Below are 70,844 nucleotides of genomic sequence, written 5' to 3'. Positions count from 1 at the left end.
CAGCACCAACAAGTTTTTCGTCATTTTCATGAGGTCGAAATTGATCTTTATTAATATCAAGTGATTGCACAACCATCGGGGTACTTAATGAATGTGCTTTATCCATATAAAATCTCTTTAAAATATTTTCAGTATATGTGGATTGATGGACAAAAATTTCATTCGTAAAATGTTCAATTTGTAGACCAAGACAAAATTTTGTCTTTCTGAGGTCTTTCATTTCAAAATCCTTTTTCAAATATTCTACTGTCTTTGGAAGCTCTTCAGGAGTTCTAATGATATTCAAGTCATCAACATATACAGCTATTATGACAAATTTAGATCCAGACCTTTTAATAAAGACACAAGGACAGATTGGGTCATTTTATACCCTTTTTTAATAGGTATTCGCTAAGGTGATTATACCACATGCGTCCTGATTGTTTTAATCCGTTTAAGAATTTTTGAAGCTTGATTGAATAATTTTCTCAAGAATTTTCATACGCATCAGAAATTTTGAATCCTTCAAAATTTTTTATATAAATATCACTGTCTAATGAGCCATATAAATAGGTTGTGACAATGTCCATCAGATGCATATCAAGTTTTTCACGAACTGCCAAATTACTAAGATACCTGAAGGTGATTATATCAACCACCGGAGAATATGTCTCCATATAATCAATGCCAGGTCTTTGCAAAAATTCTTGTGCCACAAGTCGTGCTTTATATCTCGCGACTTCATTTTTCTCATTTCGTTTTCGCACAAAAATCCTTTTGTACCCCACTGGCTTTATACCTTCAGATGTTTAGACTTTAGGTCCAAAAACTATGCGCTTTTCAAGCAAAGCCAATTCAATCTTAATTGCATCTTTCCATTTTGGCCAATCAATTCTCTGTCTACATTCTTTGATAGATTTTGGTTCAAGATCCTCATCTTGTTGCATTATTTTAAGCAAAAATATTGTCGACAATTATATCATTTTGATACCATATTTTTCTTGATGAGACATAACTGAATGAGATCTCTCTATTTTCATTATTTTCAGGTACCTGAACCTCTTCTGAGGTTTTATCAATTGTTATGTCTTGCTGCTCTCCTTGAGTAGCTTCCTCCATATTATGATTATTTTGATCATTTGGTCCTATTCTTTTTCGAGAATTTTTATCTTTGAAACCGATTGGTCTACCACGTTTTAAGTGTGATTTAGACTCATTTGCAGTAGTCAATTGTCCTACTGGGACATCAACTCGAATGGAAGCATTAGTAGCTGGGATGTGAGATTATGTAACTCTTGATAGGTCAGTGAATACATCTAGCAGTTGATTTGCAATATTTTGCAAATGAATTATCTTTTGAACTTCTAGTTCACATTTATTCGTACGAGGATCTAAGTGAGATAATGATAATGCATTTCAGTCTATTTTCTTTTTCAACTGCTTATTTTCTCCCTCTAATGTTGGATATACAGTTTCATCAAAATGACAATCAGCAAATCTTGCCGTAAATAAATCTCCAATCATAGGTTCCAAATATTTTATAATAGAAGGAGATTCATACCCAACATATATTCTCAGTCTTCTTTGAGGACCCATTTTTATATGTTGTGATGGAACAATTGAAATATATACCGCACATCCAAAAACTCTTAGATGGGAAATATTTGGTTCTTGATAAAAAATCAATTGCAATGGGGAGACTTTATGATAACTTATGAGCCTTATCTGCACAAGAGCTACTGCATGCAAAATAGCATGACCCTATATTGAAATGAAAAATTTTGTTCTCATAAGCATTGATCGAACGATTAATTGAAGGCATTTAATCAATGATTCTGCTAGATCATTTTGAGTATGAACGTGTGCAATCGAATATTCAATTGTTATTTCAGTTGATACACAATAATCATTAAAAGCCTGGGATATAAATTCACCCGCCTTATCAAGATGAATTGTCTTTATTGCATAATCTAAAAATTGTGCCCTTAGCTTTATTATTTGAGCAAGTAATCTCGCAAATGCCAAATTACGAATTGATAATAAACATACATGTGACCATCTTGTAGTTGCATCTATTAAAATCATATAGTACTTAAATGGTCCATATGGAAGGTGAATAGGCCCACATATATCGCCCTGTATACATTTCAGAAATGCAGGGGATTCAATTCCCACTATAATTGTTGATGGTCTAGTAATTAATGTGTCTTGAGAACATGAGCACAAGAGAATTCTGTAAATTAAAGAATCTTCTGGTTCTTCAATGAGTGTCCATATGAATTCTCAATTATTTTGCGTATCATATTAGAACTGGGATGGCCCAACAGGTCACGCTAAATAATAAAATCATTTGAATTATTTAACTTCTGATTTACTATGACATGTGTTTCAACAGTGCTAATACTTATGTAGTATAAGCCGGAAGAAAGAGCGGGTAATTTTTCAAGTATATATTTAGTACCCGACATTATGATAGTAATATAAAGATATTCAATCTTTTCATCATTTGTAGTCTCAATATGATAGTCATTTTGGCGAATGTTTTTGAAACTTAATAAATTTCCTTGAGACTTACTACAATATAATGCTTCCTCAGTTATCAAATTTTTTTCTCTAGTAAGTAATAAATTAGCTTTTTCGGAGCCTTCAATTAATCTTGTCCTACCGGATATAGTATTAACATTGGCTTCTTTCATCACCAAATAAGAAATATATTTCTTATCTTTTAAAATAATATGTATGGTAGCACTATTTATAAGACATATATTATTGTAATTGATTTTGGATCCAACTGATGATTGAGAAATTTCCATATTCTTCAAAAAAAAAGCATACTATAAGAAATTAGAAAATAAAACTAACATAAGAAATTACATTAGAAATGTAAAAGTTAGAAATACATAGTACATAAACAAAACAGAAAAACATAACTGCAAACAAAAGAAAATAATAACTTTCTTTATAATTTTTTTTCAATAAGGTGATCAGTTGTTCAATCAATATCCTCATAAAAATCTTCAGCTCTCAAATGAGTAATAACTGAGAGGCCCTTAAAGTCATCATCTTTATAAGCAAGATTTGCCTCAATATTGTTATATGTATTTGATGGAGCTGCTTCATCATCATTACCTTGAAAGGTTAAGTGTGCTTCCACATCATTTTCTTTCCTTTTAAGAAAAACTTGATAAAGTTTGATAAAATGATCAGGCGTACGACAAACACGTGCCCAATGTCCTTTCATACCACATCGGTGACAAATATTAATTTTATCCTTTGAAAGATTATTTTGAGAACCTTTATTATTCTCTTGTTTATTTTCACCATTATGACGATAATTATTTCTTCCTCTGCCACATCCTCCCCCACGTCTACGACCATGGCCTCGACTGCAATAATAATTTTACCTTATTTCAGGCTGATTATGCGCTGCTACAACATTCGCTTCAGGGAATGGAGCAGATCCAGTGGGACGAGCTTCATTATTTTTCATTAACAAAGTATTATTCTGCTCTGCCACAAGTAGGCATGTAATCAATTCAAAATATTTCTTAAATCCCTTTTCACGATATTTCTGTTGTAGCAATACATTAGAAGCATGAAAAGTGGAAAAAGTTTTCTCTAGTAAGTCCTCATCAGTGATGGGTTCTCCACATAATCTTAATATTAAACTTACTTTATGAATAACAGAATTATACTCGACTACAATTTTAAAATCTTAAAATCGAAAGTGTATCCAGTCATATTTAGCTTTCGGTAATATTGTCAATTTTAGGTGGTGATATCTATCCTTCAAGTTGGTCCATAATTCGAGTGGATCTTTCATAGTTAAATATTCAGTTTTTAATCCTTCATGGAGGTTATGACGAAGAAAAATCATAGCTTTCGCCTTATCTTGACTAGATGCGTTATGTTCTTGTTTAATAGTATCCCCAAGCCCTCTAGCGTTAAGGTGAATTTCAGTATCAAGGACCCATGATAAATAATTCTTTCCAGTAATGTCCAATGCTACAAACTCAAGTTTTGATAAATTTGACATAGTGAAACTATCCTAAAAAGATTAATAAGTTAGATATAATAATACTTTAAAAATAAAATAACTATCTCAAATAAACTTAAATAAAATTATAAATTATTGTAACCCAAAAGTGTTAATTATGCAGTTCAAGAAATTTTAACCATAAAAAAAGTGTAATATTGATCACAAGTACTTGTATATGAATTGTTAAAACGACGTTATATAATAATAATGATTACTTTTAATTTCAAACTTAACATAAATAGTACAATCAGAGATAGAGGGTTTGATCCTAGGTACGGAGAAAACTCTGTTAGGGAGAGCTTCCCCCCGAATGGGACCCTATGCAGCGCGAATCCGAATTAGTCGGACTCCAATGCGGGTACCGAACACCGGATGGAAAACCAAAAAAAAAATGAACAAAAAGGACAAGAAAATTTAACTAATAGGTAAGAGCATTTTTTTCTTTCGAACTTGTGAAAAGGTATGAATAGTTGGTTAAGTAGTTTGATTGTCCTTATAGTATTCAGTAATCAACACAACTCTACGTGAACAACTATTATATCAATTCAAATCGAGTTGCTAATTATTTTTTAATTTTTTTCATGAATATGCTTAATTTAAAAAAAGATGTAATTGATTCTTTAGCAATATTAATTGTCTGAATGTGATAGTGAAAAAATATATATTTGAATAACAGTCTCGTGCTGATAACATATTGTAATATAAAGATCGAATAATAAAACTTATTAAGAAAGATAAATAGAAAGATATTCAAATATATAGAAAGAGTAATTTTAGTAGTAGTTGATTCATTGATTGTGTGTGTTTATATGTGAAGTAAAGGGGAATTATATAGGCATTAAATGCCTTGGAGGAACAAGCAAGCTACAGTAAGTGATCCCACATGAGAAACCACTTTGTTCTTTCACAACAAAAAATACATTAAACCAAGAATCAAATATAAAATGTGTTTAGAAACAACTGGAAACATGGACAAGAAAAATTATAAGAAGGAATAAGCGTCTCTAAAATCTGTTGTAACTAGGAAATCATTATAGCAAACTTGCAATCCTCTAAAACAGTGTATCACACCCGTATTTTCGGGCTAGAATTCAAACTGTCGTTCCTACGTGTATAGATCCGAACCCAATGATTTCATATTAATATATGTGTGATTATCAATTCTATAGTGTGGGGATACCTTTTAATATAAATTGAGGCCACACAACTCCAAACTTAAAGACGAGTTGAAAACTTTTCTATCGATTAAGTTTTAGTGAATGTTTCAACATGGGTCAACTTTCAACGATCCTTACTCCTAGTATATAATGTGTTATGTGTCCTACTATATACCAAATGAAAGATATTTGTGTCTTCTTTCCAACACAACTAGTCTCACCTTAATCCGATAACGGAGAAGAAAGTTATGTTTATTTTACTTCAGTGTGTCTGACTGTCAGAAAGTGACGACTAAGTTGACGAGTTGTCAACTAGGTGACGACTAAGTTGACGAGCCTTCAACCCTAGTCATCAACCTTAACCGAAAAAGAGCAACATCCATCTATAATTGATGACTAGAGTGACGAGACATCACCAAGTTGATGACTTGTCAACCAGTCGTCAGTTGAAGAAATTCCTGCATTTTTGTTGGTTTCTTTAGGGATTTTGGTCTTTTCCTCACCTCAAACCCCAAATCCACGACTTAAAAACACTCTTTAAATGTAAATTGCCCATTATATGTCAGTTTCTCATCGTTCATTCTCCTCTCCACTCTTAAGAGAGAAAAATTAGGGTTTCTTTCAAAAACTCATGCTCCCAAGGTTTAGATTCAAGATATCTCGAATTTTGTTCATCAAAAAGGTATGTGGAACTATCCTAAATCTTATGGGCGTAAATTTTACATTTTTACATAAGTTTTAAAGATATATATATGTATGTATATGAAATGGATTTTTGAAAATCGTTTAAAGAGCATGCATCATAAACCCGTTTTGATGAAAGTTACGTAATTATCATGGGTTTTTTCCATAAGCTTGATTTATAACCTTGTGCATACATGATTTGAGTTTGAAAAGTGATGTATGAATATGACTTGCAAAATTTTCCTTCCCCATGATAAAATTTATGGTCTTAGCATGTTATGAATTGTAAATTTGGTCTGAGAGCATAAATTATAAGTCCTTTTTTGATCATGAGATTTACGTATAACAAATGTGGGGGTTGTTTTACGAATGAAGATGATTCTTGAGTTTAAATGCCTCTTTACTTGTTATGGATGGTTGTTTCACGTGTTTTTCAAAGAGGTGATTTTTATTTCAAATGCTATAGTTTCCTAATGAAGAAATTGCATGTGATTAATGATTAAATTGCCTACCGCATATGTAAGTCTTGAAAAGAGAGTGTGTTTGCATAAGTTTGCACATGCTTTTGAAATAAGAACTCTCTTGTAATGTTTAAATTCTTTGGGTGGTCATTAATATGCTTTTAAGTAAGGGGGGCTATGGATATAATGTGGTATGAAATAAATGACTTGCAAGTCTGGGTATGACGAAACCTTGTTGTGATATGCCCTTAACAGAATACGAAAAGAATTATTTATAATCAAGAAGTATATTTTTAAGAGGTTAAAATTATGGTTAAACATAGTTAGATGGTTCCCCGAAGAAGACATGAATTCAGATAACTCGTTGCTCGAAATCGCGTTTTGCCGACACGAATTTTATTTTGTCCTAAAACAGGGGATCGTGCGCTAGCGACGGCCTTTCGGCATAGTAGAGAGATGAGACTCCAGCCCTTGAGACAAACTTGGGTTGGGGGCTTGGCCGTCGAGTCAAGGGCGGATTCCATATAGCCCGTGGGATTGTAGACTTGTAGGGTGTACCATCTAACTCAGAAGTAAAACAAAGGGTTGAGTCATGACTTACAAGAATGTTTTGAAGCTCTTGAATTATCCCCATGTGTTTTTGATATCTATTATGTTAAATTATTTTCTTAATGCTCTAGACTATTTAATATAGAATACATGTTTTTGATTAGTTCTACATACCAATATATTTCATGTATTGACTGTCCTTGGTAGCAGCTGCATTGTCTCATAATGTAGATTCTGAGGCGCAATACCATGGTCCATCACATCAGTAGAACACTTGGATATGATAGAGTTGGTGAGCCATTCATCTTTTGGAGGGCATTTATTCATATGTTGACTTCTTTAAGTTTAAGGTCCAGTCGGGGGCCTTGTCCCGGCCTAAACAGTTAGTATTTAGTAGAGGTTTCGTAGATGAGATTTGGATTTTTGTATTGCCACAACTTTGTTGACACAGTTTGATTATAAGTTTCCTTTGAATTTCATTATATCTTCCGCACCTTGATTTATGTATGAATGATGCTTATGGTAGTATGCTAAGGGGTCTCTCAGGCCTTTGTGGTTGGGGATGCCCGTCGTAGCCTGGGCCTTGGCTAGGATCGGGACAAACAGTTTACCAGAAAATACTTACATACTTTTGATCAGAAATAGGTTGCATAAAACTATTAAACTAGCACTATATTTGAAGTTTTGAAAAGCCACAAATATGAAAGATGCATATTCTCAATCTAGTGGATGGAGAGATGGTGATCGTGATAAAAGCAAACTTGAATCATATACTTATAGGGGCAAAATAGAATCACATAGTACATCACATTGGGGCAAAATTAAATCATATACATTGTATTGAGACAAAATAGAATCATACATAAAGGTTTTTGCGTTTGCTCGTAGTAATTCAAGAGATTGAAAAATAGGATGCTCATTCGTCAAATATAAAGACAATTTAGAAATAAGATAAGGTGCATATATGCTAAAGGCTCCCTTGATTACTCACACATGCAACATCTGACCAGTGATTAGAGTATAAACGTAGTTTATTAAACATGTTTGATGCATAATCATCCTTACAAAGAATAACGAAAAATGGTTAAATATATTTCTCTACTTTCATTGATCGATTAGCTTTCTCTTTCATTATATATTACTTCATCCGTCCCATTTTACTCGTCCCAAATTTTTTAATTTAATTTCTTATTTTACTTGTCATTTTTTATTACAAGACAATTTTTTTTTTCTTTTTTACCCTTAGGGTGTGCTTGGTATGAAAGAAAAATGTTTTTCATGGAAAATGTTTTCTTGGAAAACAAGTTGATTTCTTACTTGTTTTCCTATGTTTGGTTGGTGGACGGAAAATATTTTTCAGAAAATATTTTATAGTGTTTGGTTGGTGAATGAAAAATTATTTTTTCAAAAATACATACTAGTGTATAGCTAAAGCGTAAAAATACATTTTAGAAAAATAATTTTTGATCTCAAAAAATACTTTTATTAGGGTGCGTTCGATATGAAGGAGGAAAAATATTTTTTAGAAAAATAAGTTATTTCTTACTTATATTTGTGTTATTGTTATGCAAATTGAATAAATATATGTTTTCTAAAAGTATTTGTATATATTTAACAAAAAAATGAGAATGAATAGGATAAAAAGGGTGGGATAAGAAAAAAGTTTTGAATTTAAAAAAAATAAATTAAAAATATTATTTTTTATGGAGAGGGGGTTGATAGCTAGAGGTTGGGGTTGTCAAAATAGGTAATAAGGAGTGAGGTAAGAAAACAATTTTGATTTTTTAAAAAATAAATTAATTTTTTTTTGGAGGGTGGGGAGCTAGTAGGGGGTGGAGGTAGGAGAGAAAGAGTGGGGTAAGAAAAAAATTTGAAATAGTTTTTTGAATGGGGAGTATATAGGGGTGGGGGTCGAGGTCGAGGTAGGGGAGTGAGGATGGGTAAGGAAAAAATTGAAATTTTAAAAAAAATTAATTTTAAAAAATTGATTATTTTTTTTAGGGGGGAGGAGGAGAAGGTTGGTAGGGGATCGAGTAAGGGAGGTAAGAAAAAAGTTTGAATTTTTTTTTTTTTTAATTTTTTTTTTTTTTTTTGGAAGGGAGTAGGGGTTTGGATTTTGGGTAGGGGGATGAGGTAAGAAAAAAATTTAAAATATTTTTTTAATAGGGGTGGCAAGGGGTGGGGTTGGGGCGGGGTGGGGTGGAGGTGGAGGATTGAGGGTCGGAGTAGGAAATTATTATTTTGAGAGTTGTATGAATATTTCAACTTAAGAGTAAAGTTGAAACAGAGGTTTGAAAAATGTTTTCCTTACTTTTTGGAGGAAAGTCATATTCCTTAGAATTGAGAAAAATAAGTTGTTTTGGAAAACATTTTTCAAAACCTTTAAGCCAACCAAACATGAGAAAAGTGGAAAACATTTTCTGAAAAATATTTTTCTTCATACCAAATACACCTTTAATATTAATTTTTTTCCTCTAAATTAAAATGTAAACATCATTTAATAGGGATATTATAATAAAATAATTATATTATTATTTATTTTTTTATTAATTAATATGTAATATCAAATTTGAGCGAGTAAAATAAAACGGAGGAAGTATTTGTCATTCGGCCACATCTGAATCTTCTCCCAACAAATAAAGAATAGTACGACTTTATATTTCTATTGGAGCCAATAATGTTCTCCAAGGTCAAGGACCACCAATATCCAACTAAAGGGCCAATATGAATACAATTGAATTTAATAGCTTTCAATTAAATTTTATATTTATATAAAAATTACTCCTATTAAATTTATATAAAATCTATGATTATAAACTCAATTATTAAAATAAGTTCTGAAATTCATAAGTTTAAAACTCATAAATTTTAAATTATGCCTCACATGAGATTATATATTCTCAACTCAACTTTTTTATGGCAGTGAATGTGGAAAAAACAGAATTACTTTTACGTAAAAAAGCAAAGATGTCCACTTCCCAGTCACGAATGAAGAAAGAATCCAATCATTTCAAATTCTGAAATGATGTTAGGACACATGGCCACTTGCACATCATGGTCATTAACCTCAAAGACCTATATTTTATGCAAATTAAAATTCAACCTCAAAAAGCGAGTTCTAGCTGAGTTTTTAAAGATGGAGGCGTAAAGCAAGACGTTTTATTTGACACAAAGCGAGACGTAAGTTTCCAGATGTAAGCGTCATGGATCCTTTAATTTTTCATATTTTTTAAATTAATATAATTAAAAATAAATATTTTTAAAAAGGATAAATCAACAAAAAAATTAAAACTACATCAAAATTATATAAAAAAAAAAGAAGTGAAAGATATATCTAAAACTACATAAGCATTACAGAAATTAATCAAAATCATACAATACAATCAATATCGAATTGAACTTTCATATAATAATACTAATAATAATACTAATAATAATAATAATAATAATAATAATAATAAATCATAATATATCCCCCAAAACACCAATTTATCTAAAAAAAAAAAACACATAACTATAAACCTCTGACCATAAAATTAAAGGATATGAACAATGGACCGTGCAAATAATAAATTGAGAAATTAAAAAATTCTTCAGTCAAAAGTTTGAAAAAACTACTAAATCAGAAAACATCCGCTTTCTCATTACTCCATTATTTACCACTTATTGTATTTTAGAAGAAGCACAAAATAATAAAATTAAAAATTTTAAATACAAAATTACGATTCACTAATGAAAATTAGAAAAAAAAAAAAAAAAAGGAACTTGAATACTGAGAAAGAAGAAGAAAGTATTTACCTTCTTGTATCGGTGTCCTCGAATTCGATACCTAGCATGAAGGCATAAAGCTACAGAGTACAGATAAAAATATTGAAAGAATTTTGTTTGGAAGATAAAAGATTTTTGTTTGAAATATTTTAATAAAAAAATTGGGGTAAATATTAAATATTCTAAAAGTTTTACCATTTTAATTTTTTCTTTTATTTTTTGATTAAGAATTTTAATTTATAAAAATTTCAAGGTTTATGCTCAGAAATAAAGGCACGCCTCACGCTTAGACGTTCGCCTCAAATTATGGGGAATTCGTCTTTCAAGAATTTTGCCTCTCCATAATGCCTCTCGATGTATTTTTAGTTTTGCCTAGCTTCGAGACGAGCCCCAAGATGCGCCTCAGACCGCCTTTTAAAACCACTGAATTTCCTAGTAGAGGATAAAAAGTGATTTCTAAATATAATAGTAGTAACATAATCCAGGTGTAACAACGTTGACTATTTTTATCACAACACCCAGTACATCAATACAACAAATGTCACAAATGTGCACGATTGACGTATCTTGCCAAATGAAATAATTTTGTTTTTTATTAAAAAAGTGCTATCACTATTAAAATAGCTCGATTTTGCTTTTATAGCCTAATTGTAGTATCAAAAGAATAATCCAAATCAGTCACAAAGATTTAGGGTGTGTTTGGTAAGAAGGAAAATGTTTTCCATGAAAAATATTTTCCTAGAAAATGTTTTTCTGGAAAACAAGTTGATTTCTTATTTATTTTTTTTATGTTTGGTTAGTGGATGAAAATTTTTTTTCGTAAAATATTTTCTAGTATTTAGTTGATGAATGAAAAAATATTTTTTTAAAAAATACATTTTAGTGTTTAGATAAAGTGTAAAAATATATTTTAAAATTCTTTTTTAAAAAATAAATCCTTTTTGGGGAAGAGGGTTGGTTGGCGGGTGGGTGGGGTGTCAGAATAGATAGTAGGGGTGGAGTAAGAAAACGTTTTGAATTTATTTTGTTAAGAAAAAAAAATTAAAAAATTGGTTTTGGGTGGGTGGGGAGGGGGGAAGGAAGGGGGGTTAGTTGGAGCTGGGGGTCAGGGTAGGGGAGTGGGGGGAAGAAAAAAATTGAAAAAATTTTAAAAATAAATTTAATTTTTTTTTTTTGAGAGGGGAAGGGATGGGAAAGGGGGGGAGGGTAGGAGGGGTAGGGGGTAAGAGAAAAGTTTGAATTTCTTAATAAAAATGTAGATATTTTTTTTTGAAAAAGGATGGTAGAGGTAGGGGTAGGGCGGGGGTGGGGGATGAACAAAGAAAAAAATTTGAAATACTTTTTAAAACAATTGAATTTTGGGGGTGGGTTGGGGGTGCTGGTAGAGGTGGTGTCGGGGTGATAGGGTATTGGGGGCGGGGACGGGGTAGATGATTTTGAGAATTGTATAAACATTTTAACTTTAAAGTGAGGTTGAAAGAGAGTTTTGAAAAATATTTTCTTATTTTTTGAAGGGAAGTCATTTTCCTTAAATCTAAGGAAGATTTAAGGAAAATAAGTTGATTTGAAAAACATTTTCCAAAATATATAAGCCAACCAAACATAAAAAAAACTGAAAAATATTTTCCTTCATACCAAACACACTCTTAAGGTCAAATTTGCCCTTCAACTTTAATAAAATGAATGGTCTAAGTTGTCATTTAGTGGCTGATGGCAAAATTCACCTTAATATAAAAATACATAGAGGAATCATACACATTTTGAATGGCTGATAAAATTATTTCTTTTCACATAATTAAGGACAATTTTGATCATTTACTAAAAATTAGATTCTATATCACTTCAAACCAAAGTTGGTTAAAAAGGATGTTATTTGTGATAGAAAAAAAAAAAATCAACCGAGAAACAAAAACATTACCAAAGATAGGCTGTTGCTACCCTTAGGCCAACATTCTCTTTACCATAAATTTTGATGTTGGATGTGTTGTATAATATCTTGGCTAAATACATAGATTGCCCCTAATCTACTCTCGATATATCTTTAGCTACCTAAACGAAATTCATTTACTTATGAACACATAATCTAATACTCTTTTCGTTTAAAAAAGAATGATTTACTGTGACTTGACACAAAATTTAAGAAAATAAAGAAATTTTTTGAATCTTGTGATCCTAAAAATTTGAAATTAAAGTATTGCCAAAAAAAAAGGAATTAATTTTTTTTAAACAGATGAAAAAAAAATATATATTATTTTTTTTTTTTTTTTGAAACTGATGGAGTACTAAAACTGTTTTATATGAACAAGCTAATCATTTTTAAGCGAGCTCTAGCTCCTAATTCGACCCATTATAATAAACGGATAATTGAACTTTATTTTATTTTAAATTTATTGGCAGGAATCTACGAATGAAAAGCACGGAACTCAATAAAGCAAGAGATATAATTCATGCTATTCAGAGTAAAGTAGAAAGATCTAAGGTTAAAATTTTTCAAATTTTCAAATTATCTTTTGAACGCATATGAACATGTGCTACATAACGTAGAACCATAAAGTTTATTGGGTACAAGCTCTTTAGCAAACTTTTCTTTGCTATAAGAAAAAAATAAAATTTTGAAGTTAAAATTTAAAAATATGATTAAGAGAGTGTTTGGATAGGATTAAAATCTGGCCAAACTAGATTTTAATTATTTTTTTTTTAGCTCTTTTAGGTGTTTAGTAAAATTAAAAAAAGCTTAAAAAAGCTAAAAGTAGATTGAAAAAACAAAAATTGAGAAACTGGATATCCCCATCTTTTTACTTTTTAGATTAATTTTTTTTTAGATTTGACCAAAACATTTACCTTTTTATCTCCTATATTTTCTTCTAATTCCAACAATACCTTAAACTTTGTAGCTCTTATTGTTTTTTCTTTCTTTTTATTTTTGCCGTTTTTTTCATTTTTTTCTTCCAATTTTCTCTTTATCTTTCTCCTTTATTTTCAGAGAATCCATCATTACATAAGAAAATACTCAAAAAATTTATCGTCAAAGCGAGCTTGTGGTAAGTTTTTCTCTATACGTTCGTATAGAATCTCTGCATTTTATTTAAATTTTAAAAATTGATTCTTTTTAATAGTTTGTTTCATTCCTAAAGATTTTTTATTGTTTACAAGCTTGAAATATTACAATATACTACTATATTTATATAAAAAATATCTTAAAATTTTTTATTTTTTAATATTTAAAAATAAAAAAATAACTTATATTTATAAATTGACCTGGCATAATCACTTTACGTTGAAAGTGTATTTAAATAGAAATTATTTTTGAAGTATTAGAATTAAAAATCATAAATAATTCACGTTATTATGTGTTAACAAATTTAAGGATATTTAAGTCATTTTGAAAACAAAAAAGTGATTGACAACACTTGTTTACCAAACACATCAACAGATTTTTTTTCAGTTTCAGCACTTCTATTCAAACACTTATTTGCTTAATTTAAAAGCACTTATTTTAAACTTTTAATCACTTAAGTTAAAAAATAATTTTTTTAATCATTATCCAAACGTGCTCTAAATTTTGTTTGGATAAGTATTTTACTTGAAAAAAATTAAAATTACGCAAGTAATATTCCAAAAAATCAGATATTGATGTATGCATCTTTGAGAACTTGAGAAAAAGGATCTAAGCATCTTTGAGAATATGAAAAAAGGATCTAAGCATCTTTGAGAAGTCGAACAGTTTTGATGATTAAAATAAGATAATATTTTAAATAATTTTTTGAAAATTTAATTCATAATTTATAACCAAACACTAGCTAAATGTTCTCTCCGTGTCAACAAACAAGAGAATTTATAATCATCTTTTTAAAACAGGCAGCATAAAATTTTTCATGAATTAAAGGGAACTCACATACACATTCTTTCATGAAATAAATGAGACACACAAATTCTAGTGCTCATTGTTAAGCTATAGTACTATGCTAAATCGATACGTTTTGAAAAGTCGAATATCCAAAGCTAAAGGGCCCCATTAATTAGTACACTCTTCGGTGGTGCGCCTCATTCTGCCATGGTGGACCCTCACAACAATCACCGCTCATTTTTATCCATATAAAATTCTAGAAATATCAGAAAACCAAAGCACCGAATTAGATTCACCTTCCACCAAATGGACCCTAGAAAAAAAAAAAAAAAAAACAATTCACGCGAAGATACATCGGTCAAAAGTCGGTCACCACTTTATCAGCTAAAAGAAAACAACAAAATAATGACTTATAAACAAATCGAGATAAGATGGAAATCTATTATCTTATTTAATTGTAGTAGTCTTAAGATTAAAACATAAACTGGTACAAGCCAAACCAATACCAATTACAGCAAAACCCTAGACCCTTCAACCCGACCCAACCCAACCAAACAGTAAACATAGATTAAAATTAAAAACAAAGGCCTAAAACGGCGACTCAAATATTAGGACTGATAATAACACTAGATCATCATCATCAAGGGTCCATCAGATCTAGCAGAGTTGACCACAGTCAGCAATCACAACAGGCTTAGAGCACCTTCCAGAGCTGGATCCAACAGCTTCAGCCTTCTTAATCACATCAAATCCTTCAACAACCTGACCAAAAACAACGTGCTTTCCATCAAGCCATTCAGTCTTAGCAGTGCAGATGAAGAATTGTGAACCGTTGGTTCCAGGTCCAGCATTAGCCATGGATAGAACTCCAGGTCCGGTGTGCTTCCTCTTAAAGTTTTCATCAGCAAACTTAGCGCCGTAAATCGATTCTCCTCCAGTACCGTTTCCGGCGGTGAAATCACCTCCTTGACACATGAACCCTGGGATCACACGGTGGAAGGTGGAGCCTTTGTAGTGCAAAGGCTTACCCATCCTTCCGACGCCCTTCTCGCCGGTGCAGAGTGCACGGAAGTTTTCCGCCGTCTTAGGAACATCGTTGGCGAACAGCTCCATCACGACGCGTCCGGCCGGTTGGCCGCCGATGGTGAGGTCAAAGAAAACCTTTGGATTTGCCATTCTCTTTTTTCTCTCTAGAAATTTCTCAAGCTTACTGGGTACGATTGTGCTTAGGGTTTAGGCGAGGCGGAATGTTATATAGGACGATGTGAAAGCGGATAATTTATTGGAAGATAATCACAGCCGTTAGATGGGACAGGTGTCAGGATCTTGGAGAGTTTGTTAGAGAGGGGACTTGGGTTAAAAGTCACCGTGGTTGGTGAAAAGTTTACCATAGTTAGTTAGGGATATGGCTAATCACGTGATATATGCGTCACTGATGCTAATGGGCCGTTTTAAAGGCGGCAACGGAATCTACTAGCCCATTTATAAGCCCAAGCCCTTTTTGAATGATGAGCCCAAACATTTTGTTGGGCTTTGTGTGTATAGGCCGCAGGAAATCCACTGTACGTGAGAATGTTGATCTCTCTACATTTGATGAGCCCAAATGCATGAATTGACATGGCTTCTCTACATTTGTAGTTTCATTTTTGATCTGCTTTGAATTGCATTTATTTGAGTTGAGGTTGTATCGGAAACAACCTCTTTACCGCTCGAGGATTGGGTTAACGACTCTGCCGGAACCATGGAAAAAGTATTTGCTACTACTTACAGCGATCCATTTACTTGTCTTGCTACTTCAGAATTGTTCAGTGGACATTTGAAGTCGTACTTCTCTCTACAATGTTGGTACACTATTCTTTCCCCGGACTCCAGTGGTGTAATTACACTGTGAATAAAGATTATATCGAATAATTATAAACGGCTTATAATCTTTTACCTCTCATAATTATCAATCTATATATCTCTCTCTCTATATATAAAGGAGACTTATAGGCATGCTTATGTGGCATTCCTAATAGGCCAAGAAAATATTTATCTTTTTTCTCCTTTTTTTTTTTTTGTCTTCCTTCATTCTTTTATTAATTTATTAGTTTATTTATTATTAATTAAAAAATTATATCATATTTACCACACCTAATTATAACTCATGAGTTATAAAAAAACCTCTATCTATTTGTATTCTCACTCAATAACATGTCTTTTCAATTTTTTCTACCTATTATTAGGATTTGATCAATCTTTAAATAACAATAATTTATAGAGTTGTCGGATGTTCATTTCCATTTCTCCTTCTTCTTTTTCTATTAGTATATATCTTTTTCTCCTTTTCAATTTTTTTCACATTATGTTCATCAATCATGTGTTCAATAACTTAAAAGAGGGAACATTAAAGATGTAATTTACAATATGACTACTATGATGAAGAGCATAGACATATTATTCAAATTTTCTTCTTGCGTCATAAGAACCAAACACAAGTTCACCCAAGATGAAGAAGGAAGCTTGATGGCGGCATAAGATTCATCAAAGAGAAAATGACCAAATTATTCTCATATAAGTTCATCGTCAAGAAGAAGATGAATCTATAATGCATCAAGAGAGATGGTCATATTAGTTCAGAAAAGTAGAAATTTTCTAATGATTTATTAATAAATATAGATGTCCTTATTGTTGCTTATTTTAGTATTTTTAATTAACTATGCCACCAAATACAAGATATGTACTCTCCAATAACAACATTTGATTACAAAGTTTTACACTTTTTATATACTATTATTTTACTGCTAACATAAAATTTAATTATTATATTATCTTTAAATATACAATCTCTATTTATATATAATTGTGGTATATTAGAATGTATATAGCTCTTTGATTAAAAATTCATTTTTTGTTTGTTTTTTTCCTCCCTTTCTATTTTTTTTAAAAAAGTTATCTTATGAAATTTTATTCTATTTAATTTGTGTTTCATTGTAAATTTTAAAAATTACTTTGTTAATCCTCTTAATTACACCGCATTTTTTTCTCTTTTCATTATTAATCCTCTTAATAGTAATTTTCTATCATCATAATAATAATCATCTTAACAATAATTTTCTATCATCATATATTTAAGGTAAAAAAAAAAAGAGTAAGAGGGAAGAAAAATTTTTACCAATGAATTTTATGAATTTGTGGCAAAAAAGTTCAATATTGTACTTTTTTTAAAAAAAAACATTTTTTAGACTTAGATTTTAAATAAAATAGAAGTTATGAAAGTATTAACAAAGTAAAGTTAAATACTTATAAATATCTATAAATAAGGTGATGTAGCTTTTTTTATCACATAAAAAAATCATATATTTAATTTTCGACACATCTTTTATTATGTATATTGTCATTTGCTAGTGATGAAAATAATTTCAATAATATTATTTCTTGCATTAATTAAGTGAGACTCTTAAATTTTAATAAGTTTAAATTTCTCAAATTACTTGAAGATTACTCCACTAGAATTTCTTGGAACTTATAATTTTTTTTACCTTTTTTTTTGGATGTCTCTCTTCATTTTACTAAATAATAATAATAATATAATATTCTACTAACTAATTGAATTAAAAAATACATCATCTCAATACAATTAATTAAGTAAAAAGTATTGTAATCATTGTGGCTTTTAATAATTCATCTGATGAAAATTTAGATTACAACAATAACTGTTGTGATAACTCAACTAATAAAAATATAAGTTAAAACTCTAGAATATGAAAAAATAGTAATGGTTCATTAAAGTTGCAAATGTTAAATTAAAATAATTAGAAGCAGTAATACTAATTGTCTTTTTCTTCATAATCCATCTTTCTCCCCTTTGAAATTGCAAAGGTTGAATTGATAATTCTCAATTTTTTTAATTTTCTTTTTGGTTATTAGTTCACTGCTTTGATTGAGATTACTATCAAATTTCAATCTCAATTATGACATTCAACAAAACTGTATTCATTGAATTTTTGTTGTTGCTAAAGAAATTTGAGTATTCAAGATCTATTTTCACTATTAAAGATATATGTTCATTTTATCTTATGAAAGAAAATTTAAAAAGATTTTGAATGTCACAAAAAAATAAATTTAATGAATATATGATTTTTCCTTCTCTCTCATATCTATGGTAACTTCTTCCTTGAATTAATATTATAACGGTTAAAAGTTAAGGCATACCAATTATTGTATGTATTTAACTATCCAAAAGTGATTAAAATATTTTACATAAAAGCACCTTAACATTTTCATGTAAAAAAAAAGACCTTAAATGTACTTAACTTTTAAATTTAATTAAATATTAAAAAATTAAATCATAAATTTAACAAATCTTTCATGACCGCATAAGGCAGGACAATTTCATGATCGCGCGAAGCGCGGCTAACTTCACTAGTATATATATAAAAGAGACTTATAGGCATGTTTATGTGGCATGCTTCATAGGCCAAGAAAAATATTTATCTTTTTCCTCCTATTTTTGAGCTTTTTCAATATTTTACAATTCATTATATTTATGAAGAAAAAAAATTGCACATTGAATAAGGAAAATAAATGGCTACTAATTGAGCAATTTATTTTTGTCTATTCATATTCTATTTTTCATACTATATATAATCTTTTCATTTTTTGGGAGGGTCTTATGACATTTTTTTCTCTTCTCCTTTATTTTTTTCTTTCTTTTTTGTTTTAGTTTTGTTTTATATCTTTGACTTTAATGTATATTATCATCATCTTATAAAAAGGATGATGAAGATGAAGTTGTTTGATATAAAGAGGTAACAATAGCATTTTACAATATTGTCATATGTATACTAATGTGTGACTTAAATCTCATTCTTCGTATATTTAGTGTTTGGTTGGTATATTTTATTTTTGATTGACTTTGATTCTATTAATATTTAAATTATAATGCAAACTTTGAATATTGATTACAAAGATCTAATCTTTCCTTCTTTTTGTAGGTTACTTATTATTGTCAAAATAATGATTTGTTTTTAAGATGAAACTGCTTATCCAATGGAAGGTTTAGTAATGCAAAATACAATTTACTTATTATGTTTGCAAGTTGAAATTTATTGTTGGAGGGCCTGCTCCTTAATCAGTCTTTGTTTTGAGCTCTTAGTGTAGAAAAAACTTTAGTAGGAGCGATATCTTCGAATGAATCCTATCCGGTGTGAATCCGCATTAATCGGACTCGAATGGAGGTTTCAAGTACTAGATGAGAAACTTAAAAAAGAAAAATAAAAACTTATCGCGGGAGGTTTTTAGGTCAAATGGATTCGTAATTGTCCCATACTGAGATGGTACATACTCTTCAATTTTTAGAGAATTCAAATAAAATAGAAATAGAAATATCAATTTATCAAATTATTGTTCTCCATAACTTTTACTTGATGCTAGGCATCTCAACAGTTTCTCTTTATAAAGAAAGATCTTCTCCATCTTTGTTCAAATATATATGTTACATGGTTAGACTTTCGTCTTCTTTAATTATTGTTACAATTCATTAGCTTGCTATGATGAATATATATTGCTTATATTATTTTATAGCATTCTTCTTTATGTCATTTTTTGAAACGCTTAAAGTTATTTAAAAAACAAATATATAAGAGGTGAAATTCACTTCTTTATGGCCTCCAATTGTATCTATTCTTTTTTTTTTTTTTTTTATATTGTTGTCTCCATTTCACTATATAATGATAACATAATAATCTATTTTAAAGTATTTTTATTTTTCTTAAATAATTTATTTGATAAGTCATTTTCATAACTTACACCACTTCACATTCCCATAACTTCTATTCTAATAATATCCATTAATTTTGTGCTTTTAACTCACATATTACCATCTTTCTAACTCATGCTCTTAATAATTTTCACTAAAGAAAATTAAGAGTTGTAAATGGACAATTAAGGATCATCATATATACAGTATTTTAATTCTACATAAAAAGTCTTGTGTAGTTATTTTAATCTTGTAACGTATAATATTGTACACTTCAGAAACATATGGAGAAGGAAGTTATGAAATGTTGAAGAAGGTTTTGAATTTTGTTGATAATCCGGTACGGTGCAGAGGAATTATGGATATTTACTCAAGGATCTACTTAATTTTTTCATGCTTTTTGATTAAAAAAAAATACATTATTTCAAATTAAAATCTCAATTTCATTGAATGTGAAATAGAAATGAAATAAAATTGTTATTAGAGAATATATTTTAACTCATTGATAAAGAATATATTATCCATCATTTAATAAATGTTAAATTATTAAATTTTATTTTTTCTTTTATGAAAGAAAAATATTCTTCATAATATAATTATAACAGGTTATAATATTGCAAATAGATAATAAACCTAAAGTGAATATAAAATTAATCAAAAAACAATTAATTCTTTATCACCGAGCGTTTATCATAGAAAAGTACTTGTAGAAGATTATAGCTGGACAAATTGAGTGGAATTAATTAGGACTATTTAGGAGTAGTTCCCAAAGCAAATGAATTACTCCATTCTCTGTTAATTGCTGAATCATGGATTGCTAATCATAGGAAGAATGTTAGTAGTAGTTTTAGCTAAAATACAAGTACAGTAGGTAGGAATTTAGTGGTATTTGTCGGTAGCCGTGGAATGTGCTATATAATTAATTGCAACAGAAAATGAGCATTTAAGCCAACAATGATTATGATTAAGATTGATAGAAACATCTGAGGTGTAATCCCTATCAATCCCCAATGATCAGTGAATATTGTTGTACTATATGGATTATTATGCTTTCGTCAGTATCCTAATACTGACATTAGAAAGGACTAGTAGAAGTTTCCATGAATAACAGTAGAAATGACTAGTAGAAGTTTACGTGAATAACTAAAACGAACAAGTACAAGTTTCCATGAATGAGAAAAAAAACAATAACATAACAAGAATATTAAAAAGATACGTTCTTGAACGTATACATAGTCTAGCATACAACGATTATTCACCGGATCATGATTCACTTGAAGATATACAAACATTTGCATGAAAACTCAACTAAATAAACCAACAGAATGAAATTAACTATCTTTTCTATTTTCTCTGGTCATTTCCTTTTGATATTCTCAAGGATCATATCTCTTGAATATTTCTGTGGTCGATTATTATTTCATAAATTGCAAATAATTTTCAAGGCTACATGCACCCAAAGGAACTCTTCAATTTAATGTTTTGGTCTATGGGTGAGGAACCTTAGGAGGAAGTGGTGGGAAGAGTGGATGGTGGAATGGAGGAAGTTTAGGGAATGGTTTAAGTGGTGGGCATGGCTTTTTGTAAATTGGAACGGGTGGTGGCAGAGGTTTTACGTAAACTGGGACTGGAGGAGGAAGTGGCTTCACTATTGGTGGCTTGTAAATTGGAACAGGTGGTGGCAGAGGTTTTACGTAAACTGGAACTGGAGGCTTCACTATTGGTGGCTTGTAAATTGGAACAGGTGGTGGCAGAGGTATATGGTGGAATGGAGGAATTTTAGGGATAAGTGGTGGGCATGGCTTTTTGTAAATTGGAACAGGTGGTGGCAGGGGTTTTACGTAAACTGGAACTGGAGGAGGAAGTGGCTTTACTACTGGTGGTTCTGGTTTGGGCTTGGGTTTGTAAGTTGGAACTTTAGGGGGGCATGGCTTTTTAACTGGAGGAGGCTTTGGTTTTGGAACTGGAGGTTCTGGTTTCGGCTTGTAGACGGGAACTGGAGGAGGCTTTGGTTTCGGCTTGTAGACGGGAACGGGAGGAGGAATTGGTTTTGGTTTGTAAACAGGAACGGGAGGAGGAATTGGTTTTGGTTTGTAAACTGGAACGGGAGGAGGAATTGGTTTTGGTTTGTAAACAGGAACGGGAGGAGGAAGCGGTTTTACTACTGGTGGCTCTGGTGTTGGGTTGTAAACGGGAACCGGAGGAGGAAGTGGCTTTACTACTGGTGGAGGACATGGCTTTTTGAAAAGGGGAGGAAGAGGTGGAATAGGGAAAGGGTGGCCCCAGTGGTTCAATGGTGGCCATGGTGGGAACTTCTTCATCCAAGGGTGATCTTTTGGGAAAGGTGGCAATGGTGGGTACTTGAAGTGAGGCCACAAGAAAGCAGAAGTGCACAAGGGTGTTGAGAACTTAAGGTTTCCAGCTGGTTTCAATGTGTGTTTTCCATCAGTTTGGATGGCCACAATCTTGGAGGATTCGATGCCGTTGTGTGCTGGACATGGTGCAGCTGATGCACTGTGTAATTGAGCATAGCATTCCTCTTTCAGCTTGCCATCTTTCATCATCTCCTTAGGAAGTGATACTTCAAACTTGCCATCTTTGTCAAGCTCTCCTTCACCCCTTGTTTTGATCTCTCCATTCTCAAGCTTGCAGTCAATGCTTACATGAAGTCCTGAAACCAATAATATAACATGGTTACGGAAATCTAATAAGAAGATCTCAGACGCGTTAAGAAAATGAACTTTGAACCTAACTTCGTCAAAAGCTAGCTCAAGAAGTAAGGATCTTTCAAAACAATGTGTGACACGTCATACTCTTGCATGCTCAAGACCGGACATCTAGAGCATGGATAAGAAAATGTGTGATCCAACGTTTGAAACATAATAACATGGATGAGTCTGGCTCGGATATAATGTGTAGAAAGTGGACATTGCGCTTAACTCAAACTCCATCATATAAAGAGACAATAACTCATTCCGTCGCCCGTTCATTGTAAGACAGTTATTCAGTTAACAAAACATGCATTTACACTAAATTGGAAATAACCTGAGAGAGCATGAATGGTGTTTATGTTATTCTCTTTACAATCAGCACATTCTCCAAAGCCAACCACCTTTATTGTCTTGTCATCAGCAATGCAGAAACTACAGAGGAGTAGTAAAGACAGGGACAGTCCCATAAGGACTCTGCCACAAAGGGACTGAAGCCCCATTCTGTACATAAAAGAAAAATGTTTTTAACTTCTGAATGGTGTTTGTCTCAACTGACTAAAGGGTATATTTATAGTACTTGTTACTTACCAACAAGTAAAGAGAAGTATATTTTTTTATGACTGTCTCACCGGCACGTAGTTAAGGTCTTCACATGAGTTTAGGTCCCATGCTCTTGATTTTTAATGAATGGCATAAAGATTATAAAATTGAAAGGTGATTTTTGTAAAAAAAAAAAATTAAAAAGAAAAAATAAATAAATTTCAGCAATGGGTGGTCACAGGCAATAGCTAGCTGTTTGATAAAACGCCATTATCATCATTCAATGAGATTTCCAACTGTACAACAAGTCTCTTTTCTATCTGTTAACCTACTTTGTTAGCTCTCATTTATAACACTTATTTTACTGAAAATCCTCAGTTATATGTGAAACTTTGACTGCTTTTTGAATATAATTGTTGTAATGAATTAATGATATGATTGCCAGTCTTTGTATTGCATTTTTTATTTGGTTTTGAATTGAATAGAATGGGGCAGGTAAATGTTGGCATTTATAGTGAGTAACAAAAACACGTTCTCTCAATCTTCACGTGAATTATTTGACATTTATCAACTAACTTCTACTACTGAAAATTATAGAGCAAAATTATTGAATTAATCATTAAGAAGGGAAATCCATGATTATTTTATGTATTATTGAATCCTAGAGTATTTCTACCATAGCTGTATCCTCCTCCTAGAGTTCAATAACATTCAATCTTGCAGCTTTTGCATTGCCTAGCTGCTGTGGTTGAGCCATATTGATCCAAAGTGGTAAATGAATCTCCTCTACAAGAAAATAGATTGTGGTGAGATGGTCGGAATCCCTCCACCGGTAATCAGAGGTCTTGTGTTTGAGTCTTTGGGAATGGAAAAAATGGGTCTTGTAGTGTATGATTCGGATTTAGTCGGGACCTAGTGTGAGTACCAGACACCGTGTGGAAAATAAAAAAAAAAAGGGATCTTTTTTTTATGGATCAAATCTCATTAATACAAGGAAAGCTTTTGGTGCAATGGCGAAGACTCAGAATATTTTCCGTCATTTGTTGTGCGAATAAAGTTTCACATTGAGACACATAAGGTGTAATGATACTCTTAATGGCGAAGGCTCTAAGAATAATTTCCGTCATTGAGTAGACTCTAATTTCATTATCTGCAGTCTTGCTCTGCCTAGATGTGTTGGGGTGTGCGAATAAATTTTCACGTTGAGACACATAAGGTGTAATGAAACTCTTAACGGCGAAGGCTCAAAGAATACATTCACTGATTTCATTATCTGTTGTCTTGCTCTACCTAGATGTGTTGGGTGCGTGAATAAAGTTTCACATTAATACATACAAGGTGTAATGGGGTAAGCCATTTTCAGTTAAACCATGTAGAGTTGACATAAAGTGAATAACATCACACCATATTATTGTATTGGTTTAGCCCGACAATTCGTTCTTTTTATCCACAGTTGATATGAAATCCTAACTTACAATATTGCAGTAATCTGGGTTAATTATAGGGTAAGCTAATATTTTGTTAATTACATATGATTACCCCCTTTTATGGCTTTTAAAAATTGCACATTATCTCCCCCTTAACTTAATGAAAAACAAAAGGTATTATTTTCTCATGTGATTATTCAACTAGTAGTTATTATTGGAACAATAGAAATAAACTCGAAGCAAAAGCGTTGTATTTGAGAAGTTCATAAACAGAAGCTATTGGACAGTTGAATTAACAAAGATAGGCTTGACATATTTTGGTTCATATCGTAAAACCGAATTGATTTTGGCTTTTTGATTTTTGGGATCGATTTCGATTTAAAATTTTAGCAATTCGGTTAAACGGTTCGATTTTTTATTTTTCAAAAAAAAAAAATCGGTTAGACCGAAAAAACGAATATATATATGATTTGTATAAATATATAATAAGTAACCCAAACTTATGCATAATATAGTCATGTATTAGTTAAGTTTATGGTTATTTCACTTCAATTCATACATGTTGAGTTATTTCTATTTGAAAATGAAAAACAGGTTTGAACAAAATCATTTTTCTAATTATCAATTTTAAATGGTCAGTCATGACAAAGAAAGACTTACTACTACTTTAATCTTCAAAACCGAAATAAAAATTTGAAATAACCAAATCGAATTTGTAAGAATCGAATCAAACCGAATTCATTTCTATTTGATTATGATTGTCATTTTCATCAATTTGAACCCTGAAAAATCAAACTAATATCAAACAATCAAACCGAACAAATCGAATCTCCAGCCATACACAAAGAAATGCAAAAAAAAAAAATATGAGTAATTTGTTCTCCCTTGAAGGAAAACTTGAGTATAAAGAAAAACAAAACAAAAAGGGTAGAAACTCTTTGTTTATACTCCCTCCGCTAAGTCGCCATTTTTTTTGTTTCATTCTAAAAAGAAGGCTCTTTTTCCTTATTCACTATTTAAAATATAATTTTATTTATAAGGTTTCACTTAATGAAAAATTTTAGTAATTTATTTTTTAATAAAGAATAATTTGATAATTATGATTAATTTTTTTTTTAATTTCTTTAAATTTTATATCTGATTAAAATATGTCATATAAAATAAAACGGAGAAAGCAAATTATTTAGCATGACCCTACAAATTAAATATCACCTCTACCTCGTGGCCGCTTCTTCCCTATCTATTTCTGACACACAATCGCTCCAGGAAAAGTTACTTTCATAATTTTGACTTTTCAGCTTTTTTTTTTCTTCTTTTATTGACTTATGTACCACTAAATTTGTCTAATTATATGACTCATTTCTACCCTAATCTTAAAATATAATTAATACACACTAACTTGTCTAATTATATGACTCTTTTCTACCCCCTCTTAAAAAATAATTGAACAAGTTGATTCCAGTGGTGCACAGCCAAATGATTGATGTGTCTTACTTCAGCTAGATTACACGAATTTGAATGCCAATAGCTTGATGACACTAGGATTGTAAGGATCGGATCTAGTATTAATCATTAATCATAAATTTTGAAAAACAAAAATCATTATATGGATTGCTTTCTCCTATAACGCGTCTTATTAGGTGAATTTAAATTACTCAAGATTTCTAGACGAATTTCTCTTTTAATGTGTTATATGAAAAAAATTTTATTAGTCAAGAACATTACCTGACACTAGATGGAAAACAAAATTTGCTAGTAATACTTTTTGGGTCATGCATGAGCAGTTAATGGAATGGATATGTTCGTTGGCAATATGTCTACACTAGTTCAAATCTAATTCGTCGATTTGCCATGAAACGATATAACCCTCTTCATACTTTATAAATACGTGACTAGGAGGTAAAACATTCATAAATATTGAACAATAAATACAATTATTATTATATGTTAATTTGAAATTACTATAGAACCATTTGAAATTTATATCTTGAATCCGCCTAAGTAAATGATTCACCAAATAATTAAGCATGCTTTCATTGGAATACGATTTCCCACATGCAGTGTTGTACACTTGTCTTAAGCGAAAAATTAATTAGTGACGTTAGAAGGTTTGTACATATGTTGTCAATATTTATTCCATTGTACGAAGAAAATATGAATTTAAGGCATGGCGTGCAATATTCATTTTTAACTGTCAATGGAAAATATTTGACTTGATAAAGAATTAGTCACTTAAATTTGTCAGAATATTTTGTCACTCCAACTAAGTCATGTTTTAATCAAACAACTCAACTCTTAATAAAGTGTTTCAACTAGACACTTCTATTTTAGTTTTGAATTATTTATTTCTTGTGTATATTTTCATTCATCTATTAGGTAGTTAAATTAACCACATAAAATATATTATTTCCTTCCATTATACACATCTCTCAATAAGCCATAAAATTCCAAGCATTTTCTACTTGAGATTGATGACTTAACTATTTAATAGGCGAATAAAAAACACACGAAAATGTGTTTTACAAAATTTGAATCGAAAGTATCTACTTAAAAGTTATAACACTAAGTTAAGATGTTCAATCAAAAATAGAACTTAGTTCGTGTATTTAAATGAAATATCCCGACAATTTGAAGTGTTGAACACGGTATTATTTATTAAGCCAAAATATTTTCAGACGGCGGCGAAGAAAAGATATCGTGGGGTGAAAATGAGTGAACAAATATTTTTTCCTTTCTATATTTCCCCTTTACCATGATTTGCTATAGAAAATATGTGAGTTAGCAGAGATTTGCTCTCCTTGTTTTTTGTCAAAGAAAAGGAAATTTCTTCAACAAATTTTCCCTCCTGTCCAACCAAAAAGAGGGAGGAAAATGATATCTCACGTTTAGCAATTAGTTTTGTGAGGATCCACAATTAATGGTAGCTCTACTTGTTTTCTGTAGCATGTGATGCTTAATTGCACTTTCTATTTAGAGCAACGAAGTGTGGATACTAAACATCCAGCAAAGCCAGAAAATAAAATATCTTTATTGATATCTTTTGCTAAATGTCATAATAATGAAACAGGGCTTAGTGATCTGTATATTGATGTGATATGCTTTTGACATAAGTTAGGTGTTCACATTCTCATGGTCCAACCTATCGCTGTTTTTGTTAGGTCTCAACAACATTAAAATATGTAAACCTTCCTTACCGACAACCAAATCACGGAACTATTCCAACTCAACAACAATATACCCAATGTAATCCCACAAAATGGGGTCTAGGGAGGTAGGATGTACGCGACCTAATCTCTACCTTACAGGTAGAGTGGGCTGCTTCCGACAGACCCGTTGAGGAACTATTCTAGCTCAAAGAAACAAAAGAGAAAAGGTAAATTTCTTGCAAGGGAAAAATGAGAGTGAATTTGACAAAATTGTTTCTTTGCATACTTGATACCCAGTTAGTTCATTGCCAGTAAAAAATGGAGGTTAATAAGTTATACCTCATGCTACAACAGTGAAGCAGGTCTAACAATTCTAATTTAAACCCTCACGTTTGGAGATCTCATAGCCGAACTCAGGATTGTAGACTTATCATACTGCTTCATACAGCTAAAACTAGTGATTTGACGCCATTCACTTCTTCTTCTTCGACTTGTTGGCCTGCGACTGAGTAAATGCAGTTCCCTTGAAAAACAGAATAGGACAAGTTAGTCGGCAAATTTTTCAAGCCCCCATCCAAAAATAAAAATAAGCATAGGTAAAATATTTCCAGAATAATACACCAAACAATATAATAAACCACAAACCTGCAACCATTCGTCCGTGGATGCATCAGTTGTTGCAGTTCCAACTTCAACCTTTGCCTTCGGTGCTTTCTTAGTTTTCTACACACATCCAGATAAGAAAAGAGAATGATTCATAAGGAAACAAAAGAACTAGAATTCACAAGCTTAAACCCCTGATATGTTTATTGATGACAAAAATTTAAAGATATTTGTTCAGAAAATAGCACAAAATTGCACGCAAGTATTTTTAATTTTTCTTAGGTCCAGCTGCTAGGCAAATCATTTTGGTATCATATGTACTGCCGTGCGTCATTTAGAAGCAGATTTCTTTTGACATGAGACATGTCAAGAGGATAGTGATGCAAATCTAAAAACAATAACCCCAGACACTAACTACTTGTGGCCCCTTATAAAATAACCGAGGTTTTTGAAGAACATTTTTCCCACCTTACAAAGGAATATAGTTAAGTATAAGCACCTTTGAGAGATTTTGCATCTGACCACGGATCCAGAACCCGATAAGGACAATGAGGGCTACTCCAAGACAAAACAAGAAAACAGACTCAACACTGAGAAGACCACCAGGTTCAGTCACTTCAATAGTTCCATTGTAGAACACATTTTGATAAGCGTTCTGGTCTATCTCGTAAATAATTGTGCCAACAAGATCAAAACTTCCAGGCTGAAACATGACAAAACAGAGTTATCAGTACTGTGAGAATTGAGTGAAGGCAAATTATATGAAAATAAGCTGGACAATATTTTCCTTTTAAATGATGAGAGACAATGATAAATATGCTGTCTAAACAAACCTGCATAAATTTGCTGATAGCAAATACATATGGAAAGGTAGCCTGAACTGACGGAGGAACTGTTGCATTGTTAAAAGCCTAGATATGAATGAACATACACAATTAGCCAATTCTCATATCCAAATCAAAGTAAACAAAGCATGAAATATCGAACAGATGTTTGAACAAACACATATAACACACAACAATCACAATAACGACAATGACAACAACAACAACAGTAAAACTGATAATAATGGTAACAGCAATAATAATAATAATAATAATAATAATAATAATTTTTAAAAAAGTTTCAGAAAATGTCAGTATAGATATTGGTTATTTAAAGCAGAAAACATCCCGTGGAAATATTTCTTAATCGCTACTTGTGACTACCAATTCTCATTACTAAGTATACCTTCAAGTAAACCAATACCCCAAGCCTTTTTTATATCACAAATTGCACATCAACAAAAAGCAGAACGATAATGATAACAATAACCACCACCACAGAGATAGAAAGCAGAAAGGAACCACCTCTGTGGGAATATTACATGAGCAAGCGACATGTGATTACTTATTGGCCAATTAATTCTCTACTTTTGGTAACATAAAATGTTGACCCTCACTGCTTCACCACATCTAAAATAGAAACCATTAGCCTGACCAATTGGAAATCTTGTTTAAGTGAACCACTGTTCAAGAGTTAAAGAACATCGAATAGTTCTCATGCTACTAAGCATATCTAAGTAGTAAATGCCCTTGTACTGAATTCACACTTTATTTTCAGGCCATCAATTATATCACTCAACTCCTTAAGCACATCTGTTTCACTCACATAAATCACAACTGACAGCCACCCCAACTAGTTTGGAATGACATAGTTGACAAAATCCAGAAGCAATAACTCATTATCTTTGGACCAGATATTTGAAAACCTTGTGAATACCATCACTCAAAATAAACACAATTCCCAAATGAAACTATCTAATTACAAGTCCAAAAGCCTGATGCAGATCAGATTTATAGACTTCGTCAGGATAATTCAGCTAATAAGACAATGCATCATGCCAATGATGGATTTTGGTGTGGGAGTGGAGGGGATGGGGCTGAGCCTGAGCTTACAGCTACTCAGCTACCTTACCCTTATCTTCCAGGGGATTAGTGACAACTGGTTCAGTATAAAATTGAGAGACATTGAGTGATTTATACCAATAAAACTGCAGAATACACAAGCTTAACAGAAGGGCTCGCGTTCTTGGCAACTATTGACTCCAACTCGCAATTGAGAAGAGAAGAAAAGCAGAGAACACAAATGAATGACAACTGATCTCAGTCTACCTTGAGAAAACAGGCAACACAACACAGATGTTACAATAATTTTTTTGTCTTAACCCGCTTTTAGCATTTAAAATAAATTCAAAATGATGCAGTTTAAAGAGTGCTCTGTAAATTTCCTAGGAATTCAGAACCGTGCAGAAGCTCTCGGTTGTAATTATCGAGTTTAAAACAGCTAAATTGCTTTTTGGCTGATGCTAAAGTGTATGGTACACTCAATTCTTTACAAGCAAGGCAAAGCATGTTAGCTCAATTGTTAGTTGATTTTGGAATCTCCTTCAGAATATAATTCATTTAAGAGCTTTCTGAATGCCCCCAAATAGTTTGAGTTCATCATATGTCAATACAGAGAAGTTTTATGTAAAAACTGGAATATTTTTATTTTTTGAACAGAAAAAATAGTGCTAAAGCAATTTCCCATCTGTTAATAGTATTCTTCTCTTTCCCATCTCCATGGTCAATGCCGGAGTCCAGCAGCTTAAAAAAAGGAAGACATGGACAGACCTTATTTATTCAGAATCTAACCAACAAATTGACAAGAAAGAACATAAATATTTAGAAAGCCTATCTCGCTCATTAGCAAAAAGGAGAGAAAATAAGGCATTTCCAAATAGCTTGTGAAATATAGTTTTGTTAGGAGAAGATGCAATGAAACTTGAACTGAACAACAGAAACTATTAAGTGCAAACATGATCAATATCAAGGAATATCTTCACGTAACATTGAAATATCATCACCAAAGGTGAATATAACAATACATGAACCCCAGCTTAAGGAACTGACAACTAGAGATACGAAAGAAAGAGAACACCTTTCAGATCACAAAAATTAGAAAATACTAGATGCAAACTAAAAAAACAAATAAAAGCTAAATAATCTAGAGAGAACAAAAGCCATTTTGTTAACTTAAATCAACATATTTCACCAAAAATTTTAGGGATCCATAAAGTGTGGTTAATGGAAAAGAAAGAAAGCCAACAATCACCTGAACAGAAAGATTTTGAACCAAATACCGATGATCAAAAGGAAGGTGAACACTGGCTTGGATGGCAATGATATTCAAATGAGATTCCCCTGTTTACATATTCCAAAGTAGTAAATAAATCCATTAGAGCAGACAAAAAGGGAGATGCTAACAGAACATTACTACTGAAAATCAAACACTAAATGGGCAAAGGAGAAGGAAAATACAGAATTACCATCATTTTTCATGCCAACCAACAGCTCACTCTCCTCACCAGCTGCCACTACTGCATCGACAATGAAAAACATGATTTAAGATACGCAAACCATTAACATCTACCTTTGCCAAAGCTAACTTAGGTAAAGAAACAGAGTAGAACGCCCAATTTAAATTTTACATTTGGAAGGATTTTTAGGGAAAACACAAACTGTTTCAACCCCAGCTGCAGGAGTATAACTCTCACTGCTAAAGTCTTGGACATCCTCACCGACAATTCCAAGATCCCCTCCTTCCTCAGTACCCTCAACCACTTCTGCCGCTGAGTCAGATTGACCTCTAGCAACTAAAAAGAAAAAGATCAACACCAAAAGAAACCATAATAAGCTTCACAAAATACAACCATAACAACGAAAAGAACAACTACCATGCCTCAATTAAAAACCACTTAAGGCTACCAACACGAATCAGCAACACACATGTTGCTCAAAATAACCTTTACATTATACCAGGTTAAACTGTAAAAAGAAATTCTCAGAGTCAACCTAATCAACATTACAAATATATCAGAAGGCACAAGAAGTACTCCTTCTGTTAACTTTTAACTTTTCACATTTCGCTTCACGAGAGTAAATTTGACTAATCTTCGGAGCTTGATTGAATTAGATTAATTCAATATTTGAAATTAGATGTTTAAAAAACTACACAAAAAATACTACTACTCGCAATCTTTCTCATCTCAATACGATGAAAAAATACAACTTAATATTTGTCATAGTTCATACAATTTAACTCTCAATAAGAAAAACATGACAACTAAAGTGAACGCAAGGATTATAACAATTAAGATCTAACTAAAACAATCGAGTGCACAATTTCATCAGGGAAACAGGCAATGCATGCATCAATTCCAAGTCATTTCATGTAACGAAACAACGAGAAGTTATGACAAGTTAAATACAATTAATTTGCCTATACAAAACTAGCAAACAAATTTCCATAATCAAAAGTCAACTTTCAATTCTGATGCTTATCATTTCCATAATCAAAATTCAAGCATAATACTTAATACTCCGGATTTACATCATATTCGAAAAAAGAAAACTACAAAATTATTTACAGTGAAACCCTTAGCATTAAATACTCAAACCTCGATTACATAGACGAGAGAATCTCAATTTCAAATATCAAATAAACAGAGTATTAAATAAATCTCCGTACATATAAGTATCAGTGAAATTGTGCATGCGAACGCCAAAAAAAAAAAAAAAAACACGCAACGGCAAGGGGATCTGTGATCTGAGAAGCAAACCTTGAAGAAATGATGAGGAGAAGAGAAGAAGAGCCAACACAAAGAAAGCCCTAATTTCCATTTTTGCGCCTTAGAGAGAGTGGGGAAGAAATCTAAGAGCTCTGGTCAGAGAAGAACACTGGATTTTTTTATTCTTTTTACGGGTAAACAAGGGATTTATTTGGCCCAAAATTCTGAATAACACACTTTGGGCTTGAAAGAAGAAAGAGTTACTGAAACAGACAAGTAGAGTAATAAATTGAGAAAAATCAGTATTTCTCACAAGATTTTGGTAATTAATAATTGAATTTGTGTGCAGTATTTAGTAGTATAAATTAATTTGCACCATTTATACTAGAAATTAACTTGTTATAGTAGATCGGTAAGTGATTTATTTCAATTTACTGTATAAGATTTGCTGCGAAGTACGAGGAGTTACTTGTAGTAACTTGCAAGTCAACTTAATTTGTTACCCTTTCCAATTCATATTAGTTACCCTATAAGAAAAAATTATTTTACTAAATTAATCTTATTGCTTATGTTTTGAAAATATAAATTTTAATTTATGCACTTTATTTATTTATTAATGATTGGAGTAGTATTAAAAGAATATAATAATATCCTCTTGATTTTATAAAAGGGTCAATTAAATTGAAACAAATATTTTAAAAAAGAAGGTCAACTAATATCAAACAGAGGAAGTAATCAATATTAATAAACTTTCTATAATAGGAGTAATTGATCTACATTTTTTAATCTACCATATTATTTTTATGAAGAGTTACCCATCAGTCAACCTGATACAATCATATAAAAATTTTACTAATAGCATACAAAACTTAGAAACTTCATAATCCAAACTTAATTTCTCGAAATTGACTGATGACACACTAATTTTCCCTATTATTATATCGGTTAAACTTCAGAAAAAGGTTCAGAAAAATCGATAAAAATCAGAGAGTATTAAACTAGATTATTAGCTTTACAAGCTTAAAGGTAAGATCTTATTAGTGACATCTTTGCTAAATATTTGCTTTAAAAAAAGTCTAATTAACAATTAGCATGCTCATCATGCTAAGATCGTGAACAGACCACTGAAAGTGGACTTGTAGTGAGCACATTGCCAACATGCTAATACCTAAATAAAAAAATTCAACAGGGGTATTTATGGAAACTGGAAAACAACGTAGAAGAAGAAGAAACACAAACACTAAACAGATTTCAGTACAATAATTATCTAGAATGGGAGTTCTTAATGCAAAAAGGAAAAATATATTAATAGTAGAAGAAATACAACAGCACTCCCTTTGTTCTTGGACAAGCATCATACAAGTAAAAACTACAACTCATGCCCTTCTCTCTTTATCATGTCAAATGATGGTGAAAAATAGCAATACAGGCGATGAAGATGAAATCAGCTACCCGACTACACTTAATCCCCGTGGATTGTATATCGCTCCCACTTCTTTGTAGGGTCATATATCTGCAACAAGAAGACAGCAAACCACAAATTATGTAGAAGAAAATAGCAACTGAAAATAGCAATACAATTTCTCAATGTTAGGGGTAGAAGGATGTCCTAAATGCCACCAAGTATTAAGTGAGAACTTAGAAGACATATATAATTGTCAACCAAGCCAATCGCCAGGCAGTGACGAATAGAAACACAAAGACGGGGAAACAGAAAAACAGATTTTACCTCCCACCGAGAAGCTGGAAATATGTGCTTGTTCTTTTCATACCAATGCCTCTCTACAACTTTTCCAGCATGGGACTGCATAGCAATCATATCACAAGTAAATTAAGCAAAAGCATAGCTATGCTCAGCTAGAATAGTCGAATAGGCAAGTGGCTTGGACAAATCTATCAAGTAATTTATAGTTCTTTACGGAGAGAAAAGTGGATTTACTAAATCATGAGCACTGACGTGCAGAAACTAATATTTACGGGATCTCTCCCTCCCTCTATCGCATACACACACACAGAGCTTCTATGTTCTCTGGGATGTTATTGTTTCCAGGACATTATACTAGATATTTGCTATTGCGGATAATTTCAGAGGAACGGTAAAGAGGAACAAAAATTAAAAAGAGAGCCTTCAATTACTATGTAAGTTAAAGAAGACAATGCTACACCAGCATCCCAAAGTTTCTTTCTTAAAAAAGAAAATCAGCTGTTAGCCCCAGAATAACAACCTCGATATTTATTTAAGGTAAAAAATTACAACCATTGTTCTAAGCATTCAGTACGACATAACATGGAGAAAAGTATTCAAAACCCAGACCAGTTAAAGTAACATGGAGAGAATCAATCTGCAAATAGGACAGCATTACCTCATCCTTCTCTATAGTAGCATCAGCAATGGTCCGCACATCTTCATGGACATCAAAGTGAAAAAGCTGCCAAGATGGTAAGATGATTCTGAGTATTGATACAGGATCTAACGAACTTGGAAACAAAACTAGAAATCAGGTGCTTGACATCTCACAACATGACGTAACTCATAAGGCTTTATGCAAAGACCAAGACGGCAGACGCAGACTCATAGATACATATTTATACACCATTTTGTAATAACTGTTGCTGGACATTCTTTTTGTAATCACACACGCGAAAAGACGCGTTTGTGCTCCTTTACTTATAAAATAAGCTTAATTGAGACCAAATTCGTTGTCCACACAGAAAAAGACAAAAAGTGACAAATACAAAGTTTGCTTGAAGAAAATATAAAAAAGAAACCAATTTCAGTACAGAAACTTGATATATGACAACGTCTGTTATGACTGTCTTCATAGAGTTATGACTTATGGGTAATAGAGTCACGTACAATAGATGTAAAATGGAAACTGTCGGAAGCTTGCAAATTTCAAAAATTCTGTTAACCAAAGAGTTTCGGGGGTAGTGGAATGGACTGCGTACATTTTACCCTCCCCAGACCCCACTAGGTGGGAATATACTGGGTTTGTTGTTGTTGCTGTATGTTAACCAAAGAGTAGTAATCAGAAAATGGGGGGGAAAAAAAAGATAACCAAAGAGCACAGACCGTATACTTAACACGCTACAGAGATCTTTCCTCGGATTACAAGAAACTTTTAACTACCACATAGCATTCTAGTGAAGTGGATATATGTCAAACTGAATTAAGCACTTAGAATAAATGCACAAGAAACTTAATGTATTATCAGGCAACAGAAATGCTTATTTTGTGGTGGCCACTGGCCAATACTCTCCAGCTCTGCAGAGAGGATAGCATTTGCATGAGGCGGTTCTACTACACAGCCACCTCCAACTCCCCTTATACTTCATCTTTTTCTTTCAAATGCTATTTTTTGAAAAGTAGATGGAGTACTATTGAAGAAAAGCACACTCAGTAGAGTATCAAGATTCTACTTTCTTTGACTGATTAATGTGAAGATATTGGAAACAGGTTTCTTAGAGTTGTTGAAAGACACTAACTAGTATTCTTTTCTTAGACATATGCAAAAAGCTACGGGATGCATCAACTTCACCAGAATATAGATCAGGACTGAACATTACCGGTCCACTCTTTCCCCTGGCTTTGTTTATAATCAGCTCATAGAAACTGTGTTGCTGAACATTCACCAAAATAAGGAGAAAGTTAGACAGCATTCAGCAAATTAGAAGGTCACACGAGTAAGAAGGATCTTACATGAGGAATGATTAGATCTTCTTTCACATAAAGAAGATTCTCCACTGAAGTAGTTCGAACCTCTCGAAACTCGGGCGCAAGCTGCTGCTGAACTGCCCGAAGAAACTCCCCGATGCTATCACCCTTCCGCACCTGGAAATGGAAGTAGTACAAGTGAATTCAACAGTTTGGCAACATTTTGGGCTCTTCATTTCTAGTAGTTACTGACCTGGATCACCCGTCTATGGCCTGTTCCGTCCCAATAGCTGTAAGTGATCTGTAGAGGCTCATCTAGAAATATAGCAAGAGAAATAATCAAAAGCTAAGCTTCTCCAAATGCTTCAGAATTCTAGGACGCTATCTCCAAACACGGGGTAAGGGAAGACTGAAAAAAGTTTAACAAGAATAATATACTTACTTTTGATTAGCTCCTGCTCGCGCAGCCACTGTTTCCGGAGCCTTTCACGTTCGGCTTGTTCCTCCGCCTCCCTCTCACTGAAAAAGTGCACTTTGAATCCAAATTATATTAATGAGTAAAAAGACCAAAGAGAGAACATAATAAGTGAAAAAGAAGCAGAAAGGGTTTATTTTGGGAAAGGCAGATTGTAGGAATGTCAAACCTGTCCGGCAAGAAGCTGGTCTCTACTGTAGGATCTTTCCCAAATTTTCTCCACACGCGCTTGTCAGATTCGTCATTCTCTATAAAGTAGATGAAAAGTGAGAAATGAGACTATAAGTACCACGCCGTCACAATCTGAAGCCAATAGATGAAAGGTGCACGCAGTCCATACCAAAACCTCAAATAAAGTAGAGAGGTTGTTTCTGATAGACCCCCGGCTCAGGACAAATAACAATATAACCAACAAAAAACATAAAAGCAAACACAAAAAGGGATATCACACCAGTAGATAATAAAGGAACAAGAGACCCACAAGGTAATACTATAAAATAGCTATTCGAAATCATAGACATCACTTTTAATATTGGGACAATTCATGCCATATGCATGTCAGAGTTCTAAAATAAGATTTCACAAGTCGTGTACCATCTAATAACCAGCTATCCAGCAAAATCTCCATCTCGATGGAACTAAAAAATTGAAAGCATACAATAACCATTTACCGCCCCCCCCCCCCCCTAAAAAAAAAACACACGCACACCCAAACCCCCAGGTAACGGATAGCTAACCCTAGTGACACTGTATAACGTGCTCTGGAACATGGCAGAAGCAAATTAAAATTAAGAACTGAGAAGACTGATAATTGTTCAGCTTGTTTGTGAGCTTTAGATTGAATGCAGCATCACGAAAGCTACCCAATCATCACATCAAGAATGAGAATTTCTTACATAATTTCATGGTTTTCTGTATATTTTTAATTCGAAAAGAAGCATGTGAAGGAAATAGTCCCAATTGCTCTGAAAGACTTCAAATTCAAGACTACATAGGAAATTTGTTTCTTACTATTATCCTCGTCTTCATCTTCGTTGCCATTATCCAATTCATCACAAAAAGAGAGTCGAGGGTCAGCCTTTATCTTCCTCTTCTTAAGCTTTTGTAACTGGAGCTCTTCCTCCCTGTAACAGAAGAATCAATCCACAAATTTAAAATACATCACAACAAAATTCATACTATTTCAGCTTTGCAAGAACGCCACAGTAAAACAGAATACACTCACTCTTGTTGCAACTTCTGAAGCTTCTCCTTTTCTTCCTCTTCAAGCTTGGTTTTGATAGTAACCCTCTACCACACACAAACCCAAAAACAAAACCACTTAAGTTAACCAAAGATGAAATTGAAAAAGAAACCAATGCTTATAGGCAAAAAATAGGCTCACCTTCTCAACATATTGCTCCCTAGTGACAAGACCCACGGTTTCCTTTTTAAAGGCAGTCTCAAGAATCTGAAAAAACATATCTCATTAGTGAGAATTAACCTAAGCAACAATGTCTTAAAAAACACACCCACTTGTCTATTCACCGAGTCAACAACTAAAAAAGATAATTACAACTAGGCCTGGCAAAAATGGTCAAAAAGAAAATAAGTACCCATCCAATTCGATCCATTAGATATGTGTTGCATAACCAACTTTTAGAATTGGATCAAATATGGATAATATACATATTATCCGTTCAAATTATCAATACTCATTTGTCTGCTTGTTATTTTTCCTGAGTTCTTGCATTCTGGGGGTCTAAGCTTTGTTATTTTTCCAGAGTTCTTGCATTCTGGGGGTCTAAGACTATTTTGGCTTTTCGCATGTGTTCTGACCTTGTGTTCTCACCTTACTAATCCTTAAGCCACAGATAATATGAATATTCATCTTATCGTCAGTTAACCCATTTTTCATCCATTATCAGAAACAACCACTCTACTCCACAAAGGTAAGGTAAAAGTATACCATGTGAACTACCCTCTTGACACCCCAATTGTGGGATTACACTTGGTATGATGTTGTTACTATATGGGTGGCTCAGCTATCCAATCCATTTTTATTTAAACAATTTTCAACCCGCTCATATTCGATCTGACCCATCCGTTTACCACTCCGAAATTTCCGGCTCTTCCTTACAACAAGAGAAGAAGCGTGTGTAATCGCTATGAGCAAATGGTGGGACAAGCTCAGGTGTAGTAAAAGTAAAATCTTGTGAGTTACATTTCAATAGATAACAATTAATCAACAAGGCATTAATCCCAAACCAGTTGAGATTAGACTATATGAATAATTTATATCCATTCAGCTCTATTGGCTTAATTTCGTATGATTAATAATAGTATCTCAAAAGCCATGGACAATTCTAAGTTTGCATATCAATTAAAAATAAATGAAACGAAATTACAAGCTTTGTATGCAAGTGTGATCGAAAACTCGGATGTGCAGAGGCAGAAATAAGTTTAGGCGTAACAGAGGTCCCATAAATCTTGTAAGTTTATTTCAATATATACCAATTGATCAACTATTGGTCATTCCGATGCACTAAAGCTCCCGTTATACACATTGTTTAGAGAAGGGCCAGACCACACAACCTTACCCTGCATTTCTGCAAGAGGCTATTTCCACAGCTAGAACCCGTGACCTCCTCGTCACATGTCAGCAACTTTACTAGTTACATCAAGGCTCCCTTCCCCTTCAATTGATCAACTACTCCTACATCTTAATCCCAAACTAGTAATTGAGGTCGACTAATGAATCATTTACATCCATTCTGCTAAGTTCTCTATATCAAAACTAAGTTACGTATGGTTTATATCAGCTAAAAAGTAAAATAAATAAAAGGAGGAGCTTTGTATGCAAGTGTAACGCAAACCTCGGATGTACTGGACCCAAATTGAAGTAGACCAGGTTGACCTTTAGAAGAAGCAGTTTTGTTCTTCAGCTCCTGAATTTTTCGCCTCTCTGCTTCTCTCTGCTTTTCTAGCCGTCGGATTCTGACGCCGTCCTGGGCCGTGCCCACATAACCGTCTCCCATCCCCGACATTTTTCCCCCTAAATTTCTTCTTCTAGGGCACAAAAAATTGAACTTGGACAACCGATTTTTCTATAACAAGCTGATTAATGATTATGCATGTATGTGTTAATTAAATCAATTGCAATGAACCGGGGGAAATTGGGCGGGGCGTCAGTCGGTTCACAATTAAACCCACGGCATCAAAACCAAGTACCAAAAGCGCAAGTGTTCGTTAATTACAAAAATCTACCTACAGGTTTCTCTTAATAGCGCTTATTTCCCCCATAGTTTTAAATATTGCGAATTCTCATATTTTGATTTTAATTAAATTTTTGTTTATTTTAATTTTCTTTTCGTATGAATTCACAAAATTAATGCATACATTATTTCTTTTCACAAAATTAATACATGCATTATTTTTTTTTAATATACTAAAGTATATTTCAAAAAGTAATGCATTATTTCTGTTAGGTTGGTAAGTAACAATGTGTTGCAACTTGCAAGAGAGGAGAAATTGAGTGCAAAAAGTTAATGCTGAAGAATGGCAAATTCTCAAGCATTCTTGGTTTTGAATTATAGCGACAAAATATTTTGTTGTTGAAAAATTTTATTAGACACATTGTCATCACAATTATCATCCTCCTCAATTACGTCCTCCGTTCTAAATTATCCATCCCAAATTTTTTAATTTAATTTTCTATTTTACTTGTCCTTTTCATTAATCAAGAAGAGACAAAAAAAAATTTTCATGTTTTATTTCTGCATTAATTATTTTTTCTTCAAATTATAATGTAAATATCATTTAATAGGGGCACCATCATAAACTAACCATGTTATTAATTATTTTTCTTAATCAATGTGTCATTTTCAATTTGAAACGGAGGGAGTATTGTTGTTAATTTTTACTACACCTAGGAGCTACACCATTATGTTTATATCAAACACATTGCCACCCACCATACTTTCTTCGGTTTGTCCACTACTAACATTAACCAACTTTGTTGTCACAATTACTATCCCACCATTGCTAGCCAGTATCACCAATCATTACCACATTCATTACTACAAATCATCTTCATCGTCGCTGACAAACATAAATTTTTATTATTTTATTAAATGATATTTTTATTTTTTTAAAGTTTATACATTTCTAATATTTGATCTTTTTGGAATTATATCTTTATTGCTATGTTTTGAATATATTTATTATGCATACTCAAAATGTAGAAAAACAAATATTTTATTTATTAATGGTCAAATTTAAAACATCATAATTATTCATACATGTATTCAAATTCAAATAACTTGAATTGTTTTGGGTAAAATGCTCAGAGGAAACGGAAACTATCGTGATAAGGTACTTTCAGAGTACAAGATGATGTTCTATGTTATCAGGGATCCTTCCAACAAAATGCGCACAAAGGAAGTCTCGCGAAAGGACACTCCCTCTCCTCGATGGAACTAGTTGGCGGAGGGGATTGGGATTAGGGGACAAAGGTACCGGGACCATCAAATGCACATACATACAACATATTAGATTTAGACTTTACATACAACCCGACACTTTTAACCGACAAGACACTTGACACTTTTTTTAATGTTAATAGTACTATTGAGACATCAAAAAATAAAGCATTTTGATTGGTTATTATCCACACATTGTAACCTATAAATAAGGATTTTCTTTTATTTATGAAACATCATATAACGCGAGATAATAATACGATATATTTTTAGTTATCTCTAAGCTTCAGCTTCCTTATTGCTTGCTCGTTGATTATAGAATCTTGTGGACGGATTTTGACTCTCGGAGGAGCACCCTCAAGTGTTCCTTTGCACGAATCATTCACTTTCCATTGCTTATTATATTTGCTTATGTTGTGGTTCGTTATTTTATATTTAGCTAATCGATTCACTCGTAACGAGTCTTAAATAAAACTAAATCTAATGTGCATGCTCTTAACATCTACAAAATTAACTATAATCATTTTTAGGGGCAACATTGATTTTAATGAAAATAAATTAGACCTAAATCTAATTTGGACATTGTAAACACCTAATTTTTTAACCAAACCTAAGTGCTTTTGTCATTTTAGTGTTCAATTTTGTTTTAGGGTCTAAATTAGATATTTTAAATTTATCTTATTTTTACTAAATTTATTTTAAAAATTTTTGAAAAAAACTACAAAAATAGAGTCACATTTTAAATAAGTTTTTATTTTTATTTTTTAGTTTTTATTTGTTTATTTATTTTTAGAAAAAAAGAAAAAAAAAGAAATTTTTCTAAATTATATTTGTTTCTTCTTTCAATTTTTAATAAAGAATGTTGTGATATTAATATTTCTTAACCATATTCCTAAGACTAGCTAATTAACTTATCTCGTATTTTGTTAGTTTTAAAATAGATTTTATTATTTTTATTTTATTTAAAATATTAATTAAATTTTTTTAAAAAAAAAAAAAAAAAAAAAAGAGAATCCTAAACTACCCAAACCACCCACAAGTCCCACTCTCACAAAATCTCTCCCCCATTTTCCCATAACACACACACACGACAAACACACCTATACCTATATGAATACAAAGTCATCAACACTTAAGGGGATTTTTTTTTTTGACACGGGAAAAGAAAAGAAAGAAACAACATTGAAACCAAAGGAAAGAAAGCGTTTGGAAGAAAGAAAAACAAAAGCACGAAATCTACATACAAAGAAAGAAAACACAGAGAACAAAATACAACGAAATAGTGACAGGTTGAGTTTTGGTCCCGGTTTGAGTTTTCTTTAACGACGTTGGAGCCTTTTCTATTGGTGTAGTTCGCCATACAGGTTCTTATTCAACACGTACTATTATTTCTATAAGTTTTTATTGTGAATCAAAGCATGAACAAAGTTGCTTAAATAATTTCATGTATTATTCGGTATAAGAGTTAATTATTTGTGCGAATGTCTTGCTCTATATTTTTATTGGTAGTTCATCTACTACATTGATTAAATGTTAACTAAATCGGACGGTTCTCAAATATTACGAGAAGATAACTTAAAAGTATTTATTTGCAGCATAAAAAAAAATGTTTTAATTAGATATTGAACTTAGATTATGTTTAATATCTTAGATTTATATATATTTTTAGCCCAAGTAAAGCTATTCTGATAAAAATTGAGTACTGCTTTTTTGATAGGGCATCTGGTGCATTTTCTGTAGTATACACTTAAAAAAAAAGAGGGAGGACGAAGGTATTAAATAACGGCAAAGCAACATGGGTTAGTTTCCAATGGATGTTGTTAGCATTATTGTTGCCATTTTTTTGGGTTCTTTTGTCATGTATAACACGGAAATAAACCTCCATCATATAATGTTTTATAGCTGAAGCAATGGTAGGTTATTTCCGTAGTGATAATGCGTGAGAGGAATTGTTAGGGGTGCCTATCGTAAGCATCTATAGGGTGTATATATATGTAGTTGTATGTGCCGTGAGTTGTGTGTAGTAGGTTCGGTTCGCAATATATTTTGAGATCATCATTATGTTCTGTGATTCGAGTTGCAAGTATTAACATGTTTAAAGGTTTTTTTTATTGAATAATTAATAATAAAGTTTGTATCATTCTAGTTCATGACATATTAAGTTAAATTTATTCTGTATTTGTTTTCGTATACTTGGTAATCCTAATTGGTTTGGTCATCTGCATGAAGCATTTGAATGGTTTATTTTGATTTCCAACGTGAGGATGTTTATTTTCAGCATGACTAAAGTTGATTAAGAATGAGGTCTTGACTAAATTAGTTAACTAGACTTACAGTAAGTTAACTTGAGCTATACGACTCATTAGGGTGTTAATACATATGCAGACGGTTTATATTTACTTAAAACCTTTTGTTTTTATTCAAGTAATGAACGGAGAAGTTTAATTTTTCCAATCACATTTTGGTTCATTTTGATACATCAGTATGGTTATGCTGCGTAAATTGTTTTGACTAATAAACAATTAAGATTGAAATTAGAACTTATTTAGTATATGTGGTGATTGGTTTCTCCAGTATTCGCTCATGCCGAATAAGTAATAAAATGTGCATGCGTCACTAATTACCCAAATTAATGTAGTCATTTTAGTAGCATAACAATTTAATTTATTTTGCTTTGTATTTTCAGTTTGTTGTTTATTTGAATTTGAATAAAAGGAGCGTAAAATATTATTTTATAATGATAAACATTATAATATCATAAAATTAGATCAGCGATACATAAAAATATGACTTAGAACACTAATAAGTTACCTTATTTCTCAAACGTCTAAGCTAATGCAGCCACTTCCTAAAGAAATGCGAGAATAATTCATAAAAGAATAAATTTAGGTTCTTGATCAAAAGAAGTAATTAAAGTTTAATATACAAGTGAAAATTAACGATGAAGTTGGAAAGCCCTGCTACCGACCATTCGTTATAGTAAATTAACCTACCGTTTGAAGCCGATTGAATTGGGTTGGGTAGATTTTAAACCTATTAGGTGCTTATTTAGACTAGGAAAATGGGAATGACTCATAAATGCTTCAAAAGCACGAGAACTGTATCAAAACTTGTGGTATGATCGGAAAGTACTGCTACTGGCAAGTCACGCATTAATATAATTAAATAATTTAAAATAAATTCAAAGTAAGATGTAAGTAACTTTTAGGCTAACAAATATTATGTACTCAAAAAGATAATTTTAAGCTAGACGTAAGTCATTAAAGCGATCGTGCTAGAACCACGGGATTCGAGGGGTGCCTAACACCTTCCCCTCGATCAACAGAATTCCTTATCCGGATTTCTAGTTCGCAGACCAGAGAAAATAAAGAGTCATTTCCTTTTGAATAGGGATTCAATGAGGTGACTTGAAACACCCAAACTCAATTCCAAGTGACGACTCTATAAATAAAATAATCTCTTTTCAAAATGTCACTTTAATTGGAAAAATCATTTTCTCTAAAACCAACTTTCTAGCGGAATTGGATGCAGTGAAAAATAAGGGTGCGACAGACATTACATAAAAAAAATTGTCGAGAGAATCAAGAAGGTTAAAACAACAACGAATCCAAGTCAAATGCAAATATACTCCCCCGATTTTAGTATGCAACTACGCTATTGGAAGAAAGTTGAGCGGCGGATTTTATATTTTTAAAGAAAGAAGCTGAAAGCGAAAAGAAAAATAGTAAAAATTAACCGAAAAAAGAGGAAGTTTAACGAAAAAGATAACGGATAACGTGAGGGTGGAAATTGGAATCTCGCATCGGAAACCACTGGGAAAGAAAAAAAATAAAACCAGTCGTTCACTCTGCGTAAATCGTTGTTTATCGACTTCAAAACCCTAAATTCACCATTCAATTCGCCGGCAGAAAATGGATCAATTAAACCACGGCGGCGGCCTCTATCAACCGAATCAGCTTCCAAATCATTGTCTAACTGAGTTAAATCAGCTTCCTTCTGATGTTTCCATGCCGTCAAATGGCTTGCTTTCTGAATCAAGGTAAAATTAATTGTATTTACAGCTTAGGTTTTGTATACAGCATGTTTAATTGATGCATCGGAGATTATGTACATATTTATGTGATTGAATTTTAGTTACGTTACTTCAATTAGCATTTTTAAGAAGTTGTAATTTTCAAAGGATTAGTAAAATCACCGAGAAAGTTGGGTTTGGGGAGGGTAGAGTGTACGCAGATGTTATCAAGTAAGCACGTTTAATTGATGTATTGGAGATTATGTACATAGTTATGTGATTGAATTTTAGTTATGTTACTTCATTTAGCATTTTTAAGAACTTCTAATATTGAAAGGATTAGTAAAATCGATTGAGAAAGTTGGGTACGGGAGGGTAGAGTGTATGCAGACGTTACCACTAAGGCTTTTTCTGGAAGACTCTCGGCTCAAATGACGCAAATCAAAGTAGTATTTAAAAGAAAAAAGGGGCAGTGGAGAGAAACATGACATTAATAGCAAAGCAGTGAGGAGCATATATGCAAGGAAAAGTTGAATACCCAATAAAATAATTAATTGAGCTTCTAATTGATAGTAAAGACCTGTATCTCATTTTGACGTTCTTTTCACGTTTGCTGGTAGAGAAAGCTGCAGCAATTGGTATGTATAGCTAAAATGGTGAACTCCTTAGGGACTCGGGGGCAGATGCAGCTTACTGTTACCGGGTTCATCTGAACTTAGTGGAGCGCAAGTTTATATGTAAAAATTTACTGAAAATGCACAACTAGTAGATATGAACCCATAAGTTAAAAATATAGCGGGTTCAATCAGTAGCGGAGTCAAGAGTTTTATTAGTGGAGCTCAGAAGTAAACATACAAATTAGCCTAAGGAGGTTCAACGTCAACTATATATACATAAAAGATAATTTTAACCATATTAACCATGTATAAATAGTATAATTTTTCATCGCAGGGGTTCAGATGACCCCCCTGAGCTAAAGGTGGCTCCGCCCCTGGGTTCACTGCTAGGAATCTCAAAAAGTTAAATTCTTCAATCTTAAGTCCTGGATTGGTCTCTGCTTAGGGTTGCATGGTATCATAAAGGTTTTGTTGTGCTTTGGTCAGTGCATATTGGGATTCTCCATTTCAAGATATGGTAGGATTTTGAGTTAAGATACATGCGCTGGAGTTTCTTTTGGGGGTTGTTTTGGAACATAGGAAAAACAAAAAGACTTGTAAACAGAGTCATGACTCATTTTCAGTCCTCCACATTTCCTGTTTATGTTTGAGAAATTTTTCTCCATTCTGAGATGTAAAGTGAAGTGGGCAGCTCAGAATTTTGATTGTCATGGAACTATGTTGGGAAATTCTTAGTCACAACAAGTGCTGCTACATTGGGTCAATGCCAAACAAACCTTTTTTACAAGTATGATAGAATAAATATGCACGAAATGATGCTGCAATCTAGAGGTGTAACTTCAGTTTCTTGGGTTCGGGATTTTAGAAGAAACACAAGTTGCTCGGACTCTTCAAAAATGTTGCAGCACCCATGTCGGATCGTCCAAAAATGCACTATTTTTGAAGGACCCGACACGCACCCGCTGACATTTTTGAAGAGTCCAAGCAACATTGGAAGAAACAGACTATGCGTTCTCGATGAATTATTTTATACATATTAGGTGGAAATTTAAACACAAATATAGGATCTGGGCCAAAGTTTGGCCAAACCCGTAGTCAGGCTTATAGCTCAGGCCCTGCTGCAAGCAGACAAACATCTAGTTTGCTACACGTGCGATTGGATATTTTCTTATATTTCCTTTTCCTTGGTCATATTACAAAGAAATATAAATGTTGTTTCAATACGAGTTCATTGAAGTTCTCCTGATCTAGCTGATGCTAATTCTTCTTCATGCACAGTAGTAAACAAAAGCCTGAAGCAGAACTCAAAGACTCTATTGCTGCAAGAAAAGTTCTGAAGGCAGATCGAGAAAAATTAAGGAGGGATCGCTTAAACGAGCAGTTTATGGAATTAGGAAAAACTCTTGGTAAATTAGCTCATCTTTGTTTGATATAAAAAACTACTAAGTTCTTGATACATTTTGTTTTGTCTGAACTCGTCGGCACATTTGACTGCTGCTTGTTATTTTACCTCATTGAGACATGTTATACTTTGAAGTTGAAGCTGCACATAAGCACATTGACCTTAAGTGCTCTTTTTTTTTTCCCGATTTTTGTTATGTTTAAGTTATAAAACAACTCACTATAACACTCGTATTTTGAGTGGGGATCGTATTTGAATTTTTTGGTCCATTTGTGTTTGATTCTGCAAACAGGCTTATCACTGCAAATGCTTTTTTATTTGTACTTGTAGGGTTCATTTTGTATGCTGCTAACAACATATGGTTCCAGTACTATGTTTATCTTACAATTTGATTACCTTATTCTTGTCGTAAATGTTAGCTTTAAAATTTTGATCTTTCACATTATAAGGGTTTTAAAGTCATTTGAAGGCCTCACAAGGGCATATTGATAACATCACCTGTTCATTGATATGTTGTTTGTTAACACACCAATTGTTATTAATAGAGAGTGCCAAAAGGCATACCAAACACCCGAATATCTAATACAGTGTCCAAACACAACTTTGGAATGGATTGCCAAATGGTCCTCTAGAGTTAGTTTTTGTGCACAGTCTACGTATGCATTCTTTATATAAAACAAACAGGTTTGAAGGGAAAAATAGGTTCAAGCATGCATTCTTATGCAGTCAAAAATTTAATATGCAGATCCTGATAGGCCTAAAAATGACAAAGCATCCATCCTAAGTGATACCGTTCAAATGCTGAAGGATTTGACTGCTCAGGTCAGCAGATTAAAATCTGAGTATGCTGCACTTACTGATGAAAGCCGTGAGGTGATCTCTTTGATACATTCTGAAAGTAATGTTCTACTTTTTCATTTCATAGTGATTGCAGTTCTTATTGTTTTGTTTTGTTCTCAAGCAGTTGACCCAGGAGAAAAATGATCTCAGAGAAGAGAAGACCTCTCTTAAATCTGATATTGAGAGCCTTAATGCCCAGTATCAACAAAGAATGCGGAGTATGTATCCATGGGCCGGGATGGATCATTCACTGGTCATGCATCCACCTTCATATTCGTATCCGATGCCTGTTCCGGTTCCAACTGGACCAGTTCCGATGCATCCATCTCTGCAGCCCTATCCTTTCTTCAGCAATCATAATCCTGCAGTTGTTCCAAACCCTTCATCTTATGTTCAATACATGACTTCTAATACGTTGATTGAACAACAACCGACTCAGTATATGTCTCCAGTAATACAACCAGGTAGTGTGATCAGACAAGAATCCAGAAACAAGTTTTCAGATCAAGGAGAGAGCAGAACTGAGAAAAATGAAGATTCCAATGAAGTGGCAACAGATTTAGAGCTCAAGACACCTGGATCTACATCTGAGCAGGTTAGTTAGTACTGCTGATTTTCTTGTCCTACTTATCCTTTTAGGATATCCCAACTTATTTGACCTGTTTCTTAAATGGACAAATCTCTGATCTCCAATCATTCAAATTAATCTTTTCCCTTTTTTAGTTAGGAAATTTATCAAGCTATTCAACTACTCTTATTTTACTCTTGTATTGCCTCAATTTCACTTCTACTAAACCTCTTTCACTTCTATATATTCCAGCCCTAGACCCACGTATAGCGGGAACTTTAGTGCATCAGGCTGCCCTTTTTTAAATCATTTTAGGCATAATTTATGTTATAATGATCCCTGTGACCCGTCAAGCTTTCTTTTCTTAATTTATTGCTGGTGAAAGTGTTTCAATAAAATTGGAGTACAGAGTATCTTTTTTGACCCCAAGGAACTTTGGCAAATTAAATATACCATCATGACATGCTTCCAAATTCTGCAGGACCTTTCATCTGGACAAAAGAAACCCAGAAAGTTGCCAAAGAAGGATAACAGCCTCACAGATGGAAATTCTTCAAGTAGATGTTCGTCATCCCATAGTGTACAGGCTGTTTCCTCAAATAGTGTAGTTAGGGGAACAAAGTCGGATGATTGACATTTGGAACTGAATAGTAACCAGGTTATTACCATTTTTATTACTAGTTTCTTCTGCTCCATCTATTGTGTAAAAGGTGTACAACACAGAGTCAGGGAACAGCTGGTGCAATGAGTTCTGAATTTGGTTGTTTCTCATGTATCCCTAACAGTTTTAAGGGGGTCGTCACATGGAGACTGGAACTGTGTTCATATAAGAGTATATTGAATGCAAGGAAAGTTAGCGCTCGTCAATGATGTTACTTAGTGCCATAACATCCAGTATCATTCATTGCTTCACATACCAAATCCTTAAACATATCTACAAAATTGTATCCCTTTTGGGTGTGAATATGTTGGTGAATTTAGAAAAGTTTTGTTGTTGGACTAATTGAATCTTGGAACTGAGTCATCTTCTTGATTGAAGTAATCTCTCAAAGACCTGCCTAGTTGCACTGGAACTGTCAGTTAACCGCATACTTCCAAGATTGCGATGCATTCTGATCTGTACGCAACATGAAAACATCCATGGTTACCTGCAAATGTGAAGGATTCATTATCGGAGTTTTTCTGAATTGCCATTTGATTATATTATATCTTTTAACTATTTCTGAATTTCAGGCAGCTCTTTGTTGACTGAAAAATTAGTACTTCTTTTATGCAAGTTTTCAGGTCTATTTTCACGTTCAAATAGGGGCTTGATTTGGTGTAATATGCTAATTTGACCACTATTAAAAGATAAAACAGATCTTCCGCTCCTGAATTCCGAACTATTTAATTAGGAGAATTTCAACTTTGAAATACTCTATATTAATCTAACTTAAGTTTGGGAATTTTGTTTTAAAAAAATTCTAGTTTACTCCTTAGTTGAGCAGCTATTAGACGTTGGCTGCATTTGGGCTGCTAAACGAACCACAGGGGTGATGGATAAGAGGTCTTTTCTATGGTAACTTAATGGAGGACACGTGGAATTATCTGGACCTTGGGAAAAATATCCTTGATAAATAAATAAAAACCAAAAAGAAATTAATTACTTGTCACGGAGGACCCGTCCTTTCAGTTGGTGGCTGGACAGAGAGAAAATGACATGGTACTTTGAGCTTGAAACAAACGCGAAGAGATTAATACTCCTTTGCTCCTATTTAAGTGTCTGATTTTTATTTTAATCTGTCTCAAGTTTAAGTTGAGATGAAGGGAGTGATATATATCTGTTTTTTTTTTTTTGAGTTCAACATTTTGCTGCTAGATGAAGTATCCCCTTAGATATCAAAAGTCTGGTATAAAAGCATCACTAGATTTACATTTTGATTCATATCACAGGGCCTAGTGGAATTCTGTGTGAAGAAACAAAAATCCAATATTAAGTGACGATTCAATCAAGCTTCAATATTAAGTGGCGATTACGTGATAAGTGAAATACAATGAAGTGCTTGATTCTAGTAAAATTAGAATATTAATATGTGAATAAAAGGATAATTGACGTGATGTTTCTTTCCATTGATAAAAATACTTTTATCATCAATAGGCAAAAAGTTAAAAGTTCGACCAAATGAATAACAAGTATAACTCTTGGTGATTTTTTAAGGACAAGTGAAAGGAAAAAAATTGTAATTAATTGATTTGAGTTATATTAATATATTTTGATTTGTTCAAAAACAATATCTGTCAACGCAATATATTAATATATTTTGATTTGTTTAGAAACAATATATGTCAACGCGAAATAAGAGTAAGTATTGTTATTATATCAATATAATAAATTTTACTTATAATTATCTTAAGATAATTGTGTAAGTATTTTTTCTCAGAGGTAAAAATTAAGCCATATACATAATTAATGCATTCTATTTTGAGATCAAAGAATAACAAATTCCCGATTCGGGTCCTATTTAACGCGAATTTAAATTAGTCGGATTCCCAATGCAGGTACCAAATGAGAAACCAAAAAAAAAAATACTAATAAATAACTCAGCCGTTGGATCCTCATTCCTCACCAACCTTAATTTAATTAAAAAAAAAATTAAAAAGAAAAACACTCACCCACTCTTAGTTAGGTTTAACCAAAAGAAAACGGGCTGGAGCGTGTGTTTCACGCTCCAAAACCCGAGTATGAAATAGACAAAACATAAATAGATATTGAGAGCACCGGCACTTTTATTCAGGCGCACAAAAGAGGAGCAACAGTATCATCACTTTCACTTGCTGTTAGAATTCCAAAAAAGTGAAAAATGGCGGTAGCATCAACATCTCTAGCTTCTCAAATGTCTGGGCCACACTTCTCTGGCCTCCGTAAATCTATCTCCAAGCTTGATAACACTTCTGTTTCCTTCTCCACTTCTCAAGCTTTTTTCCACAACGTCGATGCTCATCTCCGCCTCTCTTCCGCCGGAAAAGGTTGTAGGTCGGTCGTAACCATGGCCGGCTCCGGTAAGGTAAACAAATGGTTCAATTGGACGCTTAACTTTTGAAATTTTTGGTTAAAAAGATAGTATTAAAATTGTGATTAATAGTAAATATGAACTCGTCATTTTAAAAATATAATGAGTTCAATACTAAGAGTTTTTTTCTTATGATTGAACTTAGAATTTAAATACAGCAATCCACGTCTAATTGTATATACTGTTTGGTGAATATACAAGTTGTAATAAGTTACAATCTGTTAATTAGAATTTACTTGAAAAATAGTGATCAATGAGATAACTGTTTGATATTCGTCGTAGTGGTATTGTTCTTTATAGGATTGAGGATGTACCTTTTTAGATCTGTTGTTGGTTTGTTAACTTTTTTGGATTTTACTCTATCTGAAGTTGGAGGAAGGAAAAAATGTGGCCTTTTGTTTTTTGTTCTAAGCTTCTAATGCTAGTTGAAGATTTGGAGTGTTTAGAGCATTGTTTTATAGATTCTTTATGTAATTATGTTAACCTCTCAGCGTATTATAGTAGGCTTTGTGAGTGAGTGAACTGACAGTCTATGTGAACAAATTGGATACTTGGAAGAAGAATTAATCGTCTGAACTTAGTTGGAACTAGCACTGTTTACATGTTGAAGCATGGTCTGATTTAATAAAAAATATATCTTTGTACTTATCAAAAGAAGAAAAAAAACTTTTTTTCCTGAATGTGATCAGCGGAAGTTGAAAATATTGCTCCAGTGCTAATGATCATTTGATTAAGGCTAGTATTTTCAGTAATTTATAATCGTTGATACAATGTGTGCACTAAGTTTGCCATCAGGTGCTAGAATTTCCCTACAATATGCATGATCATGCCTTGACCTTCTCTCTCAATGAGAATTCTGAAATAGCAACTCAAGCTGATTCAGCCTTTTCTGTGACTGGAAACTCCTTTTTTGGGTCACGAGACACAGGACACTTTGATATTACATCCTCTATTCAATAGCTTTATTTATTTATTTATTTATTAAATAATTATTAGAGATATTGCATCTTAAGCGTTCTTAAATCATTGGCAAATGAATTATTCACAAGGCGTAGACTTTCAGTGTGAAACGTTAAGTGCTTGGCTCTATTCATATTTCCGTCCACAGCGTTTATAATAAATTTGTGATTTCAATCTTGGCCGTTGGTCTCAAAATGGCTCTGCCTTTACATTTTTCTTGAAGTTTGTGATAATTGACCAGTTGCTAAACCTAAGGGAGATTGAGTCCCAGCATGGAATAACAGAGATTACTTGTTGCTGGCTGATCTAAAATGCTTAAAGTATTACTCCATAAAAGTAAATCCATCTCATTAACCAGGCATAAAAAGATGTTAAACAACGAGAATTTGAGGACAAAAGCTGATTTTGAGAATTGGTATCTTAAAAGGGGAAGTATTGAAACTGCTAAATTAGAAGAAGGGAAAGATGAAATTAGCTGCAAGTAGATAAGTCTAATAGTCTATTCTCTATTTGTCTTCTATTAGTCCCTCTTTACATGTTTAAATTATTCCCCTTTTCCAATATGGTTTCTGATCTCGTCTTCCTACTTGCTTGCAGTTCTTTGTTGGTGGAAATTGGAAATGTGTAAGTATCACTTCGTTGTTTCTTACCAAATTTGTTTAGGTGATACATTGTGATATTTTGGATTAACTTTCATATATCCTCCATGTTCTGTACTTTCATCAATGTTTCTACCAGAATGGAACAAAGGACTCCATAAGCAAGCTTGTCTCTGATTTGAACAGTGCTCAGCTCGAGTCTGATGTTGGTGAGTTCTTCTACATTGCTGTCACATCACCTATGAAAATTTATTTGTATACGTCAACATTTCTAAAAAGGTGGGCAACTGGTTCTGTGTCCAATCTAGATTTTGATTAGAGAATGGCTTAATTGATCTTTTTGATAATATAATTTCCAGGCATTTGACCATGGTTACTCTTTTATACTTCTCAATCTTAGTTTGGCAATAGTTGCCTTGTTATTTTTGGAATAGCTTAAATGATGTCAGTCATCATACAATACTTGACCTTGGTCTTCTCAGTCTTAGTTTCACGATAATTTTTGCCACTCTCATTCTGATGTTCTTTACAAGACGATATTTGTTTTGTTGTCATGACTACCCAGATGAAATTGCTATTTATATGTTTGTATGTGAGTGTGTGTGTGTGTGTGTACGTACACACACACACACACATCCGCATGTTGCAATTTGTGTGGCAGCTTTTCCTTTTTAGTTCGTTTAGAAAAGAATGAAAACATCTAATATATCTCTCACCTCAGATGTTAATGCAAGAATTTGCTTTTGGAAAATTTCCAGATGTGGTTGTAGCACCTCCCTTTCTGTACATTGATCAAGTAAAGAATTCACTCACCGACAGGATTGAAGTTTCTGCCCAGAATTGTTGGACTGGAAAAGGTGGAGCTTTCACCGGCGAAATCAGGTACAGTTCCATCTCTCCAAGCTTAAGACTGAATTTATTCTTATTTAATCGCTGGATTGATTAACACTCTTGGTATGTGATTTTATATTGATAATATGAGAAAGTCGTAAAACAATGATGTTAATTTTAGAAGGCTTGGTTTCAATAGACTCTTACATAAGTAAAGTTGCTGTATTCCCAACTTCTGAAAGCTCAGATCAGAATATCTTTGTTAGATAATTTATATTGGACAGCGTCTCTTGTTAAAAGGGCTCATTACTATGCAATGATAAGATACAAGCTCAGTAGCTTATTACATGCAGTTGGGTTTACTGATTTTGTCACAGTAACCGATGGGATAAGATTGCTGTCGAAAAACTTACTTGCTCAAACTGATTCCAGGTTAAGTTTTAATTGGTTTGCTTCTGTCCTTGTTGCATCAACTATCTGTTTCTCTTATCTTTTTATATATGAGAGTGTTACCAGCACTTTGGGTAACATAGTCACTGCATAGGCTTCTTTCCAAGGCAGGGATCTTTATATGTGGTTTCTTTCACTTGCTTGTTACCTTTACGATAGGTTTCGGAATTTTTTGTCTCTGTAGCATCTAAGTTGATATAACTTTTTAGTTTTTACATCTGTTTTGTATGTTGTAAAATTGATGTGTTATGGCTTTGTATATTGCCACCATACATTCCTGTAAGTGAAGGGTGTCTGACGGAATTCAAGGGTGTGACCTTGTTGTCAATGAAGTGGGAGGAGAACCATAAGGTCTCATGTTCAAATCCCGACAAAGGCAAAAGACATTAGGTGATTCCTTCCTATCTGCCTAAGATTTGATGTTTAGAGTCACCCGGTATAAGATTTGATGTGTAGACTCACCCGGTATCTGTGTTGATGAGATGAAGCCAGGTACCTGGTGAAATAGTCAAGATGTGCTAGTTGGCCTAGACACCGATGTCGTTAAAAGACTGAAGTATTATAAAAGCCATTGTTTCTTTTTGTTTAGTGTTTACTGTGTTTGCCTGTAAAACTATTATAATGAATCCACTTTGAGATCACAATTGTTATCCTTGTTGTGTTGTTCTTAACTCCATGGTGTTTATCCTTCCATTTGCAGTGTAGAACAGGTGAAAGATCTTGGCTGCAAGTGGGTCATTCTTGGTCATTCAGAAAGGAGACATATAATTGGAGAAAATGATGAAGTAAGAGTTGTCCGGAAATTTTTGCTTTGTTAATATATATAACATTTTTTGATCAAAAGTTGAAGAAAGAAAGCATTTGCAACATCTCCTGGTTGTGAGTTAGAGCTGCCTACTTAGGACTTGACCTAAACATTCTCATTCAGTTTATCGGCAAGAAGGCTGCATATGCTTTGAGCCAAGGCGTTGGTGTTATAGCCTGTATCGGAGAGCTGTTACAAGAAAGAGAAGCAGGAAAAACTTTTGATGTCTGTTTCCAGCAGTTGAAGGCTTTTGCAGGCAGGTTTTTTCTTATTAATATTGTCTCTGTTCTCTCTTGAAACATTTTCTGTAGAGAAACAAGATTAATAGACATGATTGATGCTTCGTAAAAACAAAATGTGGAAAATCTTAGTAGTCCATTTTGTTGGCGACTTGAATTTCACCATGTAAGTGAGGGTTCGATACTGGCCTTGTAATCCCCCCCCTATTTCCCCTTCCACTCTTCCCTAGATATAGTTAAAAAAATTTAAAATGTACTTGCCAGGGGCAGAGATGGGGTACCTGTTCAGAGTAACTTGCATTAATGAGTTTATCTGATATGATAAATACACTGCGCTCAAAAGCTTTACTCCTTCAGACCTGTTTAATTGTTGTTTTTAACTGCACAGATGCTATACCAAGTTGGGATAATGTTGTCGTTGCGTATGAGCCTGTCTGGGCTATTGGAACCGGTAAAGTTGCCACGCCTGAGCAGGCTCAGGAGGTACATGTAGCTGTTCGCGATTGGCTTACTAAGAACGTTTCAGCAGAAGTTGCTTCTAAAACACGCATTATATATGGAGGTATTTTAGTTCATATATAGTACTCCTGTTCGATCTTTTATTCACAAGATTGCATGAGTTATTTAGGTTGAATTGCATTTATATGTCAGTTAGACATTGAAATGGTTCCATTATTCACTTGAGTCACATTTAACCTCTTTGTTAGAAGTTCAAAAGGAAAACCATTTCCCTTGCTGAAATCATTACGCTACAGCCATTGGGTTTCCCTTTTTCTTTTTGTTTAGTTTTTTGTCTTTTGGGTGTCAGATCAGCATAATGCCTTGTTAAATCTGAAGAACCTGTCTTCTCTATTAGAAGGGATTTGGTTGTACTTGTTACTCTTTTCGTCATGTCAAATGTGGAAAACCACACTTCAGTGTCATTGACTGTGATTATGGTGTTTCCTGAAAGACTCAAATGTTATTGGCAGGCTCTGTGAACGGAAGCAACTCTTCTGACCTTGCAAAGAAAGAAGACATTGACGGTTTTCTAGTAGGAGGTGCTTCCTTAAAGGTAATTTAGTTATTGCTAATATGCCTGTCTTACTAGTCTAAGCTACAGTTCTTCAAATCCTTCGCTGCTATGTTGAGGAGTTTTTCTTGAACCAAGACGTTCTAGTAGATCAATGCATTATACCAGTCCATGTATGGATTAGTTATTTTGACCTTAAGGAGACGGAGTCGTCAGCAATAGGTAGAAATTTGATACTTTTTATGGTCATTGTTAACAAAAGTGACAGCATCTGGAATGCTATATAGAGTAGTTTTGTTGTGGTGGTAATGTTTAGTGCAAAAATAGCTTTGTGGAGATGCTGAGCTGGTTCTTAACAGGAGTAGTATATGAGTCATGTTTAAGATCCTTCCCTTGTAGTTGTGTTTGCTTCCTGATATGCAGAAATCAAGAATTTGATAGTTGATGGAACCTGTGAGGTAGGTTAGGAAGGGAGTTCTTAGGTGGAGATAGAGGAAGAGAATGGGCAAGTATATGACATCACTGAGTTTGTTATGTCTTTCTGACCTGATGCCAATTATGCCTGATCCTTTTGGGGCGAGAAAGATGGCAGACAAGGCATTCATTTGATAAATGGTTCGATGAAAATGACATGGAAAAGACCGTAGGGTCTTGCTATGCTTGTGTTTGGCATGAAGTGACAAAAGTGGCCTGCCAAATTTGATTGTATTTTAAGATTTCTGAGTGGGAGATGATGTTTCGTGTGTGTGTAACTCCTCATTAACCCCAGCTGGTTGGCACCAAGAATGATGCATGATATTCTACATTGCAGGGTCCCGAGTTTGCAACCATTGTTAATTCTGTGACTTCCAAGAAGGTAGCTGCTTGATCATTTGTCATGGGTTTTCATCGTGGAGAATAAACAACATAGAGAAACACTAGACAATAAACTAATGGTTCAGTTTTGTCAATTGGAATTCTGATGACATTCCAACTCTTCCAACCTTTGTACCATGTTTTCTGTAATACAAGTTGTACTAGCAAAATAATAAGGCTTGTTGTCTAGGCTGCTTGCATTGCTAGGTTTGTACTGCATGCTACTATAAATTATACCCATAGTTGAGATATGTTCGATTGAAGTTTACAATGTTTAAAATTTTCTGATCATCCCAACTAAGTTTTCTGGAAATAATTAGCACATATACATGCTGTTTTTGAAAATATCCTTCTCCACTTGCACACCAAATATCCTTCTCCACTAAAGGTTCAAACTAGCAACTCTTTCATCCCTCTTTTGCAAATCAACGATAATCCAAATTCACTATCGATGAAGGACCAGTTATTGTTTGCCCAAGAACAGAACTCTTGGGTCAAACTTGTCATGAAAATCTAATCAAATGATTTACTTCTATTATTTGAAGTTTCTAGAGATTATGTTCTGTAAATCAAGAAAAATTGTTATTTATTCGCCAGTTATTGCATCTAATTTTATTTAAGAACAAGTTTACCCTCCTCCAAAGATTCAAAAATCAAACTTGCGAATGTGTAATGACCCAAAGTTGTTATGTCCGCATGTGGCAATTGAATAATCATGAAAAGGGAAATTGGGAATTAGTTTAAATAAACGGTGGAGATCGTAAGGAATCAACGGTGGCGATTAATACATCAAATACGTTTATATCAAAAACTAATAAATACGGGTGATTTGTTTGCATTTAAATTTCTACAACTTGTGGTTCATGATTACTTTAATATACATTCTTACTTCATCAACTATTCAACCATCGTGAGTTAACGAAATTTGTTATGAACCTCAGGCGTGAATACATATTTACTCTTTCCTCCCTCCAAAATAGGGATTGTGCAAGCAATACAAGTATATACAATAGTCTTCTGCCACACGCTAAGCTACGTTTCTTGATCTACCTGCCTTTTATCCATTGGAGTTGTGAAGTATCTGTGCCACAACTCTTGGCCAACTCCATCATAATGTAATTTCCTAATGAAAAGTGTACCTCACTATTCTTAATTTCAGGGGACCACCACCATAGTCCACATTGCAGAGAACGAAAGTAGCAACAAATATAAATATACTAGGGACTAGGAATGTAAGTCACCAAAATTGATGTGCCGATTTGATGGTTGATGAACACAAGCGTAATGAAAGATTAGATAATTTGGGAAAATTCACTTAAGATATAGAGTTTGTGAATATTTTTAGTTTCTTCTATCTCTGAGAATCAGTTCAGTTTCATGCCAGGTCGCTCGACTACTGAGGCCATTCACCTTATGAGGAGATTAGCGGAGCAATTTCGGGAGAGGAAGAAGGACTTGCATATGGTGTTTATTGATCTTGAGAAGGCTTATGACAGAGTACCCAGGGAGATTCTGTGGAGATGCTTGGAGGCTAAAGGGGTGCCCGTGGCGAACATTAGGTCGATTCAGGACATGTATGATGGTGCGAAGACTAGTGTGAGAACGGTAGGTGGAGATTCAGAGCACTTTTTTGTTTTGATAGGGTTGCACCAGAGATCGACTCTTAGTCCTTTTTTATTTGCCTTGGTGATGGATGTGTTGACGCGACGTATACAAATGGGGGTTGCTTTGTTATTTGTTGATGATGTGGTATTGATTGACGAGACTCGGGGAGGAGCTAATGAGAACTTGGAGATTTTGAGACAGTGAGTCTAAAGGATTTCGGTTGAGCAAGACTAAGATGGAGTATCTGGAGTGTAAGTTTAGTGATGTGTCGCAGGAGGCTGACGTAGTTGTGAAGCTGAGATTGACGGGGATGTCACGCATCATATTGGGGCAGGGTGGTTGAAATGGAGGCTCGCTTCGGGAGTTTTATGTGATAAGAAGGTGCCCCCGAAGCTTAAAGGTAAGTTCTACATAGTGATAGTTTGACCGGTTATGTTGTATGGAGCGGAGTGTTGGCTAATTAAAAAATTTCACATCCAGAAGTTAAAGGTAGCGGAGATGAGGATGTTGCGATGGATGTGTGGTCATACCAAGAAAGATAGGGTGAGGAATGAAATTATTCGGGAAAAGGTGAGAGCGGCTTCGGTGGAGTATAAGATGCGAGAAGTAAGGTTACGTTGGTCCGGGCACGTGATGAGGAGGGGTTCTGATGCTCCAGTGCAAAGGTGTGAGACACTGGCTATGAATGATTTTAGGCGGAGCAGAGGTAGGCCGAAGAAATATTTGAGGGAAGTAAATAGGCATGATATGGAGCAGTTACAGCTTACGGTGGATATGATCCTTGATAGAAAGGTCTGGAGGATTCAGATTAGGATAAAGGGATAGGGAGTGAGAGTGTGTCAATAACAGTAGGGGAGTGTTTTTTATTAGGGGAGTGTTCTTTATTTGTGTCTGTAGTTTCTTGTTCGTGGAGTTGAGTGTTGTCTATGGTTTCAAATTTATAGTTTTAGTATTATCCTATGGCTCTAGTATTATCTTGTCGCTAGCGTTGTTATTTTATATACGTTTATATTTTGTGTTTATTATATTATTATTAGTTCTAAGTTGGAGGTCTATCGAAAATAATATCACTACTTCACCTAAGATAGTGGTATGGACTACGTACGTACACTCTACCCTCCCCATACCCTACTAGGTGGGACTACACTGGATATGGATATGTTGTTTTTGTTCTATATACCAAAAGAAATGTATGTCTTTCAATAAGTATAGTAATTGATAATCAATTAAATAAAGTGGATTAAGATTATTAACAATATAAAAATATCTTTATACTATCAATGTCCAATGTCCATTTGAGTATACATTTGACCTAAACCCATACGACATAACAAGAAAATACTGTTTTACAGTACTCCCTCCATTTCATAATAAATAAATTATTGTATTTTGATACACAAATTAAAAAAAATATATTAAATATATAAATTTAACACAACTTTCGAATCGTTGGTTTCCCAATGTAATGTTATTTATCATTAAATTGGAAAAATTGATTAGTTACCGAAACTTTCACTTTATTAGTGAGGTCGATTCTCCCATATTAATCCCCTTTGCACTAATATTTTTTTTTTTCTTAAAAAGAATATTTTGGTCATTTTAGGCTCACTAATTCGCACATTCCTCTATTGTGCCTCTGTATATGCAAAAAGATAACAAGTTGCCATTCCGCTGCCTCTGCTCTCTGTGTGCTGTTGTTCTATAGGTATGTATTTGGTCATTCTTTTCTTTTTTCTGTTAATCCTCAATCGCTTTATTGGAACAACACCCAATTCGATTTTTCTTTTCTCACATGTATAGATCTTCATAGGGTTTTGCTTTGGGATTTCTATCTTTCCTCCATTATTTCTAATGGACAACACCCGATTCGATTTTTTCTATCTCTCGCTTGGCTAGATTGAATTACAACATATGTCGGGTTTACTTTTTTGTTTTTGTTTTTTTTTATTACCGTAGTGTCTAGGGCAGCTTGCGTGTACTCCTGACCTAATTCTCGGGATGGACAAAAATCAAACCAGTGTTTGTCTCTGTTGTGAATGCTCAACTCAACTTTATTGAACCGCTAGGCCACACCCTTCGGTGCCCAAACTAACCTTGAAGTTGTTGATTGACACCAAAACTCATAGAGAGAGTCCTATTTGCCGAGGCTGAAAAGGATTGTGTTGATTTCCTTTTTCCACATTCTCCAAGTGCCAGTTGTTACTGATTAGGGCCGAGTGCTTGCCTAACCTTTAAGAGCAGTGGCGGAACCAGGATTTCATTGAGGGGGTTAAGAAGTAAATATACAAACTAGTCGAAGGGGGTTCAACATGTACTATATATGCATAAAAAATATTTTCAACCATATAAAAACAGTATTAAAACAGTATAGTTTTTCGTCGAAGGGGTTCGAATGAACCCCCGGAGCACATGTAGCTCCGCCCCTGTTTACGAGAGCATAGAGAATCTAACCGACACCTTTATCCAATCGAAACAATGCAAGGATGGCCTTTAAAACCCGAAATCTTCACTTAGGATCTCTCTATTGCTTAATAATGTTCTGGCTCAAAGGACATTTTATGAATGTAACTACTCTTATTCCCGTGAATTTGAATTGTATTATCTGTACTAGAAGGGGAGACTTAGAGTAATGGATAAAATTGTTGTCATGTGACCTGGAGGTCACGGGTTCAAGCCTTGGAAACAGCCTCCGGCAGAAATGCAAGGTAAGACTGCGTATAATACACCCTTGTGGTGGGGCCTTTTCCCCGGACACCGTGCATAGCGGCAGCTTTAGTGCACCGGGCTGCCCTTTTTTTATCTCTATGTTTCTATTGGCAATGATTACGTACTTATGTTGTTGAAAAGTTATATCTAAATTGTAAAAAGGTTTGTAATGTTGCACTATTTTTAGCTGAATAGATATTCAATTGGTGATAACTCAGTCCTCCTATAGTATTTGAACATACGCGAGTACTTCACCATTACAAAAAATTGAACTTGCCATGCAATATTTGTCTAATGATATGTTGAAATCGTGATCTTACTGGAGGTTCCTGGATAGCTTAATAATTTCTTGTGCAACACGAATTGTCTGTAACAATAATATTGTGTTGAGCCCGTGCTGACACGAGTCATACCCCCAGTAACAATAGATACAAGAGTTCCGTGATCTTTTGTCTATTCACAACTTTTGGGTATCATTAATTAAGATCCATAATTGCGAGTTTCCAGGATTCATGTCTAATAAATCTTACTACTACTAGACCAAACAGTGTATGCACTCTAATTTGTCTGTTTTTACCTATGTTTTTGCTTTTTGATAACAAAGTGGCTCCACAATCAAGAGTGAGAGGTTTGGTAAAAAAAGGAAAATGGCAAAGAAAGCTTCATCAAAGTCTCGAAACTCTGCTTCCGCTTCAACTTCAGCCTCTAGCAAAAGCTCCATGACAGCAACCAAAAGCCAAATGGTGCTGCGGGTAAATTCACGCGAGATAGTAAGTACAGCTGGAGTGATGCAGTGCAAACCCACATCAGGGAAGAAACTTAAGGCCACTTCCAAGAAGAAGATTGCAAAAATAGATGCCAAGAAGCCTAAGAAGCCCCCCACCGCTTTCTTCTATTTCATGGAGGACTTCCGTAAGGAATTCCAGGAGCAAAATCCAGACGTCAGGTCAATGCGAGATATTGGAAAAGCTTGCGGAGAGAAGTGGAAAACAATGACATATGACGAAAAAGTGCATTACTATGATGTAGCAACAGAGAAACGAAGGGAGTTTGACAGAGCCATGGCGGACTTCAACAAGAAAAAGGAAGGTGGGGAGTTTCAAGAGTATGAAGAAGACTCCGATTTTGATGAATAGTATCAGTCATTCTTTGTAATCTTCAGCTTTAGATGTTTGATAGGAATAGTGTGTATTTCGGCATTACTTCTGTACATCCAACTAATCGATCTGTAGTCTATCGACTTCATGTTTTAGCACTTTTGATAACTGATCAAACCTGCCTTCCCCAAACAAAGCAGAATGCTCAATTAATGGGTTCTGTATGTGCACTAGCCTTCAAGGTGTGTTTTATGCAACAGCACATGAAAGTACATGCTCTATGCAGTTTTTTACATAGTGCTGCACATTTCATTCTAGTCTAGCAATCCTTCTCTTTGAGTGTAAAAAATAATAAAAGAAAAGTGGCTCAATCGTCAGAAGGAGAGGCTTGGAGTAATTGGTAAAGTCGTTGCTATGTAATCGGAAGGTTACGGGTTCAAGCCTTGGAAATAACTTCTGATAGAAATGTAAGGTAAGGCTGTGTACTGTACACCTTTGTGGTGGATCCGTCCTCGGACCTTGCGCATGATGACACTTTAGTGTATTGGGCTGTCATTTTTTTTTCTCAATTATCGGATCGATATATGTCAAACCTCTAACGTCATTTTCAGGCCAAATAGGGTCTTTGGTACCAACAATTGCCCTTGAAGATATGATTTCGACCCATAATTCTAATCCAAATAATTCAATATAGAAGCCAATTGTAGATAAAGATGATTAATTTCAGTTTTGACAAGCAAAATATTGGGGGAAGTTTGGGAAACATGATTAAACCTTAAAACCTAAGAAATGACAACACTAAACTCAAGATTGTGGGGTTTTAAACATTAAATAGTATTTTTTTGAAAATCTTTTATAAGAGGCTACGTACAAAACACTCTTGTGGTGGGGCTATTCTCCGGACACCGCGTATAGCGGTAGCTTTAATGCACCGGACTGCGGCTGCTTGTATTGGGGGCTTGTACCTTATTCTACTCGAAATTATACCCATAGTTGAGGTTACTCAATGAAGTAAAAGGGACCACTAACACTAAGATATGTTCAATCCAAGTTTATAAGGTTGAAAAACTCCTTCTCCACTTTTAGTTTAGCTACTAGCAACTAGTGCTCCTCTTTTGACCTTTTTCTGCAAAGTATAATCCAATTTAACTATTGAAATTAAAGAGGACCAGCTTTTGTTTGCCCACGATCAAATCGATGTTTTACTTTTTTTATTTGAAGTTTCTACATATTATATTTTGTAAATAATAAACCGGTTGTTATTCTTCCATTATTGCATCTAATTTTATTTAAGAAAAAAAAAAAAAATAAAAAATAACAAAGGAAAGCAGGGCGTGGAAAGTAGTAAAAGCTTATTCGCATTCAATGTTTAGATGTATGTCGTGTTAATTATTAAATTAAACCATACTAAATAAATATAATTTGGTATAATCTGCTCTGGAACTGGAAGTAAGTATTTAATCCCACCCCCTCGTCAGTTAGTAACCAGGAATTGTGGAAGCAAGGCAGCAAAGTCGAGGATTTCAGACTGCTATGAAAGATGCATGTAATGATAGTCTTCTTTTAGTATTTCTTTTGGTACAAGTATATATTATAGTCTTCTGTCACACGCTATGCTACATTTCTTCTTGATCTACTTGCCTTTTTATCCATTGAAAGAGTCAAAACCAAAAAGAAAGAGCTTAAAGTAGCATGGAGTGAAGTACCTGTGCCATAACCTTGGCCAACACCATCATATAAAAATCTGTTAATGAACAGTGTATCCCACTACTCGGGGACCAGCACCACATGGGGGCGGAGCTAGCATAACATCAGGGTTCATTTCATTTTTCGGTCAAAAAATTATACTATTTATATATAATTAAAATTACGTTTTATGTATACATGGTTAGTGTTGAACTCCCTTCATATAGTTTCTGTGTGTGCATTTTTAATTTCCTTAATAAAAATTCACAGTCAACAATGCAAAGAATATTAGCTTAAAAGTCAATAGCAACATAGGGAGTTTTAAGGTAAACATTGACGCTTAAGACTACTTACACAATCAAGTCTACAAAATTGACGTGACAATTTGCAGACAAATGAGATTTGATAATGCGAAGATATGCGTTCTAGGATATGGAGTTTCTTCTCTTAACAAATATAAGTGGGTTACTTTTGAAAGATTGTAAACACTTTTAGTTTCTCCTGGGTTGGCCAAAAAAAAAAGTGTATATCTTTCAATAAATATTAATATTTGATAATCTGATAAAAATAATAAACAACTTTTTTAAAGTGGATTGAAATATTTGACGATATAAAAAAATATCTTTAGACTATTGATATGCATTTGATTTAAAACCCATACGATAATAACAAGAAAATACTTCACAATCATAATAGATACAAGAGTTTCGTTGTCATTTGTCTTTTTGCAACTTTTGGGTATCACTAATTAAGATTCTTAATTGCTAGTTTCCAGGGTTTATGTCTAATAATCTTACTACTATACCAAACACTCTATGCACTATAATTTGTCTGTTTTTGCCTTGTGACACCAAAGTGGCTGATGGAACGATACTGAATTATCAAATTGCTATCCAATTATAGGATTGATATGAAACCTCAAAGGTCATTTTCAGGCCAAATAGGGTCTCTTTGGCTCCAATTATTGTCCTTGAAGATTTCATACTCTTAATGATTTCCATCCATAATTCTAATCCCCAATAATTCAATGTAGAAGCCAAAAATGTAGGGGGAATTAAAACCTTAAAACCTAAGAAATGACCACACTAAAAGTGAATTCATTTTCTACTTCAGTTATTCGCTAATTAAGATCTTAAAACCTGTGCAATGACCTCCTATTTGTTTAAGTAGACCTTTACAAGGAGAGCTCGGAGTAATAGTAAAATTGTTAATATGATATGTATGTCACGAATTTAAGCATGTGAAATTTGCCCCTGATGTTTTGTGTGATCCTTCTTCAAACTCTATTTTAATGCTAAATGTTTTGTGCACCAAACTATTTCTTTTATAGTTAATTAGAATCTCCCTTTCTTATATCTCAATATTATCTCTCTTGTTTAACACTAACTAATTTATTTGGCGTGTTGAATTGTGACTCAATCAACTCACAAAGTTTTGCTTAAAATTTTAATTGATCGACAATTCTACTTTTTTTTGGGTTAGTAGTTCATCAATCCTCAAAGGATATATAAAGCTTTAAAAGACCAAATAAAGGAGAGGCCACCACCACAAGTAATTATTAACTCAAGATTGTGGGGTTTTAAACATTAAATAGTAGTCTATCTATCTTTTTGATCTACCCTACCATCATGATTAAAGGCACAATTAAATACAACATACCAATCAAGTAGGAGTACTATAAATGACAAAGTAGGGCAATCAACCTTACCTTTAGCTTTAGTACACTCCACCAAATTTCCATTAACCTTTAGTCCTAGTACATTCCACCAAATGAATGAACCTTAAAACAGTTTGAATATGAAATAGTCGAACCAATGAGTTCTGAACAAAAGAATAGCATTGAAAATCGATAATAACATCTAAATTTGGTTAAAACAATATAATAAAGAGGAGAGTTGAATTAGCAAGGCAAAATGAAGTCATTGTCATCCCAAAAGATTTATTTTTTGACATATATTCATCCATCTTACCAAACACACCCTCAAAATATTGAACCTTGATCTGATCCAAACGAACATATGGTTCTATTAATTTCTATTTCTTTGTGGAAATTAAATTACAATCACTATAATTACATATATACGCACTCACATTAATAACAACATCCTTAATTAATTCCTATTGTAACAACAAACCAATAATACTTTTCTTTTATTTCCCATTCGATGTCCGATATTCATATTAATGTCCGATTAATCTTGATTTGAGCCAAATCGGGCCCATTCGGGGTAGCCTCCCTACCAAAATTTTTTTTATACCGGAACTCAAACCCAAAATATCTTATTAGCAACCTCATCTGTTACGCAACAAACTAATAATACTAAGTAAGAAGGACACAATTACAAGAACCACATATCAAGAAAAGTAGACTGATACTGCAACAATACTAACAACAACACAATCAAAGCAGCCACCCCCCATGGTGAACTTCCTTCCGACGGCAGTTGATACATCCTCCGCCGTCTGTCCCACGGTGACCCGCCGGAAAACCATTCCGGCGGGTCCATGGTGGATAACCATCGGACGGCGAATAATAAGACAAGTGGCACAATCAGAAGTATCCAACCAAAACTTTCTTCAGTAGCTTCCATAACTTCTTCATATGTAACAAACCATTGAATACCAAGAAATATGAAAATTACAGCTAAAAATAATAAAACTGGATATGGTAATGGATTTAGTGAAAAACCCTCCAAGATTGAGGAGGCTGTATTTCTTCTATGTGGGTACATGAAGAAAAAAATATTATTAAAAGATATAATATAAAGTCTATTTTTTATCTTGAAAATTTTAGGATTTGGACAAGTTCAAGAGGGCAGTTGAGAGTATTGATGTGTAAGGTAAGCTAATTTATAGCAAAGGCTAAAGCTAAAAGCTATGTATGTATGACATTTGTCACTGACTGATTTGAAGTTGTATTAAGGATGTTTTATAACCGTTGGATTAATTCTCACTTTGTTTTGACAGTTTTACGAAAATGATTATTTTTGTTTAATTTCTTATCCAATGTTTACTATTCACATTCAACCTCGATAAAGACGAATTCAAAATTTAAAACAATTAGATTTATTGTCAAATATTTCCTTCATGGACCGTGCCAAACAATTTAGCTCAAAAAGATTATCACAAAATAATTGTAATACTTGTCGTTTGAAGTGTATAAAAATAATATTGACTAAGGTGTATTAGTAATACTTGTATTATTAATGCAAGTATTAGTAATATTGATATTAGTGATGCAGACATTATTTTTTATACAACGTTTGATTTGATGTATTAAAAATAATGATATTTTTATAATTTTTATAAAAAGATATTTGTTTATCAAAATAACCTTCCCGTTGATTTTTTTTCCCCAATTCTTTTTAAAAAAAAAAAGAAAGAAAGAAGAGAAAACAAAGAAAGCTTTTTCTGTGTACTGAACTTTTCTACACAATGTTGTATCCGTCCTTCAATTTCACTACTTCAATTCAACCTCAAAGCACCTTGCCAATTTTTCCTAGCAAGCTTATGTGTCATATATTCAGACAGAAAATCCTCAGTAGAATTGAAAACAATAAATAATAGAGAAAAATAACTTGAGTAATCAGGCAAATATATAGAACATTTAATTTGAAGATTTGGTGTATCGTTTGAGAGGATTTGGATGTCTTTTGGAAGCTGCTATGGTTCTTTGTTGTTCTTGTATTGATGTTTCTAGAAAATGGGAGAAGAGTAATAAGGAAGAAATGTTTTGAGGGGCAATAATGTCATTTATCAACTTAATACATGTGTTTAATAGCGTGGTATTACTAATACATTGAAAATGGGATGTATTACTAATACACACCTCAATACACAATAAAGTATATAACTAATGCTACCTAAAAATTATACCAAACAAGGTACCAGTAATACACATTAATTAATGCATGCGTTATTTTATTCGATGCAAGTCTAAGTTGATAATTATTTCAACTATAGCCTTACTAGCAATAAGAAGACAAGTATTTAAGATGAAATTAAACATCAATATACTTTTATTAAATAGCAGTAGCTTAATAAGTTATACTTTATACTTATTTATTTTTAACAATAGGCGTGAAAGAGCTATTGGCAGTAATAATGAAACAAAGAGAGTATTTATAAATACCTTATATATTTGAGCAAAAGTTATTGAGTTCTCGTGAACTCATATATTACACTTTAAATCCAATCTTGAGCTCGACTGATTCAAAGTTGGATCGAAAAGTCTCACTAAAGAAAGTAAAATATTGACTTCATTTTCAAGATTTGAATTTGAGACTTACTATACAAATGAAAGATTACGTATAACAAACTTAAGCTTTGATAGTTAAAGAGATGGCATTATCTGTAGCTACATGTGAAAAGTGAAAACTTTGTTAACTTTACTGGCTGTACTATCTACTTTAAGAGATGCCAAATGTTTTGCAAAGAACACATCTTTTTGCAGTCTGGGGTCTCTCTTAATTTGTCATATACTTTGATATCTACATATTTCCGATGCCACCTGCTGAGGATGAAAGCAATTTGTTTTGTTTTCTACAGAGCAACATTTGCTTTAAAAATAACCTTTGATCGACCAACTGTGAGAATAGTAAGAACCAAGAATGAAAGTTGAGTGCTCAAGCATTTCATCAACATTCCATCCTAATAATAAATTGTAAGTGTCGAATATGGGACACTTCAAAAGAGCTAAGAGCAATGCAAATTATATGCTTTCTAGAAGTCCTAGTTTCAGTGAGCACAGAAGTGACAATGTGTTATGATATAATATACATAAAGTTAAAGAATAATATCTTAATCATTAAAGGAGACAACCATTGTAAACTTTGAGCCACTTTTCTTCAAAATTGGGTAAACTAGAATAACGTGAAAAGCAATTTAAGAAATCAGACATAATGTGTGTTGAGTTCAGTACTAGTAAACCATCTGAGGGTTAAGTTTATATGCTAGACTTTTGAATAGTCAAAGCCCCGATGTTAAAAGATACAAAAGAAAAGTAGGATATTGCGCATCTAAAGGTATAGCCTGGTGATCAATGAAGTAGATTGAAAATCATGAATTTTATTTTTTTTAATTCAAGTTACAGCAAAACCGATAATATTATTCTATGTTTTCGCTAGTGCGAGCTAGTAGATAATTTACAAGCTAGATGATCAACTCCTGGTAAGCCATTTAGCACAAACAGTTACCAGAGCTTAATTATGATATGGGCTCAAACATGACAAAAGTGACGCCAGAGCCCAATACTAACACAAAGATTGAGGGCCCAATCTGAGGCACCCGACTTCAAGACTAATAGGGCACCTGGTATGACTTTAAGCGCAAACAACATAAATTCCGACAGTTTAGAGCTCAATTATAAAATAAAAAATAAAAAAAATTAACATTTTACATAATTACTGAAAATTTCAATTTGAGATTTATAGAGATACATAATTAGCTCCCGATACATCCAACGAAGATACATTTTTTCTTTTATAAAGATATATAATTAGCTCCCGATACATTTTTTTTTCGATTTTGGGTCTCTCAAGATACATAACACACCCAATAAAGATACATTTTTTACTTGTAAAGATATATAAATAGCTCCCGATATATATTTTTTTTATTTTGAATCTGTTGAGATACATAATTAATTCCCCCGCTACATCCAACGAAGATACATAATT

The 70,844-nt window shown here is 33.3% G+C and overlaps 8 protein-coding genes across 11 annotated transcripts; 3 read left to right on the top strand and 5 right to left on the bottom strand.

Moving 5' to 3' along the window:
• Positions 1-14,911: 14,911 nt before the first annotated feature.
• LOC107852840 (peptidyl-prolyl cis-trans isomerase) lies at positions 14,912-16,397 on the bottom strand. Its single transcript, XM_016697881.2, has one exon. It carries the CDS (start codon positions 15,658-15,660, stop codon positions 15,142-15,144), a length of 519 nt encoding a protein of 172 aa, XP_016553367.1. The 5' UTR covers positions 15,661-16,397; the 3' UTR covers positions 14,912-15,141.
• Positions 16,398-21,393: 4,996 nt separating this feature from the next.
• Positions 21,394-23,605, bottom strand: LOC107852839 (proline-rich protein 4). Of its 2 annotated transcripts, XM_047395198.1 has the most exons (3): positions 23,270-23,582; positions 21,983-22,895; positions 21,394-21,913 (listed from the first exon to the last, which is right to left on the bottom strand). In XM_047395198.1, the coding sequence occupies exons 1-3, from the start codon at positions 23,442-23,444 to the stop codon at positions 21,712-21,714; spliced, it is 1,290 nt and encodes a 429-aa protein (XP_047251154.1). In that variant the 5' UTR covers positions 23,445-23,582; the 3' UTR covers positions 21,394-21,711. The 2 variants fall into 2 exon arrangements, with proteins under 2 accessions (XP_047251154.1, XP_016553366.2); XM_016697880.2 differs by having other exon boundaries at positions 21,394-22,895; positions 23,270-23,605.
• A 4,703-nt stretch (positions 23,606-28,308) lies between these two features.
• LOC107852841 (translocon-associated protein subunit alpha) lies at positions 28,309-33,538 on the bottom strand. 2 transcript variants are annotated; one of them, XM_016697882.2, is made up of 8 exons: positions 33,294-33,538; positions 32,163-32,327; positions 32,001-32,051; positions 31,787-31,875; positions 29,485-29,562; positions 29,151-29,354; positions 28,694-28,771; positions 28,309-28,571 (listed from the first exon to the last, which is right to left on the bottom strand). In XM_016697882.2, the coding sequence occupies exons 1-8, from the start codon at positions 33,352-33,354 to the stop codon at positions 28,521-28,523; spliced, it is 777 nt and encodes a 258-aa protein (XP_016553368.1). In that variant the 5' UTR covers positions 33,355-33,538; the 3' UTR covers positions 28,309-28,520. The 2 variants fall into 2 exon arrangements, with proteins under 2 accessions (XP_016553368.1, XP_047251153.1); XM_047395197.1 differs by having other exon boundaries at positions 31,787-31,878; positions 33,294-33,512.
• Positions 33,539-34,459: 921 nt separating this feature from the next.
• On the bottom strand, positions 34,460-40,628 carry LOC107852842 (protein XAP5 CIRCADIAN TIMEKEEPER). The gene is made up of 12 exons (XM_016697883.2): positions 40,228-40,628; positions 38,757-38,822; positions 38,598-38,662; positions 38,384-38,496; positions 37,542-37,620; positions 37,340-37,416; positions 37,151-37,212; positions 36,943-37,074; positions 36,810-36,863; positions 35,606-35,671; positions 34,972-35,046; positions 34,460-34,755 (listed from the first exon to the last, which is right to left on the bottom strand). Exons 1-12 carry the CDS (start codon positions 40,396-40,398, stop codon positions 34,705-34,707), a joined length of 1,011 nt encoding a protein of 336 aa, XP_016553369.2. The 5' UTR covers positions 40,399-40,628; the 3' UTR covers positions 34,460-34,704.
• Positions 40,629-45,429: 4,801 nt separating this feature from the next.
• On the top strand, positions 45,430-50,274 carry LOC107840531 (transcription factor bHLH121). Of its 2 annotated transcripts, none has more exons than XM_016684422.2 (5): positions 45,430-45,871; positions 47,740-47,867; positions 48,609-48,736; positions 48,828-49,298; positions 49,753-50,274. In XM_016684422.2, the coding sequence occupies exons 1-5, from the start codon at positions 45,744-45,746 to the stop codon at positions 49,903-49,905; spliced, it is 1,008 nt and encodes a 335-aa protein (XP_016539908.1). In that variant the 5' UTR covers positions 45,430-45,743; the 3' UTR covers positions 49,906-50,274. The 2 variants fall into 2 exon arrangements, with proteins under 2 accessions (XP_016539908.1, XP_016539909.1); XM_016684423.2 differs by having other exon boundaries at positions 45,460-45,871; positions 47,743-47,867.
• A 1,603-nt stretch (positions 50,275-51,877) lies between these two features.
• LOC107840530 (triosephosphate isomerase, chloroplastic) lies at positions 51,878-58,335 on the top strand. Its single transcript, XM_016684421.2, has 9 exons — positions 51,878-52,315; positions 53,879-53,905; positions 54,020-54,089; positions 54,639-54,762; positions 55,862-55,946; positions 56,090-56,222; positions 56,594-56,767; positions 57,177-57,259; positions 58,029-58,335. The coding sequence occupies exons 1-9, from the start codon at positions 52,112-52,114 to the stop codon at positions 58,083-58,085; spliced, it is 957 nt and encodes a 318-aa protein (XP_016539907.1). The 5' UTR covers positions 51,878-52,111; the 3' UTR covers positions 58,086-58,335.
• A 2,639-nt stretch (positions 58,336-60,974) lies between these two features.
• On the top strand, positions 60,975-63,704 carry LOC107840529 (high mobility group B protein 14). The gene is made up of 2 exons (XM_016684420.2): positions 60,975-61,382; positions 62,988-63,704. Exon 2 carries the CDS (start codon positions 63,031-63,033, stop codon positions 63,517-63,519), a length of 489 nt encoding a protein of 162 aa, XP_016539906.1. The 5' UTR covers positions 60,975-61,382; positions 62,988-63,030; the 3' UTR covers positions 63,520-63,704.
• Positions 63,705-67,168: 3,464 nt separating this feature from the next.
• LOC107840528 lies at positions 67,169-68,001 on the bottom strand. The gene has a single exon (XM_016684419.2). The coding sequence runs from the start codon at positions 67,896-67,898 to the stop codon at positions 67,506-67,508; it is 393 nt and encodes a 130-aa protein (XP_016539905.1). The 5' UTR covers positions 67,899-68,001; the 3' UTR covers positions 67,169-67,505.
• Between the last annotated feature and the right edge of the window lie 2,843 nt (positions 68,002-70,844).

This window comes from Capsicum annuum, chromosome 8 (genome assembly GCF_002878395.1).
Source record: "Capsicum annuum cultivar UCD-10X-F1 chromosome 8, UCD10Xv1.1, whole genome shotgun sequence".
NCBI classification, from domain to species: Eukaryota; Viridiplantae; Streptophyta; class Magnoliopsida; order Solanales; family Solanaceae; genus Capsicum; species Capsicum annuum.
The sequence above is the reverse complement of the archived record's forward strand: the minus strand, read 5'-3'. Positions and strand labels throughout refer to the sequence as shown.

What these genes read in the sequence shown, in the direction of transcription:
- LOC107852840 (XM_016697881.2), bottom strand. Translation starts at nt 15,660, where the DNA reads ATGGCAAATCCAAAGGTTTTCTTTGACCTCACCATCGGCGGCCAACCG.
- LOC107852839 (XM_016697880.2), bottom strand. Translation starts at nt 23,444, where the DNA reads ATGTACAGAATGGGGCTTCAGTCCCTTTGTGGCAGAGTCCTTATGGGA. An exon ending in CACCATTCATGCTCTCTCAG is followed by an intron (nt 22,896 to 23,269) that starts GTTATTTCCAAT and finishes TATTGGTTTCAG; the next exon opens with GACTTCATGTAAGCATTGAC.
- LOC107852841 (XM_047395197.1), bottom strand. Translation starts at nt 33,354, where the DNA reads ATGGAAATTAGGGCTTTCTTTGTGTTGGCTCTTCTTCTCTTCTCCTCA. An exon ending in CTCCTCATCATTTCTTCAAG is followed by an intron (nt 32,328 to 33,293) that starts GTTTGCTTCTCA and finishes TTTTCTTTTTAG; the next exon opens with TTGCTAGAGGTCAATCTGAC. An exon ending in CCCTAAAAATCCTTCCAAAT is followed by an intron (nt 32,052 to 32,162) that starts GTAAAATTTAAA and finishes TTGTCGATGCAG; the next exon opens with TAGTGGCAGCTGGTGAGGAG.
- LOC107852842 (XM_016697883.2), bottom strand. Translation starts at nt 40,398, where the DNA reads ATGTCGGGGATGGGAGACGGTTATGTGGGCACGGCCCAGGACGGCGTC. An exon ending in CTACTATAGAGAAGGATGAG is followed by an intron (nt 35,047 to 35,605) that starts GTAATGCTGTCC and finishes ATTGCTATGCAG; the next exon opens with TCCCATGCTGGAAAAGTTGT. An exon ending in TTCCAGCTTCTCGGTGGGAG is followed by an intron (nt 34,756 to 34,971) that starts GTAAAATCTGTT and finishes TTCTTGTTGCAG; the next exon opens with ATATATGACCCTACAAAGAA.
- LOC107840531 (XM_016684422.2), top strand. Translation starts at nt 45,744, where the DNA reads ATGGATCAATTAAACCACGGCGGCGGCCTCTATCAACCGAATCAGCTT. An exon ending in TTACTGATGAAAGCCGTGAG is followed by an intron (nt 48,737 to 48,827) that starts GTGATCTCTTTG and finishes GTTCTCAAGCAG; the next exon opens with TTGACCCAGGAGAAAAATGA. An exon ending in CTGGATCTACATCTGAGCAG is followed by an intron (nt 49,299 to 49,752) that starts GTTAGTTAGTAC and finishes CAAATTCTGCAG; the next exon opens with GACCTTTCATCTGGACAAAA.
- LOC107840530 (XM_016684421.2), top strand. Translation starts at nt 52,112, where the DNA reads ATGGCGGTAGCATCAACATCTCTAGCTTCTCAAATGTCTGGGCCACAC. An exon ending in AACACGCATTATATATGGAG is followed by an intron (nt 56,768 to 57,176) that starts GTATTTTAGTTC and finishes TGTTATTGGCAG; the next exon opens with GCTCTGTGAACGGAAGCAAC. An exon ending in TAGGAGGTGCTTCCTTAAAG is followed by an intron (nt 57,260 to 58,028) that starts GTAATTTAGTTA and finishes TCTACATTGCAG; the next exon opens with GGTCCCGAGTTTGCAACCAT.
- LOC107840529 (XM_016684420.2), top strand. Translation starts at nt 63,031, where the DNA reads ATGGCAAAGAAAGCTTCATCAAAGTCTCGAAACTCTGCTTCCGCTTCA.
- LOC107840528 (XM_016684419.2), bottom strand. Translation starts at nt 67,898, where the DNA reads ATGTACCCACATAGAAGAAATACAGCCTCCTCAATCTTGGAGGGTTTT.